General features: G+C 46.3%; 2 long non-coding RNA genes across 4 annotated transcripts; one reads left to right on the top strand and one right to left on the bottom strand.

The window, feature by feature from the left end:
- Positions 1-7,863: 7,863 nt before the first annotated feature.
- On the bottom strand, positions 7,864-12,237 carry LOC132321203 (uncharacterized). The gene is made up of 4 exons (XR_009484709.1): positions 12,159-12,237; positions 11,176-11,298; positions 10,708-10,796; positions 7,864-8,161 (listed from the first exon to the last, which is right to left on the bottom strand). It is a non-coding gene; the product is annotated as an uncharacterized LOC132321203 (long non-coding RNA).
- Positions 12,238-20,572: 8,335 nt separating this feature from the next.
- LOC132321202 (uncharacterized) lies at positions 20,573-32,981 on the top strand. 3 transcript variants are annotated; one of them, XR_009484708.1, is made up of 4 exons: positions 20,573-20,686; positions 31,129-31,371; positions 31,645-31,854; positions 32,851-32,981. It is a non-coding gene; the product is annotated as an uncharacterized LOC132321202 (long non-coding RNA). The 3 variants fall into 3 exon arrangements; XR_009484706.1 differs by lacking the exon at positions 32,851-32,981 and having other exon boundaries at positions 31,645-32,263; XR_009484707.1 differs by lacking the exon at positions 32,851-32,981 and having other exon boundaries at positions 20,574-20,686; positions 31,129-31,303; positions 31,645-32,263.
- Positions 32,982-61,476: the final 28,495 nt, after the last annotated feature.

Raw genomic sequence — 61,476 nt, 5'->3', positions numbered from 1 at the left:
TATTTCAGACTTAATTATTTAATGGAATAGCAATGCTCAATTGCATAAGGTTCATAAGGTTTCTGGTCTTTTGGCTGCTAATACCCCTTGTAAGTAACCAGTTCTCATTTTCACTAGATTTCCCACCTGCTGGCAACAGAAGAGAGCATTTTATTAAATGCTGAAAATGCTGAAAACTTTTATTACTTTTAATAGTCAGTAGTTTTTAAAGAGCATCTAATAAGGTGGACGTATTCTCTGTTTTGAAGGATAGGAAATAACTACAGGAGCGTCAGTAAAAAGTAATGTGAACGATGTAAATACTGTCTTTTGGTTGTGCTTGCATCTCAAAATGCGTATGAAAGCAAGACCACCGAGTGGCATAGAGAGTAGGGTCAGCACTGCCTTCATCCACAAAGAGATTTAGAGCAAAGCAAAACCGAGCATTATACTTCTCTGTTTTTCTAGCGCTGTTTGCGGTGGTAGAGATCCCTGCCCTGCAGTTGATGGCTCCCTTGGGGATGGGCGAGGAGGGATCAGCATTAGCAGCGTCTTGGCCTCGTGCTTTTGGATGTAGGAGAGCGTATTCCCCAAATCCTTCTGTGGCTCTAAGGTTACTGATAATACTAGTGGTTATTGAGGAAGGAATGTGGATGTGTGACACCTGGGGACGAATCCGAGCGCATCCCAGTATGGTCGTTCGCTCGCCTCACTGAGGTCTGACGTGAGGTGACCTGCTGAAGACTCAGGGAGCTGGGCAGCCTCTTCCTTTGCTCCATCTCTGAAGGCGAAGTTTCTGCTTTTGAAAATGTTTTTCTTTTCCCTTGTGATTAGATAGTGCCAAAACAGCGTTTCTGCCCTGACTGTGTGCTTCCTCCTCCTCCTCCTAAATAGAATCAGACAGTAACTGATCGCTACCTTGAATGTTTTGGGATATGCCCAGCTTTGAGCTACAGCAATGAAGATTGTCGTTCTATTTGAAAACCATGCAACCCTTTCCGTGGTTCATACAGTGGCAGCCACTGTTGCTGTAATTTGTACTCTGCCTTTGCAAACCTTAGTAAACCTTACTAAAGGAGTGGTAGAAGCCTCGATAAAAGCCATTTGCCTGAGAGCTGACCTGTCGTTTAGCCCCCTGAACTGTTGCTTTGTGTTTGGTCCAAGTCAGGTGTGAGAGGCTTGCCAATGTGACACCCATCTACAAGAAGGGCCGGAAGGAGGATCTGGGGAGCTACAGGCCTGTCAGCGTGACCTCGGTGCCGGGGAAGATTATGGAGAGGTTCATCCTGAGGGCGCTCACAGGGCACGTGCAGGACAAGCAAGGGATCAGGCCCAGCCAGCACGGGTTCATGAGAGGCAGGTCCTGCTTGGCCAACCTGATCTCCTTCTATGACCAGGTGACCCGCCTCGTGGATGAGGGAAAGGCTGTCGATGTTGTCTACCTGGACTTCAGTAAAGCCTTCGACACTGTCTCCCACAGTATTCTCCTGGAGAAGCAGGCAAGTCATGGCTCAGACAGGTGCACTCTTCGCTGGGTAAAAAACTGGCTGGATGGCCAAGCCCAGAATGTCGTGGTGAATGGAGCGAAATCCAGTTGGTGGCTGGTCACAAGCGGAGTGCCCCAGGGCTCAGTTTTGGGGCCGGTCTTGTCTAATATCTTTATCAATGATCTGGACGAGAGGATCGAGTACAGCCTCAGCAAGTCTGCAGATGATACCAAGTTGGGTGGGAGTGTTGATCTGCTGGAGGGCAGGAACGCTTTGCAGAGGGATCTGGACAGGCTGGATCGATGGGCCGAGGCCAATTGTATGAGGTTCAACAAGGCCAAGTGCCGGGTCCTGCACTTGGGTCACAACAACCCCATGCAATGCTACAGGTATCAGAAACAGTGTGGCCAGCAGGAGTAGGGAGGTGATCGTGCCCCTGGACTCGGCGCTCGAATGCTGTGTTCAGTTTTGGGCTCCTCACTACAAGAAGGACATTGAGGTGCTGGAGCGTGTCCAGAGAAGGGTGACGATGCTGGTGAGGGTTCGGGAGCACAAGTCTTGTGAGGAGCGGCTGAGGGAGTTGAGGTTGTTCAGCCTGGAGAAGAGGAGGCTCAGGGGAGACCTTATCGCTCTTTAAAAACTACCTGAAAGGGAGTTGCAGTGAGGGGGGTGTTGGTCTCTTCGCCCAAGTGACTAGCGACAGGACAAGAGGAAATGGCCACAAGTTGCACCAGGGGAGGTTTAGATTGGATATTAGGAAAAATTTCTTTCCTGAGAGAGTGGGGAAGCACTGGAACAGGCTGCCCAGGGAGGTGGTGGAGTCACCATCACTGGAGGGGTTCAAGGAACGTGTGGACGTGGCATTGCGGGACATGGTTTAGTGGGCATGGTGGTGTTGCGGTGGTGGTTGGACTTGATGATCTTACAGGTCTTTTCCAACCTTAGTGATTCTGTGATCTGTGTCCCTTTTCTGTTGCCCCTTGCTACTCAGGCCACAGTCTCTCTCTCTCTGAGTGCCAGCTTTTGTATATGAGATGTCTGGCTCTCATTCTTTCATCCTCACTCTGTTTCTTTTCCTTACCTCAGGTAGATGTCTAGGGTAGCTCAGCTGCTTCTCCCTTCCCTTAGCTGATGTCACAGTTGCAGAAAAAAATGCTTCAGGTGGCTTTTCTTTGAAGATATCCTCAGGGAGTAGCTTTACTTTTCTTCATTCCTCTCATGGTTTATGAACCACATGGTTCAGCTGCTCCTGGGATTTTCTCTCTTGGGGGCAAAAGTGCGCTGCTTTACAATTCCCGGTTGTTATGACAGAGCCGAGTATGTTGTGCAAAGGCGAATAATTTGCACGAGCCACTGCTTTAGAGATTCAAAAATGTACCTGATTTCTTCTCTCAGGGAGCAATGAGACATAGGGCTAAACCCCAGAAAGCCCCGTGCTGCCTTCATACCTCTGTGTTACTCCTGCATCCCTACCGCTGGGCTGGTTCCACCGCACCCAGGGCCGGCTGCTGCCGGGCGGGCAGGACCAGACTCCGGATTCCCTGTCGCTTCCTTCCCTAAGATTATTCTCTACTTGCTTAGGCCCATTATGGTTTCCATCCTTTTTTTCCCCTGCCTTTGTCCTTCATTTCCCCTTTGAACCTAGGTGCAGGTTTCGGAAGAATAAATCATTTTGCTGCAGTGAGGAAGGGATGTCTTTTATCAGTATCCATAAATCTATACTGTTATCGTTGCTTGCTTTCCTGTTTCTTTCCTCTAGGCATTACGCTTTGATTTTTTACTTCAGTGAAAACAGGCGGGTAGAGGGAGATGCACACAATCATTAAAACTAGCGCCTAGACCTCCCTTATCCCCTATACCCAACTTACTCATTTAATTTTCAGCTTCAGGCAGTACAAGTCCTATTTCTTTCTCTCATTTGCAGTTACATCTCAGTGTCTTTTTTTGCACACCTCAGTCACTCAACAGTACCTTCCCCAACTCCTGCTCTTCCCATCTCCTTTTTTCTAATTATCTATAGCATTGCCCTGAGTACTCTTCACTGTTTTCTGTGCCCTGGGGTATCCCTGTTCGGTTGTTGCTCTCTGTATTTGTAAATGCTGTCTCCTATGCTGAGTAACTGTCAGAACGCAAATAACACGAGGAATTTTTTGTCGAAGGGCACAATAAAATGTATTTGAAAGAAGTCTGCAAAGAGGTATATCATGTCCGTACTCCTGCTTTTTAAAACTATTAATGTAATACAGCTGGAGCAGGTTTATTTTTAACTGGAGTAATTTATGATTTTGTTTCATAAGACCACGAGCAACTTTGCAGATTTTCTGTCTATATATGTCATCTTCTTGTACTGCATCAGTGTGTGAAAGTTAAGAAAAAAATATTTCTTGAGATTAATTGGGAGTTCCTGTTATTCAGAAACACCATCAAAATTAGAGCTGCTGCCTTGAGGGGGCAGAAAGACTTACATCAACAAGTTTGGGTGAAGAAAATGGCATCTTTTTTCTTCTTTTGTTATTTGGAAAAACTTCCCTGATAAACAGGGGGACTTACATACACCTACCTGAGATCAGTGGGAATTAGTGCTGAAGGTCTTTGGATGAGCGAGAAGGATGTTTTGGCATTGTTTAAAAGCAGAAACATTTACACAAATACATCCAATAATGTTGTTATGAATAGTAACAAAACCTGTGACTTGCATCCCATAGTCCCATGACATCAGAGCACTCCAGGTTATTATGGTTGTAAGAAAATGTTAGGAGTTCAATCCTTCATACCTCTCTGGTTATGATACCACACATAAAACGGTGGGCTTCTGTGGTGTCTGTCCTACAGACAGGGGGAAAAGCTTTTATGTTCTCTCCAGTCTACAAGAGACATCAGCCAAGCCTTTCACATCTTCAAAAAAATCCATGGGGGATTTCAGGTTCTTTTGATTTGTAAACAATGTATTCCACCACTCGCACCCCAACAAGAATTTACTCAGCGTCATCAATGTTCTGTCGTGTTCATTGGTGTAACACCTTACTGAGGTTTCTTTTGTTAGCAGCGTGCATTGATACATTTCTCTAGTACTCAAGGACCTATTGAAGTTTACCTGTGCCCAGAGGAAAACGATGCCCTCAGTCCAATGAAAGCCTATAGTCAGGACCACAACGGAAATATTTCCAAAACCATTTCCAAAGGTAAAAATATTTCTTTGTGATACTAACGGCCTTCCTTCGTGCTCTCATTCAAGATTTCATTTTAAACTTCAGATATCCAGCTCTGATTTTTTGGCTTTATTTTTCTAGGAAGCGAAAAGCTAAGGTACCCGTTTTCCACTCTGCCTCTCTGGTTGAGAGAGGGGGAAATATGTTTAAACAACTGATGCAGAAGAAAAATAAGTTTCATATTTGCATATCCGATGGAACTATGGGAACTAAGTTTGTGCAAGACTGAAGAAACAAACAGTTTTGTTCCTTTTGCGTTTTCAAGACGGGAGCAGCAACGATTCGCCTCAACGCCAGAGGCAGAAATCTCTGTGTAAGGGTACATGCAGCTACGCAGTGTCACTGATGACGTCTGTTGCCCAGACAGTTTTCACTTTGACTATGAGTTGCACCGAAAAAATGGCATCTCCTCTCACTACGCTTGATTTGTTTTTTTTTCCCCCAGTAGTTGTTTGAACCTTGTAAAATAATTTTTTAGTAGAAAAGTCAGAGGGGATAGCAACACGCCTATTTTTGAGCAGCCCTTTGTAACATATCAAAAACAAGCTAGAAATTATATGGAGGCCATTTTTTGTTGAAATGATCCTTTATGAAAGGCCCTTTACACAGTGGTTACTTTGTTTGATCAGTGTCTAGTATTTCTAATGAGATTAAACAGGTCTTCTTTATTTTTTTCTCTCCCTCCTCTTCCAGAAGCGGCTTCTGCTAACTCAGGACAAGGTGACTGCTCAGTAAATAGGGCAACAATCTCTCCGTTGGCTTCTCCAGCCAACCTTCTCCAGCAGACCGAGGACCAAATTCCCCCAAACTTTGAAGGACCCTTTGTGAATTTGCTGCCTCCTCTGCTTCAGGAAGATTATTTGCTGAGCCTTGGGGATGAAGAAGGCATCAGTGACCTCTTTGATGCTTACGATTTAGAGAAGCTTCCTTCATTGGTGGATGAATTTCTAACAGCTGATTGTCTTAAACGCTGTCCGTATCTAAATCGTGGTTTTAACGGAATGAACAAACCTGCCATCATTCCGAGTTGTCCCCTACTTACTGTCAAATAGCATTATTAAATAAACTAGGCTCTCGAACAGTGCTGATCTTTTAATTAAGTACTCCCTGAAATACTATAAAGAACAAGGGAAGGCTTTTACAGCAAGGCCTTCTCCTTGCCCCTGAGCTCCAGTGCCTTGTGAGTCAGCAAGCGCAAGCAGGCGACCGTAAATGTTTTGTCTTCACACTCCCCCAGTCTCTGCTTCCCCTGACAAGGGGGCTTACGGAGGAGGGCTCAATGAACTGGTTTAGTCCTAAATAACAATTTTATAATAGTATTTCAGGCCGTGCCTTCTGCAGAGAATGCATGTCTTTTGAGTGTCACAACATGGATTGTCCCTGCAGTGAACGTAAAGATGAAGTAATGCAAAAGTGTGAAATGGGATTCTTCAGCTCCTTGTGGGAATGTTTAAATTGCTGTCATAATGCTCATTTTGAGCTCTGTATATGTCTCATTCTGAGGTCAAATACTTATGTCCTTAAAAGCTTTTAATGAAAAAATACACTGTAAATGTAGTGTATATTGCAGCTATTGAAAAGTATAAAGTTCTGCCACTGCTCGTAGTAATCACAGATTTTTAAAAATGCTTGTGTGTGTGCGTGAAAGTAGATTTTGTTGGTTGTTTCTTTAAACTGGAACGAAGATGCACAGTTCAATTTTACTGCCCCCAGTGTGCATTAGAACCGGTACATAAATTTTTGTGGTACTAAGTGGGGCTTTGTGTTAAGTGCCTACTAGAGATGCACTGTGGGTTTTTCCCTCTATGGAAAACACTTATGCCAAGCTTTGTTTGTTCAATAGATCATATTTATCTCAGTGGGTTAGCTTCCTCTGCTTACAGCTTTTTCTAATTCTCTTCGCCAGCAAAATGGAACTAATTTTTTTCCAAAGTATCTAACTGCAAGTACCACATCAACTGAATTGCATTTATTTTTTGAAGATCTTTGGGAGTATAGTATAGTACCAATATTTATTTTTTGGACGTGAGAGGAATTCTAAGAAGTCTTAAGTAATTTTTTTTTTTGCGTGTAAAATACGTTGCCGTGTTCTGGGCTAAATTAATCTAATGTTGATTAGATGATGCCCATATAATCCTTTTGTTTCCATTACTGTTCTGCTTATCTGACACACTCAGAAAATTAGTACTATTTGTACTGTAGTAGAATATTGTGTATGCAGGTTTTCTGGTACCGTTGAGTTGCTGCTATGAAAGCTCACACATGAAAAGGCAAGCAGTCCCAGTACTAATAAGAAAACTGTATGACTGTGTGAGTTTTGGAATGTAACAAATGTATGAAGGGCAACACATAAAGAACTGTAAAACAGTGTTAAGTGTGTGTTTGTATGTACAAATGTGGGCATAGATCATTCAGCGGTGGTATTTAAGTTGACGTATGTTCTCAACTCACACTTTAGTTACCTAGCAGTTTTGTCCAATAGAATTAATTTGTAAACACTGCCAGAATATTTTCTAGCTGGTTTGTAATTTTTTAAGAGTTTTTTTAGATGTGGATGTGTAAATAAAATTGCAGTATTTAAAGTTTTTGTCTTGTGGAAGAGGAAAGTTAAAAGCTGCGTGAGCGTGAAAATTTGCGAGACAAAGGGGCACTTCTGCGGGGGAAGAGAAAACAAAGACTTAACGCAGACCATCTCTTTTTGTAGAAATTAAACAGTTGCCCCAATGTGCGGGGCCAAAATACTAATCTAATTTAGCTTTGCATTGTATGCTAGTTTAAAAAAAACCCTCTGTAAAATACTGTAAAAAAAACCCCAACCAAAAAAAGCTTTTATGGCGGGTTTTGTAAATAAATTTATTAAAGGATGACCTGTTCTCTAGCTGTGATCTCACCACTTCAAATGGATGTAATTTGAATAAATTTTGTATGGTAATGAATCAATAAAAAGGATTTTTTAAAGAGTTTAGATTTGTATACAGCTCTTTCTTCTTACTCTTGGTGCCTATCATGCTGCTTCTTGGAACCCAGCTGGTACTATTTTCATTATCAGTGCTCACACTCCTTTGACACCAGGTATGTTTCAACCCCTTTTTTTTATTATGCTAACAAGAAGTTCAGCATTTTTTTTAAGCCAGAGTGAAACAAGAATAAAAGACACATGTAAAGTGACACAGTAGGAGATCCAGAGGTTGGGATAACACGGGTTTATTTTTATTTATCCCCCCACATGAATTATGAACAGACTTCTTGCAAACTTCATAGAAATTGGGTTATTCTAGGATTAAATGACATGAAAGCGATCGTTGAGGAACTCGTTAACCTTCCTACTGATAATTCTCCAGAAGTCTCCTAATAGGAGCCTTGAAAAGAACGAGTTCTGGTTACTTGAGTCATCTCCAGCAGTCTCTTGCACCAGACATGCATTTACAAACTTGTACTCCCTTTCTGGTCTTGGTGCTGCCACCATTCTAGATGCATGGCCATCAACTAGTAAAAGAAAAAAAAACTATCAGGATAATAAAATCACAGTAATATGGTTGTTTGCTTAAATGTTACGCTTCTGAGCAAGTTGTATCTGTCTTGCATCTTCTACGCACACAAGGAGAAGGCTACTATTGCAGCCCTTTATGCACTTGTCCCTACTCTGACTTCTGCACCCAGCAGTACCGAAAGGAAGGTTAGAGAAGATCCTCTGTTCTTCTACATTTCCAATAAAGAGTAACGGAGGGCTAGAGGACTGTGCTCTCCCTTTGAAGCAGAGACAGCAATAAATGTCCTCTTTCTGTCCTGGCTGTCATAGCTCCCTGGCCTGTTTGCAGTTTCTCTGTTCCACAGCTGCCATAAGCACTTTTTTATTCACCCTTAGAATCTGCTACTGATTGCCACTTCTCCTGTCGTTTTCTCTCTGCTTTCTGTATCTGCTTTGTAAACTTGGGATGTGTGAGTTGCAGGAGGAAAAAACCAGCCCGTTCAACTACTTAGTTCTGCTCCCCTGAGCTAGCGCAGTGTACCTCAACATTATTCAGCGTACAAATATTACTTTCAGGGAGGCTTTATTGGGGCCCGTATGCGCTGCATTCCTTGGCTGCCAGCAGATGGAAAGGAATTCTGAGAAATCGGGCAAAACTGGCCTGAATGATAGGCAGCTACATGCTCCTTTACACACAGGAGAGGAGTTTAAAAAAAAAAAAGGGGGGGGGGGGGGCGGTGTTCCTGCCCTTGAACCTACAGTGAGAACTTGTCCACCTACAAATGACAGACACCATCACTTTCTATTCTTTTTTGACTTATACCTGAAAGAGTCAGTTACACCACTGTCTTGATGCAGAGATGGACATTTTTGCTGTAGAAAGAAAGTACGAAAGATATGTAAGGTACTTTTTCTGGCATGAGACATTGCTACATGTTTAGAAGCACCAAATTTAGCAGTATACGCTGATTTTTTCCTGTGTGTAACACAGTTAATGCACCATGCCATTGGTGTTCCTGGAGCCAACAATTCTCAAGGTTAAGTGAACCAAGAGCAGCTATAGCAAAGTCATGGAGTGGTAGTAACTAAAGCATAAACAAATAGAATTCATCTCCCCATTTTCCTTTCCTTGCTGAGGCAAAAGCTGCCTGGATATTACTCTACAGCTGAGCAAAGATCAACAGAATGCTTTGCCTTTGTTACGTTCAGGAGCTTCTTTACCCACTTTTTTCTTTCTAAAACTTGACAGGGAGAAAGTGGCACAGCTAACAGAAAAAAATGGGTTGCTCTCAATTCTGAAGGGCGCTGAATGGTGCTGACAAACGACCAGCCAAATTCTCCTAAATTGCAGGAATAGAAGAAGGAATCCAGTTTCTTCTATCTTGGAATCAGGACTCTCCTAAGAGGAATCTTAGGATTCCCCATTTTTTTCCTGCATGCCTTCCCACTTACTTTTCCACCCAGAACTGCATGTTAGTTATCTGAGAAGAAGGTTGTCATGGAAAAATTGGGCCCTCACTTCCCTGGCTGTTTCCCTTCCCTAAGGACAGTGGTTGAGATGCTCTAAAACAACTAAGGATGTTCTCTTCTACTAACCATGAGCTAAAACTGAGGTTTGTATTTTATTTTCCTAGTAGTTTTTGTATTTTCCAACTCCTGCAAAAACCTGGAATGACTTCAAACGGTGTCTCCGAGCCTACCACCCCTCTTCAGCAGGAAGTACGGTATGCCGGCAACTTGGAAAGCATGTATTCTAAAGCTCTTCTTTGGACATTCAAGGAACTGGAGCATGTATATTGCCCGTCTATAGAAGGCCAGTACTGGAACTGGTATTGCCAGCTGCTGTCTCTTCAAGAGCAGTTTTCCCAGGTGGGTATAGAGAAGCTTTCTTCCTGCGGTCGAGAGATGGTAGGGAATCATCTGCTTCCCTTGCTACCTGCTGCACTACCAGCAGTCTGTGTGCAGCTTGATGTATTACGAATATGCTACAAAGGAATTCAGATTTGTGAGCTTCAAAAGCACTTAAAGGGTGTCTTCCATGTTGTGGCCACATCCTAGGACTGAACAGGACTGTGCTGGCACAAGGGCTGCTTGATATTATGAATTCTTGGCAGCGGGACAAAGTAAGGACTCCGCCGGATCATGCTGAAACTGATCAGCACGGCCTGTTTATGTCACTAGGTATGGGACTCACAGGTTATTCCTGCCTGGGAGCTGCTCTTGGAGCTCACTGCCTCCCCTTCACGAGTGGTGTTTTGTCAGTCTCGGCCATCGGGAGATTTTTGGATATGTCTAGCAGGCTATCTGTGCTTTGCTTTTTTCAGTCAACCATAAAACAGCACTGATGTCAGCCCAGTTTTGTTTAACCAGAGCGGTAACACTTGGCTAGTCGAGATAACTGGGGGGTAGTGCAGTGCCGTGCTCCCAGAACAGAGAAGTTGAATTCAAGGACTGCATATGAAATACCTAGAAAACTGAAAAGGAGAAGGAAGGGACTCGCTAACCTTATCAGGAAGCAGTTATAATACTGATTGTCGTTACTGACATACCAAGGACTACTTACCCCGTACTATGAAGGAGGCTGTCTAGTGTAGATCAATGCGGCTACTGATGTTAAGATGTTTTCCTCCATTTTCTTCTGGGCTAAAAATGCTGCAAAAATAATGAATTACACATCACTCAGTCCCACTGAGAGTACCTCTGGAAAGTACTTGTGTGCTTAAACAAAGACCAATCACAAAGGCAAATGTATCTTAAGCTGTAAGGATGACTCTATCATGAGGCCAGGGTGATATTAATAGTGCTCAGTCCTGCCTAGAATGATTTGTTCTTAAAGATTGATTTAAATTAAGTGCTTGTTACTTTCTGTCCCAGTTTTTCCTCTTCAAATCTCTGTTACTTTGTTCTCATTGTTATCCCTTTTTTGCCTGTGAACATTGTCAGGGAAGTGTGACATAAAGTGAGACCCAGTTTTGAAGAAAAAGGAGAGGGAGGGGAAGCGATATCACAGGTAGAAGTTGCCAAGTTTTACCTGCTGGCACACCGATAGGCCTAGCATGGAATACGCTCAGGGCGTTCATTCACTTTTCCTCCAGTTCGAGGGAGACCATCATCTGCTATCTGGAGAATAGAATCATGATTCCAAAGGCTCCTTCTAAAGAGAGAAACTTCATGTTTGAAACACAATTACAAGAAATGGTGATTTTTACACCCCAAAGCAGGCTACCCCAAAATAAAATAAATATGTTAAAGAGGCAGTATCAATAATCTTTTTAGGTTAACTGTGCATATAAAAAAAAAGCAATAGCATTATGCTTGCCCTCTAGAACACGCTGATCAAGAAGGAAGCAGTACATTTAACAATCTGTCTGCTCAGAGCCCTGGCTTTACCCATCCACAGCCAGACTCATGGCTTCCAAAACATTAATCAGAAAAGTTGCTACTAGCCCTATATTGGCGGGAAACAATGCCAGAAACTTTAGCCATCTAATATTAAATCCTTGGACCAACATCTTCCAGACTGACTGAACAGAAAAGCTGCTACCAGCATTGTATTTTGAGGAAATGAGCGATTAAAAAGAAAAGGGCTGTGGGCATGGCAGGCATCAATAGCTCGTCATTACGCGGAAACTTCCGAATCCAAGTGCTTTAACTGGCTTTTACTGCCGGACCTAGTTTTCACTCAAAACGGAGGTGAGTCTCCAAGGATGCGGAGAAACGAAGCGCGGAGGACGCGTGGCCTTGGCGCTCGGCAGATGCCCCGGCGCCGGTGATCTGCACTGCAAACCCAGCCACGGCGCAGCGCCGGAGGACACCCCATGGCAGCGCCGGAGGACACCCCCTCTCCAGCTCCACGACTTCCCCTTCCCCCTCGCCACAGCTGACGCTCCCAGCACGGCGGCCCGGCGCCGCGGCCACGGGAGCAGCCGTGAGGGCTCCTACGGCCCTAGCGCCCGCCGCGCCCTCCCCCGCCCCGCTCCGGCCAGGCCTCAGCTCTGCTCTTCCCCCACGTACGGCACTCCACCGGCGAAAGGAGCGGGAGCGCCGGCCCGGCGGACAAACCCCTCGGCGGTCGCGCAGCGGGACGGGCAGGCCCGCGCTGCCGCGCCGCTGCCGCTGCCCACCCCGCCGGGCGGCGCAGCCGCGCTCTCTCTCGCGAGGCTGCGTCCCAGAGCGCGTGCACCGGTTTGGCCGCTGCCGACCGCCGTCGCGGCGCTGCTGCGCGCGCGCGGGGGCTTGAGGCGGGGCGCGGCGGCCGCGATGGCGGAGCCCTGCTGAGGGCGTGCGGGGCCCGGCGGGGTGAGAGCCGGGGCTCCCCGTTGAGGCCTTCTACCCCCTTCCTCCCCCTTTCTCTCTCCCCCTTTCTCTCTCCCCCCTTCTCCCTCCCCCTCCTCTCCCCCCTCCCTCCCCCCTCTCCTCCCCCCTTCTCCTCCCCCTTCCCCTCCCCCCTCTCCCTCCACCTTCCCCTCCCCCCTCTCCCCTCTCCCTCCCCCCTCTCCCCTCTCGCTCCCCCTCCCCCCTCTTCCTCCCCCTTCCCCTCCCCCCTCCACCTCGTGGGTCTCTGTCCACCAGTTCTGCTCGTTCCTGCCATGTCTTTTTGTTCTTTTTTTCCCCAGGATTATTTATTCTCCAAGAGGATTTAGACCTTGCTTCAAAAGGTATGACTTTTCTTTTGGCTGTATTCGTTCTTTTGTGGGCCACGGAAATAAACTAAGCTTCTTTGTTTTGCAGCTGCTCCATTATAGCAGGTATTTTTCTGGAAGAGAGAAAAAACAACAAATCAAAACCTTTTTTTCCTTCCCTGTATTGAGTTGATAACTTTACCTATTTGTACACACTGTTCGTGGTATAAAGTATATAATCATATTTTGATTTAAAAAATCAGAATATTTACAACAGTATAAAGTAGTGTAAGAGATGTTGCCCCCCCCCACCCCGCCCCAATATTCTTTATTGCTGGACTTTCCACAGCTTTTTATTTTGGTTCATCCTTTGTGGCCTTTTTAGATATCCTGGGATTTTTGATCTAGAAGAATGCTAAACGCTTCTATATCTTTGTCAGATGCATCCTCTTTGTGACATCATCATATTCCTTCTTAAGTTAAATGTTATAAAAGTTATATGAAGTTTTATTTTGAAGTGTACTTTGCAAGATTGACTGAAGGACTCACACTGGGGAAAGTGCACAGGTGTTTAACTTCTTATGTCCTTGAGTAATTCAGTTTGTACAAAATACTTTGAGGTGTTGCCAGTAGCCTGAGATTTCTGTTCCTGAAATCTGGTTTTAAAGAAATTAAAGCCTTGTTTCTTTTGTTCTTCACTGCCAGTTAGGAAAGTGTTGTGTTTTCCCTGTAAACTCTGTGAAATGCCCCTGTGTGATTTCCTTAGTAAACTGTTGAGACATGTACAAAACCAAGTGTCCAATGCTAAATCAGACATTATTCTGATGAAGAACTACACACAGCCCAGTGTGAGGCGTGTAATTAATGCATAGCTTTTTTTTTTACAGGCTCCTTTAGTAAATAACTTTTTTTTCCTTTCCTGAAAACTGATCTGGATCTTGAGATCTGCTGGGAGCTATAGATGCATGTATATTTACTTTCTTGTGGAAAATATAAATAGATTGTAATGATTTTCTCGTGTATTATATGAGCCAGAGGATAATTAGCTATTTGATGTTAGCTAGGTGTAGTTGTTTAACACCTTGTACCTAAGGTGGTACAGGAATTTTTATTTTGCTGTCCTAATGAATGAAGTAATTCAGATGAAAGTCCTGTGGGATCAGGAATTCTAGGAATAGTTTGATTTCTTTTCTTTTCTATGATTTCTATGACTGTGAAGACATTGAAATACTGTGCACCTGTTTTCAGCACACAAATAAAAGAGCCAGAACAACCTCTGAAGGAGGCGTGTGAATGCTGTGTCTTTCATTCTTCTGTGATGTGAGTGGAAGCGTATCTATCGCATAACATGAACTCATTATTCCACTGTGCTGCCTGACATGGTTAAGAATACTTGTATCGTGGATATGTCACGTCAGAGGAGCTGCAGGGTTTTTGAGTTAGAAGATGGCAAGGTACAGATTATTAAAAAAAAACCAAACAACCCTCTCTATGGTTTGTGACTTTCTCCCTGCCTGTGTTTGAGATCTCGGGGGAAGAGGGCCTCAGGAAATATCTCTGGATAGTTGATTGTTTTTATGTGCTCACCTTCCCTCATCTATATGATCTATCGCAGGTATATGTAGAAATACATCTGACTTTTCTTTATGAGAACATATGCAGTAGATACTAGGCCTTGGCTTTGTATTCAAATGCTTGCTAATATCAGTCTTCTCTAATGCTTCTTGAAGATGCCTGCTGCCTGTGAACCAGTGCTTGAAGATATTGATGATACCGTGTCAGCAGAAGATTTGAAGCCACATGATCGGCAGTTTGTAAGAAAGAACGTTTTTCCAAAAGTGCGACAACGCAATTCACAAAAAAATACTCGGGCAGGCGATGATCCCCCAAGTGACAGGTAAATTCTTCCATCAACCCTATCTTGTTGCTTTGCTCATATCTTGTGTGCACTGTCAGCTTCTAAAAATAAGGTGGAAGTTCTCATTGTCTCATAGTGTAAAATTTGAATACAAGATAAAAATGAGTGAAATAGTGTTTATAAAATGTAGTGATAATGAACAATAAATCCTGAGCAGATTTCTTGTCCTAGACAAACTTTCTCTAGAAATCAGTTATGACGGAGATATTGATTAATGGAGTAATCAGACTGGAAAAATGGTTCCTGTTACTTCAGCTCGTATGTGTAAAACATTTCTGAAAAATTGTCTGCTTCACCTTAATTACCTAAATAGAAGCTGAGCTCTTCAAAATGCAGTCCTGGAGTAGCCTTGTGCCATCTGGAATGAGAAATAAGAATAAAATCCTGAGACTCACGAAAGGCTTGAGGCTGGAAGGGACCTCTGGAGGTCATCTTCTGCAAAGCCCCTGCTGAAGCAGGGCCACCTACAGCTAGGTGGCCAGGACCGTGCCTAGCTAGTTTTTGAATATCTCTAAAGAGGGAGATTCCACCACCTCCTTGGGCAACCTGTGCCAGTGCTCAGTCACCCTCACAGTCAAAAAGTGTTTCGTGATGTTCAGAGGGACCCCGTGTTTCAGTTTGTGCCCATTGCCTCCTGGCCTGTCACTGGGCACTGCTGAAAAGAGCCTGTGTCTGTCCTCTTTGGACCCTCCCTTCAGGTATTTAATATCCATTGATGAGCTTCCCCTGAGCCTTTCTCTTGCAGGCTGAACAGTGCCAGCTCTCTCAGTCTCTCCTCTTAGGAGAGATGCTCCAGTCCCTTAACCATCTTCATGGGCCTTTGTTGGACTGTCTCCAGTATGTCCATCTCTCTCTTGTGGGTGTATCCCATCAGGGACTTAGGTATGTCCAGTTTGCTGAAGTATTCCCTGACCTGACCCTCTTCCACCAAGGGTACATCTTCCTTGCTTCAGTCTTTCCACCTGGCTTCTGGAACCTGGGATTTCCAAAGGCTGTACTTGTTGTTTGTACATCCTCCTGCAAGTGACATAGTGAGACTTCTTTTGAACTTACTGTTTTATTTCAGTGGAAATCGTATGCAGTAACTATGGAACGTATCTTTTGTGTTTTTCCTTCTTGTGATTCCCCTAAGAGCAGAATCAACTTTCTGCTGCAGTGGAATTGATCAAAGTATAAATGAACTCAGTTATCGATTCTAGTTTCTGCTGCATTTCAGAGATCTGGATTTTGGTTGGTGCCACCCCCTGCTCCCCCTCCCCCCCGCCCTTAATTTTGAGCTGGTGGATGAAATTTCCCTGCATTATAAAGGTGGAAATAAAGTATGTCTGGAATGTGCAGGAAATTCGATTTTGGTTTCTCATTAGTGTTCAAAAGAGATTTTTATAAGCATAACAGTCCACCTTTATGTGAAGCCCCATTCTGCCAGGAGTGTGTGTACAGCCGAACCGGTGGCCTATAGATACTTGACACTAGCACTCCATTCTCCGAAGTATTCAGGAGAATACTGTTTGTTATTTAACAGGCTGTATTTTAGTGTTTTTGACCCAAGAATGCACATTGAATGTACGTTGTTTAGACAGTAGGAACACTAAATACATTGTACATGTGCAACACGTGTTGCACATGTCTAATGATCATTAATGTGCCATCAACAATTTTTGGTTTCTAGCTAGGGGAAGTAGCTTTAAAAAAAGAAGCGTGGGGGAGGATAAAAAAAAAAGATGTGGGCAGGGCAAAGGATGGTGTTGCAGGATGTCTGTTGTTCTTGTACTGGCATCTTTAGCTCATTGGCACAGTTATCCCAGGAGTTTCAGTGAGAGCTTCTTGCAGAATTTTTTGTTGGTTCTTAAACCATTGTGTGTGCCAGCTCCATGGTGCACATCTGCCATGCTGCTTCTGTAGCCCAGAAAGGTTGGGATATGAGCTTTCAGATGTTAGTGTGGCTGGTGGCAGGCTTAAGTTAAGAATTTATAAAGGTGCCTTGTATGGAGGGAACTCCGGTCAATGGGTGCCGTAATATCAAAAGGCTGCAGTTTAGCTCTAACTGTTTGCTGGTGGCCTCATTTCAGTGCAGTCACTTGAAGGTCCCTTGTTAAATGATCGTTTTCAGAAAGTGAGTTGTTTGGTTTGTTTTTTTAAATAAAACTGCAGCGTACTGAATCTCTTCTTATCCTACAGCTCTTGTACATTCTCCATTCTAAAACTCTTTTCTTGCCACTTGTGGTGGCTTGACCCTGGCCAACAACTGAGCAGCCACCCAGCCACTTGCTCAGCCCTCCTCTCAGTAGGCTGAGGGAGCTAACTGGAAGAGCAAAAGCGAGAAAACTTGTGGGTTGGGGTAAAGACAGTTTAAGTGAAGGCAAGAGTAAGGATAAACTTCAAGGGATGCAAAAGCAATTGCTCACCACCTCCCACAAGCAGACTGATGCCCAATCAGTCTCAGAACAATGGTTAGTTTGGGAGGACCAAACCGCCAGTTTTTATTGCTGAGCATGATGTCATCTGGTACGGATTATCCTTTTGGTCAGTTTGGGTCAGCTATTCTGTCCATGTTCCCTCCCAGCCTCTTGTCCATCTCCAGCCTGCTTGTGGCGGGGTGGAGCACGGTGGGCAACAGGAGGTTGTGATGCTGTGCAAGCACTGTTCCACAATAGCTAAACCACAGGTGTGTTATCAACACTGTTTTAGTCATAAATACAAAACACAGCATCATACAGGTAGCTGTGGAGAAAGTTAACTCTATCCCAGCCAGATCTATTACCCGCTCCACTAAACTCACATAATTATAATGTTTTTCCCTGCCTGTTTTGGAGTCGTTACTGTTTGTGTTGCTTATTTTATAGTTGAAGAATTACAATTAATTGAGTCTGTTCAGTGGCCCTGACAGGGAAGCGTGTTCCTCTTTTAACTTCTTCGTTAATTTTTACTTATCAGCGTTATTCCTGGTGCTCAGAGAATCTGGATTCGTACATGGGGATGTTCTCACAGTCATTCAGATGGTGCATATATGGCTGGACAGCTGGCTGCATATGGATACGAAATGACAGGGAACAATATGGGACAAGTCGCATAATTCAGTTTTTTGGAGTGAACGTTGAGAGCTGTCAAGCTGTTGTTGAATGTTTTTAGTCTTAATTACACTTTTTTAAAATGCCCCTCTGATCTCTTTCTGATTTGAAGTTGAGGAGGTAAAGTGTTTTCCTGGCATTAAGGAGAATGATTACAAGATGAGGGCTTTCAGAATGGTTAGGTTTTCCTGACAGGGCAGCCATCTGATAGATGTCATGCAGTGCCTTTTGTGGGCATTTTGCTTGCTAAACTGAATTGAAAAGTTTTCGTAGGAGTGGAAAGGAAAGATCTTAATTCTTGGGCAGAATCTAGCTGGTTGTCTGATTGTAACTGGTGGAACCCAAGTGCGAGAGAGAGAGAGAGAGAGGAAGGAGAAGTGTTGTCACTTAGTGATGAGTGTGTTTGCTGCTGGAGCAGAGGTGAACTACTCCATGTGAATGATCCTTTGTTTTGGGAGGGATGATCAGTATGATGGAGGCGGGATGATCTAGGATTGTATCTTGTACATTTGAAAGGGCTGAAGATGCTGTTTTTCCTTTCCTTCCAAATACTTTAAAACACTCCCTGTCACGTTGTTCCACCTCCCCAACCCGAAAATAACCCCCAAGCTTGTGGTTGTGCTGGCCACGTTTCATCTCCTTAATGAAAAATGTGTTGAAAGAAAAGCTTGTAGAAAGCTGAAAACACAGATTGATGTTGTGTTTCAGTGGAGGATTATTGACTGAATGCTTTTGTGTAACTTACGATTAGTCAAAATAAACATTTAAATTTTATTAATTAATTCAAGTTTTAGTGTGTCTCGCATTTAAACTTGCATCCTGCTTGTACTGAAAGACTGCAAAGTTGTCTTTCGTGACACTTTACTAGAAGTATTTTCTTCCTGATTTCACAAAATGCTTGTTTCTCTTCTTGAATGTCTCATGATATCATGAAACAGTTACATCTCATTTTCCTGTTTCGCAGTTGATCTTTCTGTATTTGTCTAAGTAGAAACTAGATACTGAATTATTCAAGTGCTGAACTATTGGAGGGAACCCAGGTTATTCTTTAAGGAGTAGCGCAACTCTGGAGTGGGTATGCTCTTTTCACAGACAAGTGGAGTGCTGGTCCAAAAAGCCTTCTTTGTGGCAGCTGTTTTTGTAAGACTACAAATGAGTTCTCGGTTTTGCCTCGTTACGGCTTTCTTAAATTTAACTTCTTTTTATCTTAATCTCTCTAATGCATAGTGTTGCAGAAGCTACTTTGGGCTTGTCAAGATTTGGACAGCTGTCCTGTGCTTTTGAAATTTTATTGGGAGACATGGAGGAAAGATGGAGTGCAGCGAAGGAAGGAACTACCTAAAATTTTTGATACCTTCTCTTTTTAGAAAATTAAGTGTTCATAACTTGAGACTAGAAATCAGTCTACATCTAGAATCTGAAACTGAGAACTAAAAACTGACTAAAAATTGCCATAGCTGGGACAGGAATTACCTACAGAGGAATTTTGGGAACTGTATATGAAATTGCCTGCTAGTTTCTGGTCATTATTAAATCGATGTCTTGATTTAGTTTGTGTGTGTGTATATGCCTATATTAAATCAAACAAACCAAAAAACCCCAATGCTGGGGTGGTAGGCAGAAATTATCCAGTGTGGTTTCTTTTTTGTGAAATTAGGTAACTTCTTTTTAAGCTGATACATTTAAGGACCTCTGGAAATGTCATTTTTGTTCAACAGAACAAAAATACTGGCTACAAATTCTGGCTCAAGTAACTTTTTACAAATCCATCTCTTGAATGTTCTCCTTTATAGGCTGATAATGAAGCTGGAGCTGAGTGCAAGTATTGCAAGTATGATAGCTGTATGTGAGACTAGGAGGTGGTGAAGAGGGCAACTGCCTTTCTGCTCAATATAGTGATGCTTCTGGCCACAAGTGCGTATGAAAGTGCTCTATTCCTGCTTGGATTGCTGATAATGTCTCTCAGGGTTTCACACGGGGACTGATCCATGTAATGGACTTGGAAGACAGGATGTCTTCCAGCCTTCAGCAAGTTTGTGGACTATGCCGACCTGGGGGAAGTGGTTGATAGTCTAGAAACCAGTGCTGTGGTTCAGAGGGACCTTAAAAGACTAGAAAAAGGGCTAGCGGAAACCATATGATACTTAGCAAAGGCAAATGCAAAATCCTAGGGTTGGCATAACCCCAGCTAGTGGTAAAGGTGGGGGTGGGCAGCCTGACTAGAGAGCAGCTTTGCAGAAAAAGATTTTGGGATTCAGGTAGACAAGAATTGAACACGAGTCAGCAATGTATTCTTGTAGCAAAAAAAGGCAAACTGCATCCTGGGCTGTGCTAGCAAGAGTGTAGCCAGCAGGTCTGGGAGAGTGATCCTTCAGGTCTAGTGGTACCTGTGAGACAGCATTTGGAGTGCTGTGTCCAGTGAGCCAGCTTGCGCCCGGTTTTGGGCTCCCCAAAACGAGAGAGGTTGATGTAGTGGAGCGAGTCCAACGGAGGGCCACCAAGATGGTTTGGGAGCACACGATGTATGAGGAGAGACTGGGAAGACTGGGTTTCTTCAGCCTTAAGAAGAGAAAGCTCATGGAAGATCCTAGTTGCAGATAGGAATAGCCAGTAGGAAGGTACAGAGAAAATGGAGTCAATCGCCTGTCAAAGGTGTGCAGTGAAACAAAAGACAGCAGAGTCTTGCTGTTGACAAAGTGGCAGTTAAGATTTTTCGCATCCAGTGCGTAACTTATTGCTCATGCTGTCCACCTTTCTATAGAGGAAATGCCAATATAGAAAGTTTTCCAACATTTCTCGAGTATCTCTCGTCAGTCCCTTTTTAAGAAAGCATGTTATTTTTTTTACAGTGAGTCATCTGGGAAGTTCAGCTAGAATGTCAAGAAGGGATTTAATCTTTTTTGTACTATACAGTGAAGTAGTTACTCAGTAATAGTAAGTATTGCTTACATAATCCAAATTTCAAACATTTCTTGAAATTAACATTGTTTGCACTATGCAAAAAATAACAAAAAAAAAAGTTTTGCAAGAGCTATTTTCTAAATCGATGCCTCTGTCTGTTGCTAGAATTTGTTAGTTTAATGTCAAACTGTTCTAAACTTGAGGAAAAGATAGAAATATTCACTAAGGTGAAAGATTGTCTGTTGTCACAGCATCTTGGACAGCTATTACCTAAATAAGTGTTTTGATTAGCCTGTTTCCTGTACGTTCCTAAGCTTTAGAGTCACCAACACTTATTGAAGAGATGCTGGAATGAAGTTCTGGGTCTAGTAAATTAAATGTGACCTTTACTTGCAGTTACTGCTTCATTATAAGGGAAATGGTGAAGCACTGTTTCTAGTGTCTTCTATCTAATTGCAAGATTGAAGAAAAGAAGAGGGTAGAAAAGACGCATCGGATAGACTTTTATTGCTAACTAGGAGTTGTAACAATGCAACCTGCCTTGTAAGTTGGCTTAGCTGAAACTGGGCATAGGTATAATGATGTCTTCTAATGATAGAAATAAGTTTTTATGACTTGTTGCAAAAATCTTATTCTAATATTATTCCTTATCCCTGTTTATTGGGCGGATTTTCTACCCTGTTCTTGATTTGAACTCTGTTCAAGAGATGCGGAAGTCTTTTTTCTTTTTTTCCTTGCCTTTCTTTCACCTGTTTCAAAAATGTTCTTTCTGTACAAGAACCCTTTGTTGCTTTCAAGAGTGGCTCTATCCAAAGGTGAAAACTGAGGGCTGTGCTACAGTTTTTCACAGCAAAGCCTACCTCTGTCTGGGGGGAGAGCGCAGCGTGAATCTGCAATATACAGATGTTTGTTTGGGAAGGGAATTCAGTATGTGTGCCACTTAACAGTACTTTCTCTCCAAAAAATGGAACCGAACGTGTATAGTCAGACATAGAAGGCATTGACTTGTGAAGCGGGTAGTCATATCAGCATTTGTTGGCATCTATAGGTTTCTGGTTCTGTGGAGTGGATGGGTTATGGCCCAAGCTTCTTGAATGTATTTTGATGGATGAAGCAGTTAAGTATGCTTGCTTTTTTGTGATAACTGATACAAATCTGTCATATAAAAACTCATCTACACAATGTATGTAGGTGAGCAGGCACTTCTTCATTGCAGCACTGGACGCACAGGGGATCACTCCACCTAGTGTGCGTGTTTAGTTTCTCTGCTACAGAAGTTGTATACAATCAAAGTATACATAGTCATCATATTTCCAAGAAACAATTAACATATTCATACAATTTCCGAGAACTCATTAGTATGTGTAAATGCTCGTGACGCATGTGCCTTCAGGTACACCGGTGGTTGTCTAAGGTCCTCTGGTGGTCGTCCGTAGCCTTCTTCATGGTGTCCTCTAGTTGAACCCCATCTTTGCGCATGCTCAGGTTGGTTGCAAAATTCCGTTCTTGGAATCTTCTTAAGTTTTCCCCGGTTTAGTGACCAGGCCTGTAACTTACCATTCTCTTGACAGGCAAATTCTACCTATTCGCAATGCTACATTGTTCAACAGTTAGTTTATGATTGAATCACAGATAAATCATACCTGGTTACCTTCATACAGAATATATAGAATTTAATTTTTAGTAATCGCCCTCTGGATTACACTATTTTAGCAATATCCATACTTAAATTAATCCATGGTTATTTCTATTAATATTTATTGATAGGCATTCTTGATATTCGAATCAAGATGGGAAAGGTAAGGAATTTTCCAAGCAGCATCACTGCTGCATATCAGGTCACATTGTCACAGGACTCAGACAAGACTTTTCTAGTCAGTCCTTCATCGTTCCATCTCGTTACTGTTGGTTCCTTAGTATGGAACAGTGACTCTCTGGTGAGGTTCCTATGGTTATTGTTTCTAACTTAACAATCCTAACTTATGCATTTGTATTTTATTATTTTATTTATTAATCAAATGTAGCCTTTCTATATGATCATATTTTGATTATTTTAGAAAAATTGGAGTATTTACAACATAACTGCTAATTTGGCTTGAGGCTGTTCAGGTCATTCCTTCCTCAGTCATTGTAAAACATGCTGGGGAGGTGAAGACATGACTAATGACTGTTCGTTCTTGTGGCATTTCTAACTTTTCCTTTTAAGAAGAGGAAGCAAAACCTGTTATTAAACATTCAGCAAAGCTAAACCAGCAGCAGCTTATCTGCACTATGCTTTTTTTTTCTTTAGAAATAAATGTTAGCATGGAACTTTCTCTTCCTGTAGCATGAGATTCCAGAAGCAAAAAGGGGTGGAGTTGTTTTGTTGCTAATTCAGTGGGCTTAGCTTTGATTTAGCACACAGAAACTAGGTTCTATTATAGACCCTTAGCTTTACTTGTGCAATTTTAGACTAGTCTTTGTTCAAGCATCCTTTTTAGTGTCTTGCGCAATTTTCCTGCAAGTTTGTTGGATGGAAAGATGCTGTATTTTTCATGGGTTCCTTCCTGCGCCTCTTAAAGAGCTCACTCTTTTACTGTGATTATCGTATTTGTTGGCAGGACTTCTATCTGTGAGATTTGCCAATTCCTGTTGAAGCTTAATGTTTATAGTCCATGTTATATGTCTTACAACTCTGAAATTCACTGTGCAGAGAATCTATGTATTTCTCTAAAGCAAACCTCAAATAATATTCTGAAATACTGTTAAAGAAGTTCTCTGTTCTTTAATGCCTCTTCTAGTTGTTGATTTTCTAAACACTTATCAGTTTTGTATACCGGTGGATATAGCTGAGATATCCTTAAGACTTTCCATCTGCTCAAACAGCAAATTTGAGTAGAAGAAAGGAGGAAAAAGACAAGGAAGAGCAAATGCTCTGATCTGCTTAAGACCTCATGTTGAAAGGAAGACGATGTAAAAGGAAACATACTTAGTCTGCTGTTGAAAAAGCCGGTGAGGTGCTATAAACTAATGTAGACTTTGATGTTCAAAGGCATTGCCTAGTGTTCATTGGTGCATAAACCGTGCTTTCTTAGACTTTGGCCATCCCCATACACATACAGCAAAGCATGCTGCAGCATCCATTTTATTCATCCAAGTGGAAAACAGAGAAGATGATCACCAACTCATGGTTTGTGAATCACAATTCAGAATCTGGTGCTTTAAGTGTTGTTTAAAAGAACTTTTCTAATGCACAATAAAATTTCAATGATTCTAGACTTTTATTTATTGTGTTGTCCTAAAGTAGAGGTCTCTTAAACAGCTTACTGTATTCTCTACATTTGTTAACTTAAATAAGCTCTCTGCAGCCTGTGTAGTGGTTGATGAAGTGTTTTGACTAAGGTTTCTGCTGGTTTCTGGTGTATGCTTTTAGTTGCCCAGAATCAGTAGTTGATCTTTCCATATTTTTCCTCTTTCCACCCTGCTGATAATGCTTCTCTGCTGCTTCCTAAGTATCATGCAAAACAAACGGTAGTGATTACCGTGTAATTTTGGGGTGCTATTACCCATCCGCAGTGAGGTATTTGTAGTATTCTTTTTTAAGCTAAAAGATAAATCTCTAGCCTTATCAATCAGAGAGTTCAAGTTTAGTCTTTGCTTTTGGTTGTGATTGCAGTGCCAATTTAGAAAAAAAGATACTTTACAACCTTTTTTTTGGGGGGGGAGGGTGGGGAGGTTTAAATACACAAAATAACCCAAACTGCTTTTCTGGTGATGAGAGGTGTTTGTTTTCTCTGACAACACTGCAGTCATGAAACTGGCGTTCTCTGTGAACCAGCTGAGCAATGAAGAGAAGTGAACTGAGGTGGAAATGCTGTGCTGTTTTGTACCATTGCTGAAGAATTCCCCCATTGCCTGTCACTTGTAGAATCACAGTCCTGTCTGATTTTTGCATTGCTTGATAACCTTATACACCTGCCTAACTACTACTGCAACAGATTTAATTTTCAAATTCAAACTGATTGATAATGTGGACATAAAGCTTTTGGTTGTTTATACTGAGAGAGGCAGTAAAGTAACTTATTTTTGTACCTGTTGTTAAAGTGAGGTAATTGTCTTAACAGTTCCAGTGATATGGTCTCTTGCTTTCAGAAGGTCTCAGTTGCTGCTTGTCACAAGTTTGCTTTGTGTTTTGGTTCTTGGTGCTCTGCCCTGAAAACCCTGCTCTGTCATGTGCAGTGAGTATGTGAAAGCTTGGGATGTGGGTGTGGTGGGTTTTGTTATGTTTAGTGTCGTTCTTTCACTGCTGCTGAAATCATTGTTACAGTTGGACATATCAAGACCCATCTTCCAAGGAGCTCTAAGAGCTCTTGTCATTTGTTTAGAATCTGAAACTTTTGTGGTGAGATGGTTAAGAGGATGAGGAGAGGGGGTGAAATGGTACATAAAAGAAAAATGAGAGGTGGTATTCATGGGATGGAACAGATGGTATTGCATGAAGGTAGATGATCAAGATTTAGACTCAGAGAATCATTTAGGTTGGAAAAGACCTTTAAGATCATCAAATCCAACTGTGAATCTAACACTGCCAAGTCCACCACTAAGCCATGTCCCTAAGCGCCTCATCCACACATCTTTTAAATACCTCCAGGGATGGTGACTCAACCACCTCCCTGGACAGCCTGTTCCAGTGTCTGACAACCCTTTTGGTGAAGAAATTTTTCCTAATACGGAGTCTAAACCTCCCCTGGTGCAACTTGAGGCCATTTCCTCTTGTCCTATCGCTTGTCACCTGGGAAAAGAGGCTGACACCCACCTCTCTACAGCCTCCTTTCAGGTAGTTGTAGAGAGTGATAAGGTCTCCCCTCAGCCTCCTCCAGACTAAACAACCCCAGTTCTCTCAGCTGCTCCTCATAAGACTTGTGCTCCAGACCCCTCACCAGCTTTGTTGCTTTTTTTGGACACGCTCCAGCACCTCAATGTCCTTCTTGTAGTGAGGGGCCCAAAACTGCACACAGTATTCGAGGTGCGGCCTCACCAGTGCCGAGTCCAGGGGCACAATCACTGCCCTACTCCTGCTGGCCCCCCTGTTTCTGATACAGGCCAGGATGCTGTTGGCCTTCTTGGCCACCTGGGCACGCTGCTGGCTCATCTTCAGCCGGCAGTTGACCAGCACCCCCAGGTCCTTTTCCACTGGGCAGCTTTCCGGCCACTCAAGCAGTTCAACACTCTTCTCCAAGCCTGTAGCGTTGCATGGGGTTGTTGTGATCCAGGTGGATCTTACTGAGGGCGCGCTCGATCCCTTCATCCAGATCATCAATAAAGATATTAAACAGAGCTGGCCCCAATACTGAGCCCTGAGGAATACCGCTTGTGACTGGCTGCCAACTGGGTTTAACTCCATTCACCACAACCCTTTGGGCCCGGCCATCCAGCCAGTTTTTTACCCAGCAAAGCGTATTCCTGTTCAAGCCCTGAGCAGCCAGTTTCTCCAGGAGACTGCTGTGGGAAACAGTGTCAAAGGCTTTACTAAAGTCTAGGTAGACTATATCCACAGCCTTTCCCTCATCCACTAAGCGGGTCACCTTGTTGTAGAAGAAGGTCAGGTTAGTCAGGCAGGACCTGCCTTTCCTAAGCCCACGCTGACTGGGCCTGATCGTCTGGTTCTTCTGTACATACCGCGTGATGGCACTCGAGACTATCTGCTCCGTAACCTTCCCTGGCACCAAGGTCAGCCTGACAGGTCTGTAGTTCCCCAGATCCTCCTTCCGGCCCTTCTTGAAGATGGGTGTCACATTTGCTAATGTCCGGTCTGCTGGGACCTCCCAGCTTAGCCAGGACTGCTGGTAGATGATGGAAAGGGGCTTGGTGAGCACTTCTGCCAGCTCCCTCAGTGCCCTTGGGTGCATCCCGTCCGGCCCCATAGACTTGTGTGTGTCTAAGCGGTGTAGCAGGTTGCTAACCATTTCCCCTTGGATTGTGGGGGCTTTATGCTGTTCCCCATCCCTGTCTTCCAGCTCAGGGAGTTGGGTCCTCAGAGAACAACTGGTCTTACTGTTAAAGACTGAGGCAAGGAAGGCATGAAGTACCTCAGCCTTTTCCTCGTCCTTTGTCACTATGTTTCCCACTGCGTCCAGTAAAGGATGAAGAGTCTCCTTAGCCCTCTGTATTGGGTTTGCATGGCAGCGTTTTGGTAGTGGGAGGGGGGGCTACAGGGGTGGCTTCTGTGAGAAGCTGCTAGAAACTTCCCCTATGTCTGACAGAGCCAATGCCAGCCGGCTCCAAGACGGACCTGCCACTGGCTAAGGCCAAACTAATCAGCAACAGTGGTAGCGCCTCTGTGATAACCTATTGAAGAAGAGGGGGCAAAACTGGGAAATGGCAGCCGGGGAAGAGAGGAGTGAGAGTATGTGAGAGAGACAACTCTGCAGACACCAAGGTCAGTGAAGAAGGAGGGGGAGGAGAGGCTCCAGGCGCCGGAGCAGAGATTCCCCTGCAGCCCATGGTGAAGACCATGGTGAAGCAGGCTGTCCCCCTGCAGCCCATGGAGGTCCACGGTGGAGCAGATATCCATCTGCAGCCCATGGAGGTCCACGGTGGAGCAGGTGGATGCCTGAAGGAGGCTGTGATCCTGTGGGAAGCCCATGCTGGAGCAGGCTCCTGGCAGGACCTGTGGAGCCGTGGAGAGAGGAGCCCACGCTGGAGCAGGTTTGCCGGCAGGACTTGCGACCCCACGGGGGACCCACGCTGGAGCAGTCTGTTCCTGAAGAACTGCACCCCGTGGAAAGGACCCATGCTGGAGCAGTTCGTGAAGAACTGCAGCCCGTGGGAAGGACCCACATTGGAGAAGTTCGTGGAGAACTGTCTCCCGTGGGAGGGACCCCACGCTGGAGCAGGGGAAGAGTGTGAGGAGGAAGGAGTGGCAGAAACAACATGTGATGAACTGACCGCAACTCCCATTCCCCGTCCCCCTGTGCCGCTCGGGGGGAAGAGGTAGAGAAAATCGGGAGTGAAGTTGAGCCCAGGAAGAAGGGAGGGGTGGGGGGAAGGTGTTGTTTTTTTTAAGACTTGGTTTTATTTCTCATTTTCCTACTCTGATTTTGATTGGTAATAAATTAAACGAATTTCCCCAAGTCAAGTCTATTTTGCCCATGATGATAATTGGTGAGTGATCTCCCTATGTCCTTGTCTCGTCCTACGAGCCTTTCGTTATATTTTCTCTCTCCTGTCCAGCTGAGGAAGGGGAGTGAGTGAGCGGCTGTGTGGTGATTAGTCCGGCTGGGACTAAACCACGACAGTGGTAGTCATCCACTTGTCACTTACTTGCCAAAACTTGTCCAGTGAATGGGTTAACAATGGCATTGACACCTTTAGAACTGACGAATTTAAAGGGAAGACCATAATCCAGCTGTATTTTTTGAGGCTGTCAGCAGGTGCACGTAGATAAAAATTGCGTAGTTGAGACAAGTGATGTATCTTAATATGCGTTTCCCACTTCAGGATAGTGAGGTAGGATAAAGTCATTGTGGCTGTTGAAGGGAAGCCGATTCATCTGTCTCCATCTCAACAATGTCTGTTTCCATCTTCTGCTCTTGACAGAGATTAGTGTATGTGCACAAATCGGATTCAAGGAAGAGATACTTTCCCTTCTCTAGGAGACTGACTGGTTCAGTGGGACCAGGTCACTTCTTCCTGCTGGATTTCCATGGACCTTCTTGTGTCCCTGAATGTTGTGGTGAATGAAGAGAAGTTTTAATTGAAGTCCCTGCATATCACTGTGGCAAATCTGACCTCATTTTTAGGCAGAGTATCTTTTTGAGGGTATTTCTGCTGTCCTGGAGGTACAGGATGCTGTCCTTGATGCAACAGGACCATCAGCCTTTCATTGTGACATACCTGTGTTGCCTAATGCAGTGCTTTGTCTTTGGGCTCTTCCAATAATGACTGTGCTTTAACAGTTCCTTGGCACTGGTGTCTTCAATGTAACTGCTGAAGGCAAGGAAATGTTTCTGACAGCCCTTTCTGCATCCCCCTTGCCCCAGCATGTGGTCTTGGGATTGGCTCTGTTTAACATCTTTGTCGGTGACATGGACAGTGGGATTGAGTGAACCCTCAGCGAGTTTGCCGACAACACCAAGCCGTGTGGTGCGGTTGACACGCTGGAGGGAAGGGATGCCATCCAGAGGGATCTTGACAGGCTTGAGAGGTGGGCCCATGCGAACCTCATGAAGTTCAGCAAGGCCAAGTGCAAGGTCCTGCCCATGGGTCGTGGCAATCCCAAGCACAAATAGAGGCTGGGAGGAGAATGGATTGAGAGCAGCCCTGAGGAGAAGGACTTGGGGGTGTTGGTTGACCGGAAGCTCAACGTGAGCCGGCAGTGCGCGCTTGCAGCCCAGAAGGCCAACGGTATCCTGGGCTGCATGAAAAGAAGCGTGACCAGCAGGTCAGGGGAGGTGATTCTCCCCCTCTACTCCACTCTCGTGAGACCCCACCTGGAGTACTGTGTTCAGCTCTGGGGCCCGTGACATGAGAAGGACATGGACCCGTTGAGGCGGGTTCGGAGGAGGGCCACGAAGATGATCCTAGGGCTGGAGCAGCTGTCCTCTAAGGACAGGCTGCGAGAGTTGGGGTTGTTCAGCCTGGAGAAGAGAAGGCTCTGGGGAGACCTTCTAGCAGCCTTCCAGTACCTGAAGGGGGCCTACAAGAAAGCTGGTGAGGGCCTGTAGTGCTAGGACAAGGGGTAATGGCTTTAAGCGAAAGAGGGTAGATTTAGATTAGATCTAAGGAAGAAATTCTTCACCATGAGGGTGGTGAGGCACTGGAACGGGTTGCCCAGAGAAGTTGTGGATGCCCCATCCCTGGAAGTGTTCAAGGCCGGGTTGGATGGGGCTTTGAGCAGCTTGGTCTAGTGGAAGGTGTCCCTGCTCATAGCAGGGGGATTGGAACTAGAAGATCTTTAAGGTCCTGTCCAACCCAAACCATTCTGGGATTCTATGATTCTTCCAGCCTTCCTGTCATGCAGTGTGGGAAGTTCACATAGATGGTCTTTCTGAAAGCCCGAGGCTTTTGATGACCAGCAGAAAGTGCTTGTATAAGATGAAGTGAGAAGCCGGAGCACAGGGGAAGATTGTTTTGCCTTGCCCAGATGTTTTTGCCCTTGTGGTCAAGCGATGACTGACAATGGTGCCTGTCTGCTTCTGGCATTTGAGTTAGCAGTAAGAGGTTGGGTTGGCTTATTGTAACAACGTCCAATAAGAGACCTTGAGATGAATATTATACTTACCTCTTTGAGGCAAAAGTGGCACGTGTTCTGCTGTGAAAGAGGCAAATTGGTGCTTCCCTGTTGGATGCCTTTTGGATTTGTCTGCCCTGAATTCTTCAGCAGCTGAGGACAAAGGGGCAGTGATAGCTCCCTAAACACTTGTGATTCCAAGTCCCCCTTTTTTCTCCTCTGCCTCCCTACCCTGACTGAATTGTTGAGCTTCTTGAACTGATTTCTCACCTGCTTGCACAACGCTGTTTTGGGGAAGGAAGAAGCAATGTGTAACTGAGAGTGAGGAGAAGGGTGGTAGGTATTGGTGGCAAGTCTGTCTGCTTTCAGCTTACGTTGCCTGAGACTGTACTTTCAAAATGTGGGAAATGCCTACTACTAATCCCTGTCCTTTCAGCATCCTGCAGCCAGATGCTGAGTATCTCTTTCCATGTAAGAAAGGATGTCTGTCTGGGGAGGGTTATAGGAGGACATCGTAGGGGACTTTTTAGGCTGAATAAGACCGGTTGGATGATACGCAGCTCAATTTCCGCTGATGATGGTGTGTCAAGGACATCTCTCATCCATTGTCATCATTCCGCAATTCTTAGCTGTTTTGGAGTTAAATAAGAATTTCCTTCCTCCATCAGAAATGTTTTATACTATCTGATAAGTGGGTTGTCTTGTCTTTTCTGGTCTCAAAATTGAAGTATCTTCAATCTTTGTTTTACTCGTGGGACCGTTCTTCATGTTCTCTTATGGCTATGCTGTCTCAGAGCTTCATCCTGGATGCTGTATTTTCAGGAAGACAGCCAAGACTTACCTCTTCTTTGTTTCCTCGTGATAGCTTTCTCTCGGCTATGTCCTGGTTTGTTTTGTTGGGGTTTGTTGTTGTTGTTGTTGTTGTTTTTTTTAAATCTGCTTCAGTGAATGTCCATGAAGGAAGTAGCAGTACAAGGGGAAGGAAGGCTTTTTAAAAACCACGTACTGTAGTGTGCTATTGAGAGGCATAAAAGAGCGGGAAGTTCCCAATATCCGATGATCCTACTTTCTAGAGCACTAATCAAACATTTTCTGTGTATGTGCCTTCCTGGCATATTGTAAGAATTAACTGAATAACTTTTTTTTTAATTATTTTTCTGCTAACATTATGCTCAGTGGTAGCTGAGACATGCATGTAAGAATAATTAAGTAACTCTTCTTGACATGAATGTGGTTTTCCTCTTCATTCTCTTTTTCTTTTCAGTGGAATCTGGCTGAAAATCTATTCCGGTTGTTTTCAGCCAAAAAGGACAATTTGGAAAATGAAGTCTGAGCCACCAGAAACTGTTTCCTTGGGCTGCGCTGCTCTACGTGATAGAAAGCCTGGGTACTGGAAGAAAGAATACCTCTTCAAACAAATAGCTGCTGTCAAAATGAGAGTAAGGCGACTTGTTAAACCTGTAGATCCTTCTACAGGTCTTCCATGTAAAAACAAAGAAGCTATGAAGTAAGCAATGCCTTGTCACAGAAGATGTTGACTTGAGAACAATGTACAGACTATTAATGACTTGGAAAATGCTGGGGGGATAGGGAAGTAGAGCTATAAACTATGTATCATAATGGGAAGATACAATGATAGCCTATAAATGACCTAGCCTGAGAAACACAAGTAGCAGTTAGTAGAAATTTTAAATTTCTGTTGGAAGCATAGTTTAAGTTTTGTCACTTTGAGAATCTTTTTTTTAAACACCCCTCTCCCTTCTCGATTCCTAAATAACAGAGCCTCTGGCTTGAGGTGGAGAATTGTTCTAAAGGACAAAAATGGAAAGGAACACGTAATGGAGAAGGCAAACCTGTCGATTAAGGACACATCTGTTACTATACTTTGGTATAGTACAAATTGGCCATGCTTAGACATCCTGTCAAGCCTGAGACTGTTTGGAGTTATGCCATTGCTTCCTGAGCAAAGCAGAGCTCCCAGCAAGAATGGGTGAGTGTTAATAGAGGATTTTTGAGGGGGTTTTGGTGTAACTGGGTGATAATGTGTCTGTAGGAGCTATCTGGCCTTGGTTTGACTTAACAAGTTAACTCTTTCTTAGAAAGCCTCTCTGTAATATTTCTTCCAAAGCCTGTGTCCTTCTCTTCATTGCTCGGGCTTTTTAGCAAGAGATAGGTATAATCCAGCAAGCTCTGACATGAATTCATAGGTTAACGTAGCTACTGGCATGCAAGATACAGACTGATAGGTCCTGCCTTGGCAAGCTGAATCTAAGGCATAGCTCGAAATGAGCATGAAACAAACATGTAAATCTAGGAGAATTTAATGTGAGACATTGAGAGTGGAACTGTTGATGGCTACAATGGGGTGATCTCTGTTACTAAGGTTTATTTTTTTCTGTTGGATAGGTGTGTATGTGAATGTAGGGAACTTGGTGTTTGGCTGCGTGTACAATGTAAGTATATGCATATAAAAAAAATAGCCCACAGCACAATGTGGGATAGCTGCTGTTTTGTAACTTAAGTGTGTACTATATTCTTCTGGCATTATATTCTGAGCAAAGATGTTTAAATTAAAAGTGTGTATTTGAGGTATGTACGTATTTGGTTGCTGTCAAGGAGTTTTCCACATGTCTCTGTCTTACGTGTCATTTTAATATATACAGTATCGGCTACATGCTGCTTACACAAACCCCCTAGCAGTAGAGCTCTGAAAAGAGAGAATTGTTGTTCACCTTTGTGAAATGTTGTTCACCTTTGTGAAATGTTGTTCACCTTTGTGAATTTCAGTTGTTAGGTGTTGAGATCCTGCTCGTATGCTGTAGTTGTTTAAAAGTGATTTTATGGCTGTGCATGCTGAATGCTTTCCAAACTGTTTCCATCATGTGCTGTTGGTCAGACTTCAGAGTGAAAAATGAAATTGGGCTGAACTTTTACATAAATAAGGAGACATAGTCTTGTTGCTACATTCTGTCTCTTCTTTTCAAAGACCTCGTCGACGTTCCTTAATTGGTGAATACCATCTTGCTAACCTGACTGAAAGTAGTGTAGCCGTTGGTGCTGATGAGCTTGGCCAGCTCTTCAGTCTGAATCCAGGACTCGTTGTAGGACTTTGGGAGGTAAGATAACATTTTGTTTCAATACTTTATTATGACTTGAAGAAACAGATTCTTTTGCCTTGTAGTTTGGGATTTTGAGAGTTTTTTAGGGTTTGGGGTTTGGTTTTTTTCATCTTCCTTTTTTTCTCTGAGTTTTGAAAGATCTTGTCTAAACTTACAACAAGGAAATACAGGTAGGGACAGCTAGTTGATGATTTATTGTATTCTAAAGAGCTGTTGCAGGAGTATCTGTACTTTTAAAACAGAAAAATCCACCTCTAATTCAAAGAACCATTATGTGTCATAGTGTATTAGATACTGTACTCGTCTTACTTCTGTGTTCAACTGTATTTATTTTGCAGTCTTCACATGCCAGAGTTTGACATCCTAAAGATATTTTAAATTGAATGGTTTGAGGAGAGACGTGTTTCTTCCCCTGACTCATGCCTTGCCCTGTCCCCATCACTCAAAGTGATGAATTCCCACAAGGCAACTTTGCTAGTGGTTTCCTTTAATCTACATCACCGGGTAGTCGTATCCTGCTCCCACAGTAGGAATGCTGTAAATTGAGCCCTTTTGGGGATACTCAATTCTTGGTATTCAGTGTCTAAGTTAAGGGGTTAGTCTCTGCAGGCTGTGTGTAGAGATGAATGTCTTCAGAGAGCAATGCAGAACATCTGAAGTAGACTTCTACTCTAAAGGAATCTGCGTCATTGCACTGGATACCCAGAGCCCTAGGTGTCTGCCTGAAGTCGCATACGGTTGGATGCTATGGAAGCCTGCCTCGGGTGCTCTGCTCTTGGACTGAATTCGGAGGTGGCAGCTCTTTCTTCCTCCCCCAGCCACGTTACTGACATAGACTTGTATTATTTGGCCCTGGCAAGGAACTACCCTCAGGGAACCTGTGAACAGTTGCTGTGAGCTGTGTCTCGTTTCCATCGGGAAACTCTTGCTACCTCAAATGTGCACAATCAGCAGAGGAGTTGTTTAAAACCACAGAAGGGATATTTGTTTCACTCTTCCTTAAAGGTGTCCATTTCCTAGAAAACTGGAGCCTGGCTGACCTGCGTGAGCCTATTATGGGTTGCCTCAATCTCTGAAAAGCTCTGATCAGTGAAGAGCCGTTTCTTTCGTATCTTCAAAAGTTTAGTAGAACGGTGTCCCTGCGTTGGTGTCCCTATGGTCATGCTAGCGCGTTACCCCTTCCCGTGCTTGGAAAGAGAACTCTTTCAGCATCTGGAAATGGTTCCGCCATCATGAAGTTCCACAAAGTTGTTAAGCACTGAGTGCCTCACTCCAGTATATTTTTCCTGCTTACTTTTCTGAACAGCTGTTCTTATTCTCTCTGTGGGCAGAGTAACATTAGACAGTTAACTGTAGACGGGTGTAATAATGTTAAAAATTTTTGAATGTCCTTCTGAGTTAGAGCAGTCTCAGACTTCATTAGTCTGCTACCAGCTTTCCTTTTAGGTGTCATTTCTTTGATTCTCTTGATGTACAGTAGTTAAATACAGGTTGTCTCAATCACTTGAGAACAGTCTCACCGTAGCGAACCACTGGTAACGTTGCAACAACAGTTACGGTATATTGCCTGTAATTGCAGTAGTACCTCTTTCCATGCATGTACATCCCTGGAAATGTGTTCAGTTCACCACAAAGCTGAAAAAGAGCTCAAATACAGCTGATGACTGTATTTTTGCACACGTGTAACAAACAGACTGTGGGAAAAACCTGTAACTGTGGCTCTGTGGTTTCTAAAGACTTTGTTGGAAGATCTTGGCTTCAGCGTGTTCACCACTTTCCTGAGCTTTCTAGAAAGAAATCTGGCCTGTGTTGAGTTAGAACGTTTTAGTATAAGATGGGCAGATGACTGGAGCCATGTGAATTTGGCACTTCTTTGGGCAGTCAAGCTTTTCGGTTGGGTGCCACATGTTCTCCGCTTCAAATAAAGCGGACATTGCTGCAAGCTGGCATTGGGCTGCTTTTGGCTGCAGGATAATCTTTTGCCAATTGTGTGTCAGAAGTTTCTCTCTAAAATTGTACATATTGAAAATCGAAACCTTCACGATGGGCAGCTGTTCTGCATTCAGAGAATATCAGCTTCTGCTGGCCGGTGGCTTACTGTTTGCCAAAGCTGTTTCATACAGAAAGAATCCAGTTGGTGTTTTTTACAGGGTCTGATGATTTCTGTGACCGTAACCTTCCCCAAGCACAAACACTCGGTATGCTGTGGGGGTATCCTGTGAATGGCTCTTGAAGCAGGTCTCAGGAGCTACTAGCCTTTTCTTTGAAAGTAGCAAGACCTTTTTATCACTGCGGGCTCCCAGTCAGATATGTAATCGCAAAAGCAAATTTACCTACTCTTGGCACCTACAACATCTGCAGTCCGTTCTACAGCTCCACTGCCTGAGGTGTGAAGAACCACATCCCTTTGTTTCCTTTCAATCTGCCAAGTGTGAATTTCATTTCAAGTTCTCTGTTTCTTGCATGATGAGGCGCAAACCGTAATTCCTTCTTCTCTCCTTCTCTTCCCTCATGATACCATAGATCTTTTTCCACCTGCCTCTGAATTCTCCTTCCATAACACCTCAACTGCATTTCCTTTGCTTCATTTTAAGCCCATTCCTCCTTGTCCTCAACACGGTGCATGGGGAGAAGTCAATTCTTTGTTTCTTTGCAGCATCCTTTGAGACATTTAGAGGCCCTTACACAGCTCTCTTCTGCCTTCTCTTCCTGACCTTAAACAACAAGTCCATTCACCCTGTGATTAATCCTTCTTCAGAGACCATGTTTTCCAAAAGCCTCATCCTTCTTAGTCGTATTCTCCAGGTGCCTCTGATAGGCATGTATCTCTTTGGAACGGTGATCCTCAGAAACGGACACTGTGTCAGCAGAGACCCCAGCCCAGGCATGACTCTGGGAGCAGTATTCCATCAGCCCTCAGTGATTTGATCAAGACTAACTTCCGTTAGCCTGCTTATGGGAACACCAGGTGCGAGGGTGTGGAGGCTTTCTGGAGTCCACATCCAGGTACCTGCCCTTGACAAGCTGATCCGCTGTCAGAGAAGGAAACTGATTTGTTGCTCTTTTTGCACAGCCCCCTCTTTGTTGTCATTTTTTGTTGTGGTTGCCTGAATACACCCAAACTATTGGATCATTTCTTTTTCAAGTATTTTTTTGGGTGGGAATGGAAATTTCACTCACGAGTTGAAATAACATGATTTCATTTTCCAATGAAATTAATGACTTTTCAATTTGTTTTCATTTTTCTTTGCTCCTCCTCCCGCTTCTTATCAATTCTTCACCATCCTGCCGTGACAAACTGTGTTGCTCTGGGGACACGGTTGAACCCTGCGGGGCCAGTGGGGCTGGTGCACATTCTTGGACCACAGACGCACTTTCCTTTTCAGAAACCGGCCTGAGTGCATTCAGCACGAGCATTTGTTTTCATGATTCCTGCAGCTTTTATTGTGCCTGTTCTCGTCTGTGTTTAGTGAGGGCCAGTTATCAAAGTGGGGTCCCTCTCCCTTTGTGGTGGTCAGGCAAGAAACAAATGCCTGACGTCAGAGACAGTCATTCATAAGTCAGATGAGCTCAGAGTTGAGTGCCCAGCCTCCCTGCTGTCTTCATAAGGCACCTCCAGCAGTCAGGAGGAGGGGAGAGAGGCGGGTGGTGCAGTTCGTGTCTTCCTGCTGCGATGCTGATGCCCTAAACCCCTCCGCCACGGAGCCAGACGTGCGTCTCTCTCTCTCAGGAGGCTGCAAGTTTGAACCAGCCCCACCCAGCTCTTCCAGGTCCAATAGGTTCCATTTTAGCAAGATGCAGCCCAAGTTATGGTTGCGCCCTCAAAAGAAGAGAATACCCATGATTTCCACTTTGTTGTTCAGGCTTTCCCAGTTTGGCAGAAGCCCTTCTGGTCACCCTTCCCTGCCAACCCGTGCCTGGAGTAACTACTGGACAAACTGCCATGAAGTCACCCTGTTAAATTGGGCCCTGAGGAAAGGCCTTGCTCTTTGCGGCAACCCCTCGGACAGCCGGGGTTTGCTCCCGGGTTTTCCTCAGGGCTGCTCTATGCTCGGCACTGCCAAAGGGCACGTCTGCACTGGGAAAGATCAAAACCTGGGAAATACCAGAATGTGAGAGCTTTCCAGAGCTGTTTCTGGAAGAACTGAAGATCCCGTTATGCACGAAGCTGAAGCAAACCCATCAGTGGGAATTTCGAGGAGTATTTTCCCTGTGTCAGTGCTCAAGGACTCAGAGTAGTTGCTGAAACAGTGAAATGCTGAACTTTGCTGTTGTGCTTGTAATGGGCGGACCTCAAAGTGCTCGACAAAGACCATCATTTATATCCGTGGGGTGTTTTAGAGATGAGCAGATGGCTTCTGGAGATGTAGTGTTTCCTCTCACACTGTAACTGGTTAGTAATATGTCTCTTAAAGAAGGCCTCCACGAGACACTGTCGTTGTGGATGCCGCGACACGTATTTTGCCTGTGCTGAACAAAAGTTGTGTCTGGACAAGAAGGGAAGAAGAGCTTTCCGCACACTCAACTACGGAGTTTTACCAAGTGTATTCCCAGTTTATTCCTTGATGTTTTGTTCCAAGATGCAGGTTGTTGATACTGAGGTGGAAGAGCGTTAGGGGGCTTGGCGAAATCCCCGGTCAGCGGCGAGGAGGACTTTGTGGCTGTGGTGCCCTCTGCAAGGCCCAGGCCCTGTGCTTTGACTGGCTGTGTGCCCGTCTTGTTGTTGGGAAGAGGCTCCTCTCTGGGGGGGGGGAAAGCTGAGGGGGAACCAAAGGCAGTGTCGGCTGGGCCTTGCCACTCCTGCACCGAGCTGCGCGCAGCCTCAGCCCTCCCTGTGGCCCTGAGCCCCCTGAGCCCTCTGGCTACCCCCGCGTCGGGGCTGTGTCAGGGTGGGCAGCACTGGGTGGCTCGGCCTGGCCTGGCCGGGCCTGGCCCAGGGCTGCCGAAGGGCCAGGCCGGGCAGGGACTGGCAGGAGGCCCCGGGCCCAGCTGGGGCTGCCGGCCCTGTTGCCTAGCAACGGGGGCCAGGGTGGGTGCCATTGGCCACGCCCAGAGGTGTTGAGGCTGCTGGCCAATGGGGTGGCGCTGTGCTGTAGGAGAGAGAGGCTGGGTGGCCAGTAGGGGTGCAGCCTCTGCCTGCCCCGCCTGAGGGTGGAGGCCGGGGCCTTCCTGCGGGCAGCTGCTTGTGTTGCTGTCGCTGAGCGCCCTCGGCAGGAGCTGCCCTTGCAGCAGCGAGGCAGGGCCCGGCCCGGCCCGGCCCGGCGCAGGGGAGCAGCCTGGCGGCTGTGCGCAGGGCCTGGCTGGAGCCGGGCTGCTTTAGGGCGGAGGTGCCTCAGCGAGCTCCCCGCAGGAGGGGCCGGAGCAGGTCTGTAGCACGGGGCTGGGGCTTGCCCCAGGCTTGGCTTCACGTGGGGTTTGGCCAGGGCCGGGGCTGGGGCTGGGGCTGAGGCGAGGGGCCGTTAGGGCTGGGCAGGGCTTGCCTGCCCTACCCTGTCAGGCTTTGCCCCCGGGGCCAGTCCCTGGGGCAGGCTCTGCCTTGGGTGCCGCTTTCTGCCCCCTCTCCCTGCTGCCGCTATTGCTGCCGGCGGGCGCTGCCTGGCTGAGGGCGCTGGCGGGCTGCTCTCTCCTGTGGCCGGGGCTGTCGGCGCCCCCCTTCTTCCCGCGGAGCTCCCTCCCCTCCCCTCCCCTCCCTTCCCCTCCCCTCTCCTCTCCCCAGCAGCGGGAGCACGCGCGGCTTTGGGCAGCTTCGGGCCGTGAGGGCCGGCGCAGGCGAGGGGGGGCGTTAAAGGCAATGGCCGCCGCCGCGGGGCGCTTGTGTGGAGCTGCCGGTGGGCCGGGGCGGCGGGAGCGGCACTGCCGTGAGGAGGAGGAAGGAGGCGTTTTCGGGGAGGACGGCCTGGGGAGCGGACACCTTGTCCCGGGGTGTTGGCGAGGGGAGAAAGGCGCTTTCCTCCAGGGAGCAGGCGGTGGGCAGCCCGCCGAGAGGGGCGGAGCCTGTGCCCGGTCCTGCCGTGAGGGCCGGCGCTCCAACAGGCACCAAGTGTGCTCCAGGCTCTGGAACATGGGTATGGGCAGCCTGAGGTCCCAGCAGTTCAGAGGCTGAGTGCTGGAGTCGGAGGCTGGGGAGGGAGCGGGTGCTGCCTGTTTCCACCTCACCAGAGATGATTCCAGAGCCCCGTCCCCCCTTGGCATTTGGAAACGAACCGAGTTGGTTATGGCTTTAGTACTGACCCAAGGGGCAGGTTAAGACGCAAGCACCTTCAGAACCTTTCCTTCACCCAGAATTATTTGTGTGGAATAAATGAAGCCTTGGCCCATTGCGCTGAGCTACAGCTGGGGGGTTGGGGGGGCAGAAACCAGCCAAGGGCATTGTGCTCAGGGAGCTCCCATCATCCTGTGCTGGACATAGGGAGGAGGGGTCTGGCTTGAGAAATACCCATGGCCATGTACATCACCGCCAAGCCAAGCAGGAGCTGCCGGAGCAGGCTTAATTCTAGCAGTGCCCAGCTTTGTGAAGCTTGACTGAAAAGGTGGTGTGGAGTCATCTCTTCAGAGCAGTGTCATGAGCGTGTCTTTGCTGGTGGTGTGGGTGCCAGTTGCCCTTCCATCCCTGCTGCTCACAACAGGGGGAGGAGGGGACTCGCTTTCAGAGAGGCCCCGCTGCCCTCACGCTTGAGAAAGTCTTGTAGGGTCTAGTTTCAAGTGCGCTGGCTTGCACATTGTTTTCCCTGCTAAGTGCAGAATTTGCTGCGTTCTGGTGTTTGGCAACCCAGAAGTGAGTCGCTCTGTGTTACTGTTCTTCTGTATCACAGTGTAGTAATGCCGCTCGTCTCTTGCAGGATCTTCTGACAAGCTTGAAACTAAGGTGAGGCGACTAGAGCAGACTGGTCACCAAGTCGTCTTCTCTGCGATACATGGCAGGGATGCGCTCTTAGATGTCTTTGAAGCTTGATGGTAAGAAACACAAGTTGCAAAGAAAGAGTATTCTGGAGGTGAGAAGTTGAATGGAAGCAAAACCTGGTAGAAAGGAATGCCTTGTTTAGCTGACACCTAGTCCAGATTTCACAAGCTAGTGTAGCGGTAGCTCGTGTTCCCACTCGTGCTTAGTGATGGTGCGGGATGCTTTGACCCGACTGAAAGCCACGTGTAGCCTGTTCTGCCTTCTCCTAGCTTTTCCTGTATGCGTATCCTCCAAGTACCGGTACCTGACAGCTCCTCTCGGTCTGTCTGACAGGTCCGCTTGCACCCAGCCACACGAAATGGGGACGTTTAGCAGCAGCACCTCAGGTTATTCTAGAATAGCCTTTGCTTTGAAATGCATTACTTGTTGCTAGAAAGTGGGAAAAGGCCAAAGCCAAACCACCTTCCACTTGACGTATTTCATAAAAATTCATCTCTGTTCTTAGATCAGCCTGTTCTGTCCAAGGCTTATTGCATTCCTGAAGGGCAATCTCCTTGGTTCCTTCCTCTCTGCCTTCCCAAGGGGAATTCACTTAGTAGGGTGGAGGGATTCCCGTTTCTGCTTGGTAGAGACGGTGTCATAGCTGGCACTTGTGGTAGCATCTTGCATTTGGGAAGAGCAAGCGAGGAACACTTGTTACCTGTGGGGAGGCCAGTAGCAAGGTTTCTAGTTGTTGTGGACCCTTGCAGAGTAATATCGCTCCTGAGCCATCCTGAGATAGCTGTCGTGGGTCAACATGCTTTCCCTTTGCTCTATGTGGTTCTCTGTGCTTGAAGCGTAGTCCTGCCCGCAGTTATATTTAAATGGGAATGTTTTTATGGATGCTATTTCTGTAAAAGTCCTGATAGTTTATAAGTCTGTAAATACTGATACCTGTATGTAGATTTCTATTATCTAGCTATAAAGACTTTTCTATTTAGCCCGAAGGGGGATGTCTCTGTATCAGATACCGCCCAAGAGTCTGACCAGTTCATTGAGTTACTGGGTGCCCTCCACAACAGGGTGAACTCAAGTTTAGCTGAATGTGGTTTCTTCTTCTTCCCCAGGGAGAGAAAGGTGGGGGGAGGAACTTGAGCTGAACATGGCCAGCTTTCCCCAGGAGGAACTCTCCTGTGTCTTCTCATGTGCCTGCCAGCCCTGTGCTTTCTAGAACTGTTTTAGTTGCCCCTGTGTGGCCTCAGATGGCTTCAGATGGGAAGACCTAGCCTTTAAACTCTGCCTTTGTTTCTGTTGCCTGGCTGCAGTGGCTTTAGTGCGCCCTAGGCTTGCTGTGCTTTGGTTCTCTAGAAGCGATGGAAGGCAAGGGTTGCTGTCTTCAGCAGCTCCCCGGGTGTCCTAGGAGCAAGTATAGTGCTCTGCAAATGCTTTTGTAGAGCTCTTAACATGAGCAGTTGCTGGTGATGAATTTGGGGAATACTGGAGTGACATGAGAGATGGCTGGGGATTCGTAGACTGGGGTAGGTCAGGGGGGTCCTCCCGCTGCCATGTGGTCTGATTTCCTGCTCAGAGCAGGTCCAGTCAGATCATGTTGCTCCGTGCTGCGTGCAGTCCTGTTTGGGGTATCTCCAAGGAGGGAGATTGAGCATCGTCTCTGGCAACTTGTTCCAGTGCTTGGGCACCCTCGTGGTGAGCACCTTTCCTTGTCTTGAGTCAGAATCCCACCCAGAAACACCCCCACACCCCCCCCTGCCCACACATCCCTGCCCCGGGTAGCATCTTTTCTAGCTTCTCCCCTGTCCTTTGCCAGTTAAGTTGCCTTCCTGTTGAGCAGTGGCTTGCGTTTCCCTTAGGCTTCCTTCTGCTTCCAGAAGCCCTTCCTGTTGTCCTTCCTCTCTTCCTGGTTTGTCTCCAGCTAAGCTGTGGCTTTCCACAGTCCATCCCTGCATGCTTGCGCAGTGTCTCTCTGTTCGTCCTGGGTATCCCATCTCTGCCTGCGCCTTGGGTGTTCTTCCTTTTTGGTGTTTGAGCTGGGTCAGGAGTTTCCTGTCTGTCAGTGCTGGCCTTCTGCTACTTGTGACCAACTCTGTGTCTTGGCATGGACCCTTCTGGTGTCTGGGGAGGTGGGGGCTGTTGTCCTTGAAGTTCAACCCGTTGCCCTGCTCCCCTTTGCCCTCCAGGCCAGTCTCCTGTTGGCTCCTGCCTAGAAGCTCTTCAGGAAGCAGCAGTCTGCTCTGCTGAAGTCCAGCATTGTGATTCTGCTGGTTTGCTCGCTTCTCTCTGGTTTTTAAATTCTACAACCGAATGGTGGCTGCAGCCCAGCGTGCCCTTGAACTTTGCATCCTTGATGAGTTTTTTCCATGTCTGTGGAGGGTGGAGATGGGTGCCCCATCATTCTGCTTTCACACACGGGGTGTGAGATGATCTTGCTCCATGCTGCTGTCCCCTGGACACCTCCTCACTGCCCCCGGCACCCTGCCTGCAGAGTCTGAGAAGCCTATGCTGGTGTATGTGGTTGCAGTTCCTCCCTGGGTTAGCCAGCCTGTTACAAATCTGTAATATAAAAACTCATCTACACAATGTATGTAGGTGAGCAGGCACTTCTTTATTGCAGCACTGGATGCACAGGGGATCACTCCACCTAGTGTGCATGCTTATTTCTCTGCTACAAAAGTTGTATACAATCAAAGTATACATAGTCATCATATTTCCAAGAAACAGTTAACATATTCATACAGTTTCCGAGAACTCATTAGTATATGCAAATGCTTGTGACGCATGCGCCTTCAGGTACACAGGTGGTCATCTAAGGTCCTCTGGTGGTCGTCCATAGTCTTCCTCATGGTGTCCTCTAGTTGAACCCCATCTTTGCGCATGCTCAGCTTAGTTGCAAAATTCCATTCTTGGAATCTTCTTAAGTTTTCCCTGGTTTACTGACCAAGCCTACAACTTATCATTCTCTTGACAGGCAAATTCTACCTATTCACAATGCTACATTGTTCAACGGTTAGTTTATGATCAAATCACAGATAAATCATACCTGGTTACCTTCATACAGAATAATGTAACTTAATTTTTTAGTAATCGCTCTCTGGATTATACTATTCTATCAATATCCATACTTAAATTAATCCATGGTTATTTCTATTAATATCTATTGATTGGCATTCTTGATATTTGAATCAAGATGGGAAAGGTAAGGAATTTTCCAAGCAGCATCACTGGTGCATATCAGGTCACATTGTCACAGGACTCAAAGAAGACTTTTCTATTCGATTCTTCATCGTTCCATCTCGTTACTGTTGGTTCCTTAGTATGGCACAGCAACTCCCTGGTGAGGTTCCTATGGTATCTTGTTTCTAACTTAACAATCCTAACTTATGCATTTGTATTTTATTATTTTATTTATTAATCAAATGTAGCCTTTCTATATGATCATATTGTGATTATTTTTTTAAAAATCAGAGTATTTACAACAATTCCCCCCTTGGAAAGTTTTGAAAATTATTTCAATACTTTCATTTTAATCGGTTAAGTAGATTATGTGCATCAAGTATAGATGCCAAACGAGTTAATCGATTCATCATCCTCCAATTTATAATATATTCTTGATAAAACAAGACTGATTAAAAATCAGTATCAGGAGAACAACGATAGGGTGGCATAACTTATTTAGGATGCCTGTAGCAGTAGGTGACCACCCGAAAAGAGTGTCCCACCATTTATGTTCCGCATCCTTTTCCACCCTCCCTAAAACACGGTGTATTGCTTCTACATTGTGATGAACAGTTATTAAAGTTCTTTGTCCATTTTCCTTGACCTTTTTCAAAATTTTGATTAAATCCTGGTGTTGTAACAATTGTTTCACTAAAGTGAGATTCAATCCAATGGGTGTAGGCAACAGTTCCTGAATTAATGTATAATTAGATTGCAAGAGCTGGTGAGGTGTGACTGGAGTCAAATAAGAAAAAAAATCACGTCCCATGATTTCAGTGAAATTACAAACACAAAAATCTGAGTGATTCCTAGGATCTATAACTACATCATCTATGGGTATAAAATCACAAGCTGTTCTCAAACATACACAGCCCTTACCTATATATATATAAAAGCACTGTTTCAGGGTTTTCGTCAGGGCGAGTCTCAAAATGACAAACATTTTGTTCAGTATCTAAACAGATATCCTGACCTCTGATTGCATTACCTTCACAGATGAAGCCTTGTTGTTCTCGTACAACAACCCTTGTTGTTCAAAATCTACAGTTTGTCATTTCTGTCCTATTTTCTGGGCCCATACTTGATGCTCAAATGGATAGAGTATGGTTCCATTGTGATTCAATCCTAATGCCATAACAGGGTAAGTCGAATATATTGAAGCATTGTGTATAGTTCATACAAAAGTTGTGGCTGTACTTGTGACGGGATCGTAGGTAAAGTTTACCAAATTCCACCAGGACTGGAGTTTTTTCTCTAAATCCATGGCACTATCCCAAATTATTTTTCGAACCTTGGTGGGGAGAGTGCCTTCTTCACCCTCTCTTATGATTGAAGCAGCTACTGATTGCGCCCACAGTTGAGCCTGGATACAACTGGGAGCCAACGATAGGTTATCTTGGACCACACCGAGTCCATCTACAATCATTTCCTGGTCGTCTCCATTCACCTTTTCCCTTTTTGGTAATATGTTTGAAAACAGCCACTGATTAGTTTCTAAAGCCAATAGGGAAGATTGCAAAGGCTGTTGCAATTTAGCCAGTTCACTAGTTGTAGTAGCCGATTTGTCTCCCGATGTATTTTGCTAATTTGCCTTTTTAATGTCTGATTCATTTCTTTTGTTTTTCCACTTGATTGAGGCCTCCAGAGGGTATGTAAATTTCAGGTAATTCCCAGAATTTTACTAATATTTTGTATTATTTCTGTAATAAAATGTGGGCCTCTATCAGAAGGTGCTCCAAATCTTGGAATTATTTTCTGTAACAACCATTTAGTGATTTTCTTTGCTTGATTGGTCTGACAAGGAAAAGTTTTAGGCCATCCTGTAAAAGTATGAATCCCCACCAGAATGTATCGATACCCTTTTTGTCTGGGTAATTCTGAAAAATCAATTTGCCAATAATCTCCAAGTTGTACTCCCAATTTCAAGGTTCCCATTGGAACTCTTGTCTTTACCACCGGATTGTTTCGCAAACAAATCTCACACTTGGCAGAAATCATTTTAGCCATTTCTAACATTCTTGTAGACGCCACATATCTCTTTAAAAAGGTGACTAATGCTTCTGGACCCCAATGGCACTCTTTACGTTTTGTTTGTAATATTCCTCTCATCGGAAGTGGGGGAATTACTAGCTGTCCCTGAACTGTGACCCACCATCCTGTGAAATTCATTTTTGCATCTAATAACTTCCCTAGTTTCTCATCTTCCGAATATTGAGGTTTCTCTTTTGGTAATGTAATGTTCTTTGTAGGAATTAATGCCATTTGTAAGGCATTCCTTTCTGCTATTCCTTTAGCTGTTCTATCAGCTAATTGTTCCCTATAGCTTCTTTCCTATTTCCTGATTGATGTGCTTTACAGTGCATGATTGCCACTTTGATCGGTCTCTGGACTGCTTGTAACAATTCCAGTATTTCCTCTTTGTATTTGATGTTTGCCCCTTTGAGAGGATAATAGTCCTCTTTCTTTCCATAATATCCCATGGACACGTACTACACCAAAAGCATCCTTTGAGTCAGTCCAAATATTTACTCTCTTTCCTTCACTCAGTTCTAACGCCTTCGTCAAGGCTATCAGCTCTGCCTTTTGCACTGAGGTATTGCTGGGCAAAGCATATGCTAGCAGAGACTCTCTTGCCTGCTCAGTCAAGGAAGCCCTGTCCCTGGGCCAGCAGTCCTTATTCCTTGTGCTCCTCAAAGAAGGGTCCTGTGGTCATAGGAGCCAAAGTCCTGACTGTGCCACCAGCCCCATGGTACTAAGCAGCAGGATGTGTTTGCTCGTACTTGAGCCTTCCTGAGGACAGCCCTGCCAGGGTGACGGGCTCTTCCCCCTGGATGTTGTGGGGATGAGGGCCTGATGAGCTTCATCAGCCTCCCTGGAGCAGCATGGCCCTGAGCACCCAGTGAGCTGCAGCCACTTGAGACTTCAGGTCAGGGTGGCAGAAGGATGCCTCTCCCTAGCTGCAGGAGGAGGGCTCTGATAACTGACAGCCCCCTTGCAGCCTTGCCTTGCCTCACCCTTCTGCCTGTGCTCTACAAAGAGGGCATCACCTGTGTAGGGGCAGGAGCCCCCCCCCTTCCCCTGCCTCTCTGGGTCTGTTGTGCAGATGAGCAGTGCATGTTCTAAGTACAGAGACGTCTCTACTCCATAAACAGCCTCTATTCCCCATACAGGCAGAGCGCCCCGTACTTACTACCGGTGTGCACCAAGTGTTTGCTCTGCAAAGAGAAAAGCCTCACCTCCCCTGTTTGTGCGCTTCTGTAGGCAGAGCGTGCCTGATGTACAGAGACGCTCCCCCTCCACCCCCAGCCTCCCCAGATTTCCTGTGCGGGTGGGTGGGCAAGCCCTGCCTCACCTGGCCCGTCTCTGCTCCGTAACCGGCATACGGTCTGTGTCCTGACAGGGCAGTGGAATGCAGTGCTCTCCATGTGTATTCTCCGTACAGCCATTTTTACACTCTGTCTGGTGAGAGAAAGCTATTGCCCCACCTCACCCTTCTGTTGGTTTCTGTCCTCTATACAGCCAGCGCACACTGTATAAGCAGACCAAAAAGCCCTGCCTTGGCAGTATCTAGTCTATGACTAGACATGCTTTGCCTGCATACAGTCTATCTACAGACAAAATGCAGTCTGTATGTGGAGAGAAAAGCCTCCCTGTTTCTTTTCTGATAGGCAGAGTATAGCCTGATAGACACTGCATACTGAGCAAGCAAGCCTGGCTTTGCCTGTCCATGCGTAGTGGTGAGGAAGACAGTATGTAGTCTGTATAGCAACAGAAAAGCTTCCCCTTGTTGCAGGTATGTTGCGTGTACGCAGATGGTTGGTATTCGATGTCGAGGTAGGTGAGGCACTGCTTTTCTATGTACGTGTATTACAGTTAGCCCATATGGTCTCTGTGCGGACAGAAAAGCCTCTCATCACCTTGTGTGCGTATATTCCATGTATGCGTAAAGTATGTGTATCCGTGTGCATGTGTTCCAAGTCAGGACAGCATACGCTCCACACACAGAGAGAAATGCCCTTCCTCCGTTGGCCTTGAAAATGGCTGTGTTCCATGTAGAGACAGTATTGACTCCACATAAAGACATCAACATTCATACTGGACATAAAGCGTAGCTTCCCCTCACCTGTCTGTCTGCTTTGTGCAGTCCGTATGCAGCTGACACACTGTACGTCTATTCCGCACGTTCTATGTGTGCGTTCTGTGCAGAGAGTGCATCTACGGAGAGAAAAACATGGTTGTGCTTCCTGTGTCTGTATACTTTTTTTATGTGTAGATACTCTGTCTTCTGAATAGAGAGAGGAAAAAAGCCTCAGTGAGATGAGGTCAGCTGAGGCTTCTCTTCCTGCAGATACTGTATCATGTCTGTGGATGTTCTGTATAGACCGTGGGGGTGGGGGGGGGGGGGGGGGGGGGGGTGGGGGGAGGGGGTATCTATGTTGACGAAAGACCATGTATTTGGATGTATCTCTCTGTGTCTCTCCGTATATATTCTGTTTATACTTGCTGCATGTGTTCTGTGTATATTCTATGCGTATGAAGGTACCTAGATGGTGTCCTAGCTGTGTGTATTTTACATTGCAGGCAGAAGTTGCCTCGCTTGGGCAATGCAGGACTTGTTCCCTATGTAGAATATATGCAATGTACAGACAATGTTAACGAAATGAAGCAAGCTTCAGCTAAGCAAGGTGAGGCTCATTTGTTTCCGTGTAAAACAATCCTGTCTTGTTTATGCCCCGTTCACAGATGCAAAACCCTCAGCCAGACTCTTCTGAGTGTAGGCAGGTAACATACTGTCAAGTTCTAGTCAAGCTATAGATGGAAAGCAGGGACATAGTCCAAACCCTTTTGTCCATCCGCGGAGGCTCTGCTGTCTGTGTGTCTTCTAGCTTCAGCCTGGGGAGCTCGGCTGAGCCTTCTGCATTGCCACAGACGTGGACTTTGTGCTGCTTGGGTAGCAGGTGAACAGCGAGGGCGAGGTGAGAGTGACCAGAGGAGCAGAGAGGTGTCTCCCAGGTGAACTGGGAGCTCTGCAGGTGGTCATTTGAAGGGGCTGAGGGGAATGTTTTGGGGGCCACCTTGTATCTCAGCGAGAAAGGGCCGCCTGTGGGTTGCGGGTTTCCTCAAAGGCAGAGAAGTGGGTTGTGCCCCTGTGGAGGTGCCACCTGTGAAGGGTGAAAGCTCTCTAGGAAGCATGAAGAGCAGTTGGCCACAGAATGGACTAATCCCTGTGCAGTAAATAGCAGGGGTCTGGGAAGAGGTGTGGCATTTGTGTCCCCATCAGGTGCAGTCTGGCTCTGCGCAGGCAGCCTTTCCGTTGTGGAAATGTGTAGCGTGGCTCTCTGGCACAGCAAAACGAGGGAGAAATGAGGAATTTCCCAGGAACCCCTAGGAGATGAAGAACTGGGATGCATTCAAGGACTTTGAGAGGACTTGCTAGGAATGACTGTCTTTAGGAGATTGGCAGGAACATTGTAGAGTTGTTGGCTAGGAATTTCCGAAAGGGAATAAAAATACCTATTCCACTGCTGTTTTCTAGGATTGCCTCCAATCTAGGATTGCCCACACTAGTTTTGAAGCATGTGAGGAGCACATCACCATATGGCTCTGGAGGAGTGCTTTACTGCACCGTGGGGCTTTTCTCGCAGTCCTGCACTGTGTGGCTTTTTTGGAGCTTTCTGTCGGGGGCTTTTTGGGAGCGCTTCACCATGGGGCTTTTTGGGAGCGCTTCACCATGGGGCTTTTTGGGAGCGCTCCATCACTTGGGTGTTTTGGAGCTCTGCACCCCGTGGCTTTTTTGGAATGCTTCACCATTTTGTTTTTTTGGAAGCCCTTTATGGTTTCACTATTTTCTGGAATGCTACAGGACCCGGCATTTCTGGAGTGCATCACCGCGCCACCCCAGAGGAGTGCTTCACCATTTGTTTTTTCTGGGAGTCTGTCACTGTTTGGCTTTTTGGGAGCCCTCTTTGCGGGGCTTTTTTGGTTTGCTTCACCAGTTGGATATTTTGGAGCGCTTAACCCCGGTGCTTTTTAAGAGTGCTCCATCGCGGGCTTTTTCAGGGTCCTCCCTCGTAGTGGTGTTTGGAGCTCTCCACCCTGGGGCTTTTTGGGAGCAGTCCAACCCGGTGTTTTTTTGGAGCTCTGCACCCTGTGGCTTGTTTAGAGGGCTTCACCATTTTGTATTTTGGGAACCCTTTACAGTTTTGCCATTATATGGAATAGGACGAGACCTGGCCTTTTTTGGAGTGCTTCACCGCGCCGTCCTGGAGGACTGCATCACCATTTGTTTTTTTTGGGCGTCCTTCACAGTTTGGGGCTTTTTGGAGTCCTTCACAATTTGGGGTTTTTTTGGGGGGAGCCCTGCACACTGGGGCTTTTTTCAAGGGCTTCACCATTTTATTTTTTTTTGGGGGGGGAGCCCTTTACAGTTTTGCTATTTTTTGAAATTTTACCCAAACCCGGGATTTTTGGAGTGCTTCACCTCCCTAGCGCTGCCCCGGAGGAGTGCATCCCCATTTGGTGTTCTGGGAGCTGTTCACCATTTGGTATTCTTTTGGGGAGTCCTGCACCCTCTGTGTGTCTGGGGGCTCTGCACCCTGGGGCTTGTTTGGAGTGCTTCACAGTTTTGTTTTTTGGCGGCCTTTTGTGGTTTTGGTATTTTTCGGAATATTGCAAAACCCAAGATTTCTGAAGGCCTTCACAACGCTGCCCTGGAGGAGTGCCTCACCATTTGGTTTTTCAGAGCCATTCCCAGTTAGTATTTTCTGGAGGAGTCTTGCAGCGTTTGGTGTTCTTTTGGAGGGAGTAGTGTACCATTTTAAGGTTATTTTGGGGGAAATTCTGCACAGTTTGGTGGGTTTTTTGGGAGTCCTGCAACCTGGGGCTTTTTTGGAGCTCTCCAAGCCGGTCCTTTTTGGAGCTCTGCCCCCTGAGGCTTGTTTGGAGGACTTGACCATTTTGGGTTTTGGAGCCTTCTATGGTTTTGCTATGTTTTGGAATATTACAAAACCCGGGATGTTTGGAGTGCCTCACCGCACCACCCGGCAGGAGTGCCTGACGATTTGTTTTTTGGGAATCATTCACTTATCTTTCTGGGGGAGTCCTGCAGCGTTTGGTGTTTTTCTGGGGGACTCCTGCACCCTTTGGGGGCAGTTTCTGAACTGTTTGGTGTATTTTGTGGAGTCCTGCACCCTGGGTCTGTTTTGAAGCTCTCCAACCCAGTACTTTTTTGGGACTCTGCACCATGGGGCTTGTTTGAAGGGTTCACTCTTTTGTTTTCTGGAGCTCTTTAGGGCTTTGCTGGTTTTTGGAACATTACAAAAGCTGGGATTTCTGGAGTGCCTCAGCCTGCTGCCCCGCAGGAGTGCCTCACCATTTTGGGTTTTGGGAGCTGGTCACCGTTACCTTTTTGGGGGATTCCTGCATCTTTTTTTTGGTGGGACTCCTGCAGTGTTTGGTATTGTTTTGGGAGCACTCCACCCGGGTGGGTTTTCGGAGCTCTTCACCCTTGGGCATTGTGGAATTATTGCTGGAGGAGACTTAGAAATTAAATCTATATTTGCATTTTTAGGAAAGGTACAGCACTGAAGAAACTTTTGGGGTGGAGTGGTCATGCAAGAGGTCATGCAAGTGGTCATGCAAGAGTTCCATCCCGCAGAAGTTCCCGAGGAAACCTTAGGTGTTGGCAATGCCAGGGGAGCTTGGTGTGCTGGCTCTAAGAGAAACTGTACAGAGGGTGGAGCAGAGTAGAGACAGCGCGGCCCGGCTCTGTGATAAGACAGGAACTGGAAGGTGCTATGGAACAACGAGATGGAGACTCACCCTGATAACTAGGATAGGTACCTGGTCAAAGACAATGCTATTGTACAAAGATACAATAACCTATTTAGTGTGTGTAATGGTGTGTAGCGGAGTGCCTGGGAATGGGCCGACAGTCTCTCACCTTTTGACAAAAATACTCATTATAATCTCATTGTAATACTAAAAAACACACCTCCATCCCAAAGCTACCCACCTCCAAGGTGCTACCACCCCTCACTGAGCCTGCGCTCTGAATTTTTCTTGGTCTCTACCTTTAAAAGCAAAGCGAGAAACTTTTACACCAATTACAACAAAGACAAATATGACTAGAGTCACTCAAGCTCCACCTGTAAAGTAAGAATAGTATAAAAGCTTAAGAGAGGAGGGATGATAGGGAAGATACCATCGCAGACCTGCTCTAACATCTGGGATCAGTCGACGGGCTGAACCTCTCTTCCCCCCCCAGAGGGATGCCTTTGAGTAAGATTTGGACACTTGGCTATACCAAGTGTGTGTCCCCCAGGAGATCTGGCAACCTCTGTAGAGTTGTTTTGTGATTTAATGCGCTTGTAGCCGGCTATAATTCTCATATTAACACTTGGCTATCCCACGTGTTTCCCCGGGAGATTGATAGAGTTGTTTTGTGATCTAGCGCGCTTGTAGCCAGGCTGTATTACTCATATTCATACTATTTGTACCACCTTTGTGGGCAGTAGTTCTATCACCGGCAATCCAAAAGAACTTGTGTATCTGTCACTTTAATAAACTACACTATTCGTTAACCTAGCCGTAAGAGTTCTCATTGAACGCAGTTAAATTCCTTAAGGGTGGCCGTGCTAGTTCATGCAACGTGGCTAGACTGAAAGTGTATGGAGTTACAAGTGCATCCGTAATCGTTAAGCTTCTATCTATCTATCTATATATGAGTGTGTGTGTGTGTGTATATATATATATATGTTTATATAGAACACGATCGGACTTGTAATACAGGAAATGGGCATCACTCAGAATCTAAGCCTAGCCGCCCCCAGCCCCTCTGATACCTGAGGACAAGCTGGAATGCACGGGGGTTTATTTTCTGCCAAATTGTTCAGTCCTTTTAACGTGACAGGCATGTTTTCAGTGGTTCACCATTTTGTTTTTTGGAGCCCTTTATGGCTTTGCTATTTTTGGGAATATTACAAAACAGGGGATTCTTGGAGTGCTTCACTGTTCCACCCCAGAGGAGGGCAAACCGTTTATTTTTTGTTTTCCTGGTAAGTCTTGCACCATGTAGGGTTTTTTTGGCGGGGGACTCCTGCACCATTTGCGTGTTTTTCTGGGGAGTCCTGCATCATTTGGGTTTTTTGGGAGTCTCCAACCCGGCACTTTTTTTGAGCTCTGCACCCTGGGGCTTGTTTGGAGGGCTTCACCATTTTGTGTTTTGGAGGCCTTCATGGTTTTGCTATGTTTTGGAATATTACAAAACGCGGGATTTTTTTGAGGCCTTCATGCCACTGCTCCGGGGGAGTGCATCACCATTTGGATTTTTGGGAGCTGTTCACCACTAATTTTTTGGGGGGGTAGTCCTGCACCTTTGGGTGTTTTTTTAGGGGGGAGTCCTGCACCGTTGGGTGTTTCTTTGGGGAATCATGCAGTGTTTAGGACTACTGCACCCTGGGGCTTTTTAGAAGCTCTGCAGCCTGGTACTTACTTGGAACTCAGCACCCTGGGGCTTGTTGGAGGGCTTCACCATTCTGTTGTTTGGTGCCCTTTATGGCTTTGCTATTTTCTGGAATATTACAAAACCCGGGATTTTTTGAGGCCTTCATGTCACTGCTCCGGGGGAGTGCAGCACCATTTGGATTTTTGGGAGGCGTTCACCATTAATTTTTTGGGGGGAGTCCTGCACCGTTAGGTGGTTTTTTGCGGGAGTCCTGCACTGTTGGGTGTTTTTTGGGGGGAGTCCTGCACCGATTGGTGGTGCTTTGGAAGGCGTCCTGCACCATTTGGGTTTTTTTGGGGGGGAGATTCTTCAGTGTGTGTTTGGTATTTTCGGGAGTCCGGCATCCTGGGCCTTGTTTGGAGCTCTGCAGCCTGGTACTTTTTTGGAAATGAGCACCCTGGGGCTTGCTGGAGGGCTTCACGATCTTTAATATGACTAAGTACCAGGTGCATTTGTTATGAAGTATCATTTTATTAGTAGTAGTATTATTTATCATTTATACATCTCTTTCCAATAACACAAGCCCAGCAACGCCTTTTAGATGTCCTGTTTTCAGAGGTTAAAGCCATCACTAAATGACCTCGACTTACCAATTTACACTCCTCCTGCCAGTCAGTTCACTGTCTCAAGGAAAAGAACAAATCCACATAAGGTACCTCATTCCATTGGCCTTCCCTCCTACAGGACAACATCAATTGCAAAATAGTATTATAATTTGAAGTCCCATTAGTTGGCCATTTCTCTTGATCATCTAAAACATACAAAGGCCACCAATTATTACAATACTCAATCCTTTGACTTTTACGCAAATCATCATGCAACTCATTCCAATGTGTCAATAAACCTCCCAAGGGTGACGTCTTTGGTATCTTCCCATCAATGGCTAAATTCCCCGCGCTCTTACTCTTAAACAATTTTGTTAATGCCATTATGTTTATTATTCTTATATCATTATATTATCAAAGACCAAATTACCAAATGCAAATGCCAATTGTCTCAAATACACAAATGTCCAACCCAGCAATAGCTTTCGCTTATGACTTGCGGGCAGATGCCTAGGCTTCCAATGCAAACGGGTACCCTCAAAGCCCCAACCCTGCGAAGCTTTCGCTGCGCCTTACGGGCAGGCTATCCAAAGAAATTCCAAAGAAGAAGTGCCTTACCCTTTTCCAGGGTGTTGTGAGGAGCTCGTATGGGTCAAGAGCGATGGTCCTTGCCGAGAATCCCTCGGTGCCGGCTGGAGTCTGATCGGCACTCGATCCCTTCCAGTCTCACCCGCAAGGTCCCATCTGGGTCGCCAAAACTCTTCCCCTAAGTCAGCAAAACCAAGAACTTTCTAAGACTTAATTTGAAGTTTAGAAAGCAGGCACTTCTTTATTGCAGCGCTGGACGCACAGGGAATCACTCCGCTTAGTGTGCGTGCCGAGTTACTCCGCTACAAAAGTTATATACAATCAAAGTATATTTGATTCATCGTATTTCCAAGAAACAATTAGCATATCCATAGGATTTCCGAGAACTCATTAACATATGTAAATGTCCATAACGCATGTGCCTTCAGGTACACTGGTGGTCGCCCAAAGCCCTCTGGTGGTCATCCATAGACTCCCTCATTGTGTCCGCTAGTTGAACCCAATCTTTGCGCATGCTCAGCTTAGTTGCAAAATTCCATTCCCCTTTAATCTTGGAACCTCCAGAAGAATTTCTCGGTTTACTAACCAGGCCTACAACTTACCCTTCTCTTGACAGGAATATCCTCCTTATCGACAAAGCTACATTGTTTAATCATTAGTTCATAATCAAATCATAGATAAAGCATACCTAGTTACCATTACACAAATTATTTCTCACAAAATATAGCACGGTTTTTTAACTTTCGTGGATTAGTCTCTTGATTATACAATTCGATCAATATCCATACCCAAGATAATCAATGGTTATTTCTCTTAATATCCATTGATTGGCATTCTTGATATTCCAATCAAGATGGGAAGGGTAAAGGGATTTCCAAGCAGCAGCACTGGGTGCGTACCAGGTCCCCATAGTTACGGGACTCAAACGAAACTTCTCTATTCGATTCTTCATTGTTCCATCTCGTTGTGATTAGTTTCTTAATACAAAGCAGTGACTCCCTGGTGAGGTTCCTATGGTTACGAGTATCAAGACACACCAATATTCTAACATTCTATTTCTACTTGCAACTAAATGCAGTGATTTTAAAACAGCCCACCTGAAACTGAAGTCCAGTTCTGGACCCGTTCTGTGCAGAGTTATAGGATGAGTCATTTTCTTGTAGGTGAAGTGGATCCAGATGTGTATCTTGTGTCACCTAACTGTTCAGGGCACAGATTTCTTGTAAATCTCAGCTACTCAGGTCACTTTCTCTGTCAGTGCTGGAATAAGAATTTTCAGTAAGATGGATTGATATCTGCGTGCTGGTGGATTCTTCTTTGGGAGATCGCAAATGGCCTTCAGCTTTAGGGTCCAATTTAACCATGACTCCAAATGAGAAATAGAAATACCTTTTTTATTTCCGCCCCCTTGACCAGCTGCAAGGTTTTGAAGTGAATTGGCCCCTGTATTCCTTGTAATCAGAGTAATGCCTGGGGCTCTGCTGGTGGGGTATGTGGGTGTTGAGAGCTCAGCTGTGCCTGTGATTGCTGCTGCTGCTGCTGTGGTTCCTGGATTCACACATGGATGAAATCTGAACACAGTCTCTGTTAACAGCTGTTCTCAATCTGTAGGGAAATCAAATGCTGAGACTGAACTACTTAACCTGAACCCGCTTTTTCTTGCAGGGAAGATGCTGCATGAGATGAAAAGCCTTGTCCTTGAGGAGCCAAAGTGTTGGCTGGATGTTATCTCTGTTTGGAGAAAGCTTCATGGGCGTGAGGGGCAAAAAGACAATGTCTCTCAAGAAAACCCATCGCTTCTCAAGAGCAAATCAGAAGAAGAGACAAATATTGCAAGCGACAGGCAGAAACCCAAACAAGTGAGAGAGACCGTGTCTGAGCAACGTCAGGCGGAAGCTGGAGAGAGGTGTGTGGTACTAGAGAGGCAGAGATCACGTTCCTGCCACCCTCTTCCTCGCGTGCAGACTCTCACCGGACTTTGCCTTTATTTTCTTCAGACTAGGCAGCCCCCAGCGCTTCAGGCCCGGGGGTGGCTGTGGGGCCACCGGCCCTGCAGCAGAGATGCTCGCCTGTGGGGGGGAGCTGCTGGCTCCCAGTGTTGTCCCAGCAGTTGGGTTCTTTACCCGGTGTGCAAGAGGCCGATACACACACAGAGTCGAGTTTATTTCATGTTTGCGCAGAGATGGGTGCTAGGTGGTAACTCCACAAGGCTAGCACCCCTCGGTAAACACACGGTTAAGCATTTCTACATTCCGAGCAACAGTTACCAGTACTTTTTACAGTTGAGCTTAGTTGCCCTCGTTCCCATTGCCTCTTAGGTGCCTCGTCTTCACTTGAAGTCACAGGATCCTCTCTTTTTCCTGCGCATATCCTGTGAGGAAGGGGCTTTTTTCTTTTCTGAGTTGTGGTTATCATTAGGGGTGAGGATCGTGACATTACAGCCCGAACGATTATACTCTCGATACATCCCAAAACGATCCAAACTACTACAATCAGTATTAGAAACACAATCAGAGTTTGAACTAAGCTCTGTAACCAACCTATTAAGGAGAACCCCATCCCATGAAGTATTTTATTTAACCATCTCACTTTCCCTACTGTTCCTCATTAAAGCAATTGGTAAAGCATCCACCCATGGAAGTCGAGTTTCTCGGCATAATTTTGAGATGTGCCTTTTAAGAGTCTGGTTCATTTTATTCTTTCCTTTCCCACTAGGCTGTGGCCTCCATGGGGTATGTAAATCCCATTAAAATTGGAGGAGTTTTGACGCTCCCTGGACCACCTCTGAAATGAAATGAGGCCCATTGTCAGAAGATAGCGCTTCAGGAATCCCACATCGAGGGATTATTTCCTTTAATAGAATGCTTTAACAAGCTCTCTAGCCCGATTGGTGTGGCAAGGGAAAGCATTGGGCCATTCTGAAAATGTATCTACTAAAACTAGTAGCTATTTCTATTGTCTATATTTTGGTAACTCAGAGAAATCTAGTGCTGACAGAGGCCACCCAAGAAGAACTTAATCCTCTCTCCTCCACTGCAGGGTGACAGCGGTGGTCCTCTCACCTGCAAAGATAACAGCGCTGACTACTTCTGGCTTGTTGGAGTGACCAGCTGGAGGAAAGGCTGTGCGAGAGCAAGACGGCCCGGAGTCTACACCTCCGCTCAGCACTTTTACGACTGGATCCTGCTACAGATGGGACCGCCCCCAGCAGGAAGGGGCAGTCCAACATCACGGGCATGGATTCATTTTCTCACCGCCTCAACTCCCTTTCATAGGCCAAGCCCAATACCAACGCAGTCGGGCAGGTTTAGCTCCTGCCCATTTCCACTCCAGAGGCTGGTGGGTGCAGGAGCTCCTGCAGGTCCTGAGAGGAAGAAAGGCTTGAGCAGCAGGCTGAGAAGGATCCAGTGCAGGCTGCAGCATAGCAGCACTGGATCCTTCTCCGGCAATGGCTGCTCATCCAAAGGCATCGCGTGCTTTGCCTGGCAAGTCACCCTCCCACTGCTGGGTCCCCACCACTGCTGGGGCTCACCTCCCCTTCCCCACCTGCAGCTCCTTGCCCAGTGCCCCCCTTGCCCCAGAGGCCTGCGACTCTGCCCACAAAGCCCATCCAGTGCTCTTGGCAGCACGCAGCTCCACATCCCAAGCCTGGAGCATGTGCGTTCCACACGTGCAGGGTCACTGTGCAGAGAGGAGAGAGAGCTACCTTACAGGCCCACGACCCCCTCCCACACAAGCTCCTGTAGGCCCTGGCACCTGAGCGGGGCTTTTCTGTGCTGCACTGTACAGCTCTGGCAGGTGTTGTGAGAGAGAAGGAGCCAGCCGTAGTGCTGAGAGAGGCCACCCAACAACACCTTTGTCCTCTCTCCTTTGCTGCAGGGGGACAGTGGTCCTCTTGTCTGCGAAGATAACAAGGCAGACTACTTCTGGCTCGTTGGAGTCACCAGCTGAGGGAAAGGCTGTTCCAGGGGAAGCCCCCGCACCTGGATCATCAGCATCCAGGATCCCTGGAAAACAGTCACAGGGCATATATGCAGAGGGTCCCTCATCAGCCCACAGTGGGTCCTCGCGGCAGCTCACTGCTTCATTGAGGCCAGATGAGGACCAGGGAATGGGATTATCTCCACAGCACTAGCAGGTGCCCCGTGCAAGGCACCATGTGCTACTCCCGTCCCGTCCCGTTCCCTTGCAGCTCGGCCTGTGCCTGGGCACTCCAGGGCCCAGCTGACACACTGCTCAGGAGAAGGCTGGGCCTGTGCCTCTGCTTCCTAGCAGCCTCCAAGTGCATGCAAGTGCTAAAAATGACAGTTCTTCCAATAAAATTGCCAATTTTCACAGCTAACCATGCTTCAGTCTGATTCAGTCTCCTGGGCAAGGCAAGGACTTCCACGCCCGGCGCCTGCAAAACGAGGCCGCAGGCAGTCAAGTAGGGCACAAAGGGAAAGAGCCACTCAAAAGGGCTGAAACCGTGCCTGGTCAGAGAGGAGGGTGCTCAGAGCCAGCGTGAGATGGAGAAGACTGGCACACTGTGGCTAGAACGAGGATAGGGAAAAAATGATGGGACATGCAGACGACTTTGGGGGTGCGCATTAAGGCACACAAGCTGCCGATTAGGGCCTGGCCTAAGCCTTAGCTCACTGAACGGCCTGTGCGAAACTCCTGAGCGTGACAAGAGAAATTGCTGACCGTAGCGAACAGACGGAGCAGCTGACAGGAGTTACAGTGCCATGAGGAAGAGCCAGATTTCACGGGTAGTTGAGGGGGATTGATGGGAGAGGTGGCCCCATGTCACAGATAACTGAAGGGAGAGTTGGGCTCATTTTGGGGAGAGGAATCTGGCAGGGCCAGCAGTACCCAGGAAACCCCATCCAAGGTGACCTAGCTAAGAGCACCTGCAACACCAAATCCGTTCACAGATGTAGCAAACCTGGGAGCAAGGGGGGAAAAAGAAGCAAGGGGCTAGGTCCCTTGTTTGGGAGGAGACAAGGGCAGAGAAAGAGGCGTTGAGGAAGGTGAGGGGGATGTATAAGCACGGAAAATGGAGGGAAGGGGGTGGGGGTGGGGAATCAAGGAGCTAGGCACACATAAGCCAACTTGTTTGCTTCTTTGACTCAGCCCAGCACCTAATCCCCACAGTCCGCCCTACCTTCTTTCTGAGAGCGCTCCCAAATCCTTTTCTGTGTGGCCTCACTCTGTACCCAGTGGGGGGGGTGGGGGTGGGTCCAGGGGCCTGGCTGCTAGCAATGGCAGAAGGGAACTCTGGTCACAGGGACCCAGCGGTTGGAGACACCAAGTGTCTAGGGCCAGCTACTGGTGGGAGCACTGGCTGCGCGGGCAAGTTGCTCTTGAGCTTGAAGCTGGACTAGTTCATGAGCAAGAGGAGATACAGAGCTGGAAAGACCCAAGGTCTGTGCCAACCACTGGGTAAGTAGTTTGACATCCAGCCACGGATTTTAGTTGAACTTGCTTCCCTTGCTAATCTTTGAGGCACCCATGAACATGCTGTGCTTGCGAATCTAGGGAGGGGGGGTGGATGGGGGGTGTGTGTGTGCGCGTGCGTGCATGCGCGTGCCGCCTTGGGCATAGCAATGATGAAATGAGAGAGTTTTAGATTCACGAGAAGGAAGGAGGGGGGTGAGCAGAACTGCTACCTTGGACTGCCAGCGGGCTGGCTTTCGCCTCTTTAGGAACCTGGTGGACAGGGTCCCTTGGGAGGCAGTCCTGAGAGGCAAAGGAGTCCAGGAAGGCTGGACACTCTTCAAGCAGGAAGTCTTAAAGGTGCAGGAGCAGGCCGGCCCCATGTGCTGGAAGACGAGCCGGCAGGCAAGAAGACCAGCCTGAACTCAACAGAGAGCTTTGGATGGAACTTGGGGGAAAAAAAGAGAGTTTATGATCTTTGGAAAAAGGGGCAGGCAACTCAGGAGGACTACAAGGATGTCGTGAGGTTTTGCAGGGAGAAAATTAGAAGGGCCAAAGCCCAACTAGACCTTAACCTGGTGACTGCCGTAAAAGACAACCAACAATGTTTCTCTAAATACATTAGCAACAAAAGGAGGGCTAAGGAGACTCTTCACGCTTAACCGGACGCGGGGGGAAACATAGTGACAAAGGATGAGGAAAAGGCTGAGGTACTTCATGCCACCTTTGCCTCAGTCTTTAACAGTAAGAGCAGTTGTTCTCCGGCTACCCAGCCCCCTGAGCCGGAAGATAGGGGCGGGGAGCAGAATGAAGCCCCCACAATCCAGGGAGAAATGGTTGGCAACCTGCTACACCGCTATAGACACCCACAAGTTTATGCGACGCGATGGGATCCACCCACGGGCACTGAGGGAGCTGGCGGAAGAGCTCACCAAGCCACTTTCCGTCATCTACCAGCAGTCCGGGCTAACCGGGGAGGGGAGGTCCCAGTGGACTGCAGGTTAGCAAATGTGATGCCCGTCTTCAAGAAGGGCCGGCCAGACGATCCGGGGAACTGCATGCCTCTCAGCCTGACCTCGGTGTCGGGGAAGATTATGGAGCAGATCATCTTGAGTGCCATCGCACAGCATGTACAGGACAACCAGCCCATCAGGCCCAGTCAGCGTGGCTTTATGAAAGGCAGGTCCTGCCTGTCTCCTTCTGTGACAAAGTGACCTGCTTGGTGGATGAGGGAAAGCCTGTGGATATAGTCTACCTAGACTTTAGTAAAGCCTTTGACACTGTTTCCCACAGCATTCTTCTGGAGAAACTGACTGCTCACGGCTCGGACGGGCTTCCTCTTTGCTGGGTGAAAGACTGGCTGGATGGCCAGGCCCAAAGGGTTGTGGTGAATTGGCGGCCGGTCACAAGTGGCGTTCCCCAGGTCTCGGTACTTGGGCCGGTCTTGTTTAATATCTTTATCAAGGACCTAGACGAGAGGATCGAGTACACCCTCAGCAAGTTTGCAGATGACACCAAGTTGGGCGGCTGTGTTGATCTGCTGGAGGGTAGGAAGGCTCTTCAGAGGGATCTGGACAGGCTGGACAGGGTGGATGGGCTGAGGTCAGTTGTATGAGGTTCAACAAGGCCAAGTGCCGAGTCCTACACTTGGGTCACAACAACCCCATGCAATGCTACAGGCTTGGGAATGAGTGGCTGGAAAGCAGCCTGTCGGAGAATGACCTGGAGGTGTTGATGGACGGCCAGCTGAATAGGAGCCAGCAGTGTGCCCAGGTGGCCAAGAAGGCCAATGGCACCTTGGCTTGTAGCAGAAACAGTGTGGCCAGCAGGACTAGGGAAGTGATTGTACCGTTGTACTCGGCACTGGTGAGGCCGCACCACGAATGCTGTGTTCAGTTTTGGGCCCCTCACTACAAGAAAGACATGGAGGTGCAGGAGTGTGCCCAGAGAAGGGCAAGGAAGCTGGTGAGGGGTCTGGAGCACAAGTCTTGTGAGGAGCGGTTGAGAGAGCTGGGGTTGTTCAACCTGGAGAAGAGGAGGCTCAGGGGAGACCTTATCGCTCTCTACAACTAACTGAAAGGAGGGTGTAGAGAGGTGGCTGCCGGTCTCTTCTCCCAACTGACAAGTGATAGGACAAGAGGAAATGGCCACAAGTTGCACCAGGGGAGTTTTAGATCGGATATTGGAAAAACTCCTTCTCTGAAAGGGTTCTCGGACATTGGAACAGGCTGCCCAGGGAGGTGCTTGGATCACCATCCCTGGAGGTACTTGAAAGAAAGACGCGTGGATGAGGCACTTAGGGACATGGTTTAGTGATGGACTT

This window comes from Gavia stellata, unplaced genomic scaffold (genome assembly GCF_030936135.1).
Source record: "Gavia stellata isolate bGavSte3 unplaced genomic scaffold, bGavSte3.hap2 HAP2_SCAFFOLD_161, whole genome shotgun sequence".
Taxonomy (NCBI): domain Eukaryota; kingdom Metazoa; phylum Chordata; class Aves; order Gaviiformes; family Gaviidae; genus Gavia; species Gavia stellata.
The sequence above is the reverse complement of the archived record's forward strand: the minus strand, read 5'-3'. Positions and strand labels throughout refer to the sequence as shown.